Source organism: Saccopteryx bilineata, chromosome 1, assembly GCF_036850765.1.
Source record: "Saccopteryx bilineata isolate mSacBil1 chromosome 1, mSacBil1_pri_phased_curated, whole genome shotgun sequence".
Taxonomy (NCBI): domain Eukaryota; kingdom Metazoa; phylum Chordata; class Mammalia; order Chiroptera; family Emballonuridae; genus Saccopteryx; species Saccopteryx bilineata.
In genome coordinates this window covers 162,182,133-162,243,080 of record NC_089490.1, presented here as the reverse complement: position 1 = coordinate 162,243,080, position 60,948 = coordinate 162,182,133, and the positions used below count along the sequence as shown (strand labels likewise).

The 60,948-nt window shown below is 48.5% G+C and overlaps 1 protein-coding gene across 3 annotated transcripts; it reads left to right on the top strand.

Annotated features, from left to right (window-relative positions):
• Positions 1-16,709: 16,709 nt before the first annotated feature.
• FAM167A (family with sequence similarity 167 member A) lies at positions 16,710-54,608 on the top strand. Of its 3 annotated transcripts, XM_066278904.1 has the most exons (4): positions 16,710-16,887; positions 23,026-23,114; positions 36,591-37,364; positions 52,557-54,608. In XM_066278904.1, exons 3-4 carry the CDS (start codon positions 36,999-37,001, stop codon positions 52,818-52,820), a joined length of 630 nt encoding a protein of 209 aa, XP_066135001.1. In that variant the 5' UTR covers positions 16,710-16,887; positions 23,026-23,114; positions 36,591-36,998; the 3' UTR covers positions 52,821-54,608. The 3 variants fall into 3 exon arrangements, with proteins under 3 accessions (XP_066135001.1, XP_066135021.1, XP_066135011.1); XM_066278924.1 differs by lacking the exons at positions 16,710-16,887; positions 23,026-23,114 and adding an exon at positions 36,002-36,107; XM_066278914.1 differs by lacking the exons at positions 16,710-16,887; positions 23,026-23,114 and adding an exon at positions 36,122-36,266.
• Positions 54,609-60,948: the final 6,340 nt, after the last annotated feature.

The window sequence follows — 60,948 nt, the reverse complement described above, 5'->3', positions numbered from 1 at the left end:
AGTAACAGAAAGAAACAGATGAAAATAGCTCTGGGAGAGCTCAGGAATGCAAGGAAGAACTTGCAGCAGCCCCGTGGAGAGCACAGACCTGGGATGGCTGTGCAGAAAAGCCGAGGCAGTGTCTTACCTACACCACTCCACCCCCCAGACCCCACGGCTCAGTGCCAAGAGGGACACCTTCATATGACCGTCCGCGTGAGGGAAAGGAGATCAGAAGGACCTCAGCAGCTTGCATCTCGGTTGGACATCCAAAAGTTATCACCACTGAACACTCCCACAGTGTTCGTGGATACTGAGCCCAACTGACTGCACTGCCTGGAGCTCGTGCTGCTGTGCCCTGCCTCCCCTTCGACTGCCCACCACCAGAGAAGAAGCCACTGCTAAGCCTTCCCCACACCCTAGGGAAGGCTTACATTGTGCTCCCTACATTGACAAGGAGCCACCACTGCATCCTCAGGGCCAGAGCTTCTGTGGCCTACCCCTTTCCCCACCTCCATGATTGCTGTTGGGTGGAAAGTTCTGTATATACTGAGCCAATCAGATAGATACCTAGAGTCTGGCTCTAGCATCCCCACACTCTGCTGAGACACTAGGCTGGAGCCGCTGGCGGGTGCTCTCCCCACCACCCAGAGGAGGCCTGTCTGTAGTCAGAGACAAAGGGGCGGGGTCATTCATGGAGAACAAGGCAGCAGAGGCACCGGATTTGAAAGCACCCCAACATGGGACAACACCGGCATCCTCTGCTCCCCAGAGGCCTACTTTAGTAGCACTGAGATGAGGCTGGCCTTGGGGTTCCATCTAAGTCCCTGAGCATGAGCTTAAATGTCCCTTGCAAAGATCCCATGCCCTGTAAAGATCCCAATGTGGTCGATAGATCCAGGTGCCCCCTAACAGGCTATCCTGCCCCTCAATTTCAGATAGAGATAGTGCTGTCTACTGGACAGAGTGACTGGTGTTTAACGGTGAACTGATGTGGAAATGGGTCTCTATCAGGAAAGGAGCAGGCGCTCCTTAGGGGACCCAGTCACTTTACAACCGGGAGACAGTGGAGCTGAGATGTTTCTGTATCCCGGAGTTCACTGTCCCTGGCTGTATCACCAGAACAAACCCATAATTTCCACACCTGATGCGAGGGTGAAAAGGACCAAAGGGGGGTTTCTGGGGCAGTCCCTTCCCAGAAGCCAGCATCCTCTTTGTCTTTGAAAGCTCCCCGAGGAAGAGGGTCTGCCCTGCTCCAGACTGCTCGGGGTCTCCACACTGAGCTCCAGGCCTCAGAAGGTTCTGAGCTGCTCAAAGCCAGACTCCAATCTAAAAAGTCCCAACATCTCCATCAATAACGCTTTGGATTAGGGCACTGCTCCCCCCCAGAAAGGGGAAACACTTCCCCAGGAAATAAAACGCACAGCGCCACTGGTACCTCAGTGAGAGGTGGTCTGCGGCTGCTTTCCGAACCGGGGGCCAGGCTCACAGGCCCAGGCGTCATGGGTGTCGACGTTGTGCTGAGAAGTGGGAACAGCCCCAGAGCCACCTGCAGAGGATGTTTGAGGCCAGCCTGAAGTTCTCAAGTCACTGGGGGTGGGGGTAGTTTGAGGGCATTTGAAAGTGGGTGGGGTGGGTGGGAGATGTGTGAAGAGACCTGGGAACCTGCGCCCGCACCCCTGGTAGCACTTGACCACGGGGAGCCCTTTGCATCCGCTCAGCAGCACTGCACCCCACTCCGCAACAGGCTGCCCAGCTGCCTTCATCTCACCCCCACTTGCTTGTCTCCTGGGGTCTCAGATTTAACATGTCCAAGGCCAGTCTCTTGATTTTCCCTTCCAGACCTACTTCCTCCCTGATTCAATGAATCAACACCATCACTGACTATAGTGTTGAAGCCAAAAGGCCCCGTAACCATCCTCTCAACCCCTTTTCCCCATCAGCAAGTCCTATGGGCTCCACCTCCAATGTGATCTAGAACCTTCCGACTTACATTCACTCCCAGTGCTATTACCTCAGCACAAGGCAGCATGGGCCCAGACAACAGCTTCTCCCTGGCATCTCCCTCGTGTCAACCAACTTTATTTTCTTGATGGTGCTTATCAGTAACTGAAGTTACCTTGTTGATTGGTTTGATTGTTACTGTCTGTCTTTGCTCACTAGACTGTAGAAGTCCCCCCAAAGAGGTCTCTTTGTTCTTGTCCATCACTGTACCCCCAGCCCTTCAAACAGTTCTTAGCACATAGAAAGTGCCCAGTCATAGTTACTTGAATGATTGAAAATTTTTTCATCTGGATCATATTGTCCCCATTTTACAGGGTTGGGAAAAGGATTTGCTCAAGGCTGAAAGCTGGCCAGCAGTAACACCAAAATTAGCTGCCGGGTCTCCTGACCCACAGTCCAGTCCTCTTTGCCTTCTGTCACTTGGCTTCTTAGAAAACTCTTCCCAGGCTTCCATTCTACAATCCCTGAGAGCAGATGTTCTGGAAGCTTCAAACCTTGAAGCCACAAATCAGACTTTCTCAGTCATTTAAAGACAGGTCATCAACATCTGTAGCCTGGCAACTCTAGGCCTTCCCCAGACCTTTGAGGGGTCCCCCTGGCCTGCTGGGGTCAACTGCTGGTAAGTCGTGGCTGAGTTGGTGGTGGCTCTTTCAAAGCTGAGTGTCCAGGAGGGTGCTGGACTAAAGAAGGGCAGTAGCAGAAACTGAGACCAAACTGGTTCCTCAGTGGAACACAGACCAAGCCCCACGCCCATGAAGAAACAGGCCCGGGCGGGGGCTGGGCTGGGGAACACGGTGGCTACCAGGGCTGGGATCTGAGAATTAGAATTCTCCCCAGGGAAGTAGAGGGAGCCCCAGAAGAACTTGAGGCCTCCTAACTCACTGGAATCAGGCCTGAAATAGCCCCCACCACTACTTGAAATACTTTCATTTACATCTGTAAGTGCCTTGCTACCTTGTTCCAAAAAGGACTGTCATTAAAGTAAAAAAATTCACATCTACCATACAGGCAGTTCTCGGGTTACAAAAGGGATAGGTTATGTAGATTTTTTCTTAAATTGAATTTGTACGTAAGTTGGAACAGGTACATTTACCTATTAAATGCAACTTGTGCCCTGGCCGGTTGGCTCAGCGGTAGAGCGTTGGCCTAGCGTGCGGAGGACCCGGGTTCGATTCCTGGCCAGGGCACACAGGAGAAGCGCCCATTTGCTTCTCCACCCCTCCGCTGCGCCTTCCTCTCTGTCTCTCTCTTCCCCTCCCGCAGCCAAGGCTCCATTGGAGCAAAGATGGCCCGGGCGCTGAGGATGGCTCTGTGGCCTCTGCCTCAGGCGCTAGAGTGGCTCTGGTCGCAACATGGCAATGCCCAAGATGGGCAGAGCATCACCCCCTGGTGGACAGAGCGTCACCCCTGGTGGGCGTGCCGGGTGGATCCCGGTCAGGCGCATGCGGGAGTCTGTCTGACTGTCTCTCCCTGTTTCCAGCTTCAGAAAAATGAAAAAAAAAAATGCAACTTGTGACAGATGTTTATCCTAACATAGTATTTATTTTTACCTTTCTGTGCATATAAATATTTAAACATTTTTAAACCTACAGAATCTATCTTGTTTGTAACCGAGGGACTTGCCTCTTCATTAAAATATAACCTTTTTATGTACGTAGGGAGAAATGAGTCAAAGGGAAGTGTAGAAGAGTAAGACAGAGCCAGGAGTGAGCATAGGAGACCCTAAGCCTGCCTTGGAGTTCTCTCCACTTGGCTTGGTTAGTGGGTCCACAGGTCTGACTGGTTGGAATGTAAATGGCTACATCACTCTAGGAAGGGAAATCTGTCAGTATCTAGCAAAAAAGAAAAGGCCTAGTCACCCACAATGTCACCTCCAGGAAGCCTCACTGGAGAAGCATAGGTAGAAAAGGATGGCTCCATACCACTGTGATTGGAACAAAGAAAATGCCTATCAAGAAAAGAGTGGGTCATGAAGTGGCCCAGATCCATGCGGATCAACATCATGCACCTACTGGGGAGGAAAAGGCAAACTGCAAAGTAATACCTATGGTTTACATCATTAGGGAAAAATACAAGCAAAATAAAGCCATGCGTGCAAGCGCGCACGTGTGTGCTTTATATACTCATGTGTATAAAAAGCAAAACCACGGATAAAGAAAATGTACTCCAAACTCATATAGCAGTGATTATTTCTGGGGAGAGGCAAGTGGCAGGGGCTAGTCTAATCTTTCAAAAGAAGAATCAATTTCCTTACAATTATACTTTTTAAGACAATACACAGTATGGAAAAACCTAGAAGCAAATAAACATAAATAGGAATTATGGGTGATGGGACTATGAATGATTGCTCTTTTCTTTTTGAACATTTTAATTTTTTTAATTTTTCAAATGTACCATATCTGCAAAGAAATGAGACCACTACAAAAACCAAAGGCACCAAAACCTTAGTCCCTGGACAACCCCACGGACTGGGATTTGTATCGAGCAAACAGGCCAGGGCTGGTGGAGCGGGTCCAGGGTCAGCAGTGAGAAGGCTCAGGCTGCCTTGGCCTTACGACTCCAGTTCTGCACTTCTCAGGCCTCCCAAGAGGCAGGGCGATACTGCTTGGCCCTCACAGAAGGCTCCCTCTTAGCCCAGGTATTTCCCCAGACTAGCCTTGCCTCAGCCCTGGCCCCCACACTCTAGCCCAAACAGTTTCCAGCTTATAAGGGGCCTAAATTCTTCCTGCCTTGTTCAGACCATTAGGAGGACCCCACCTGCCACAGAAAGAATTCAGGGCCCAGAAATGCACTGAGACCCACTTCCCCTGCTCTGCCCCCTGCTCACTAGGTACACACACATTCCAGACATCCAGGTGCAAACACCTCATCAGCCTGGGCCTGGGGGGAAGGTGGGGCAAGTCGTGGAATTTCCCCAAGTGGTATCTAATAAATGGAAAACATTTTAATGCTCCTTACTCCCAAACTCAGGGCCTTCAGGGAATAGGAAGTCTCGACTGGCAGCCCGCTATGGAGGCACTTGGGGAAGTGACCTTTCTCTTGCCTCAGCCTCTCCATCTGCAGAAAGGACATTGAAAAGTTTGTCCCTTGCTGAAAAAGAAGATGGAGTAATCTACTACCCTTTTTAATGCCATATAAAAGAAGAATGATCACACAGATCAATTAATAATGGAGAGAGATTCCCTCCTGTCCTTCTGTACGTCAGTGTGGGGGGACCAGTGGGGTCCAGGTAACATCCAAGGTGAGCTAAGGGAGCCCCATCCAGCTCCTTCCTAGGATGGGAGAGAACAAATGACCCAGCCTGCAAATCACCCACCCTATTGCCAGATGCCCATCCAGAGCATTCCTGGGATCCCTGGTTCAGCCTGTGTCCCTCCAATTCATTCTTTTTTCTTTTCTTTTCTTTTTTTTTTTTTTGTATTTTTCTGAAATGAGAAGCAGGGAGGCAGTCAGAGACAGACTCCCACTGCACCCAACTGGGATCCACCTGGCATGCCCATCAGGGGGCGATACTCTGCCCATCTGGGCTGTTGCTCTGTTGCAATGGGAACCATTCTAGAACCTGAGGCGGAGGCCGTAGAGCCATCTTCAACACCTGGGACAACTTTGCTCCAATGGAGCCTTGGCTGCGGGAGGGGAAGAGAGAGATAGAGAGAAAGGTGAGGGGGAAGGGTGGAGAAGCGGATGGGTGCTTCTCTTGTGTGCCTTGGCTGGGAATCGAACCTGGGACTTCCACATGCCTGGTCGACACTCTAGCGTTGAGCCAACCAGCCAGGGCCTCTCCCATTCATTCTTGAGCAGAAGACACTAAGCACAGGGCTTATAAGAGTGTGTGCTCATTCATTTCTTCATTTGTTCACTTGTACACACATAATCGACTTAAGTACCTACCATGTCCCAGCCCTGTGCGGGGTACTGGGAACATTTCCAGTGAGATACCATCTTAACCTTACAGGGCTTGGAATCTATTAGGAGGACAAACATTGACCTCAGAATGGAGCGTTAGAGTAGCGGATTGTCCCTGGTGACAGGGAAGCATAAATGAGGGGCACTGCTTCCGTTAGAGGAGTAGATATTGTAGGGAGGGGAGTAGGAAACAGGATCAGTCCATTTTGGGAATGATAAGACGATCTATGTATTTTAGGACCTGCAAATAAGTATATCTGAAATTAAACATTTTTCTACTTTCTTCTAACACTTATGGCAGATCACACAAGAACAGTTATCTGGCCCAGAACCTAGTATTCTGCAGGTACAGGACGCATTTGTGTGGCCATGTTTGAATGTGAATGGGTTCAAAAATCTAATGGTTCTTCTTATGACAAAAAGTCTTTTGTAAAGACATAGTTCAGAAACAGTATGATGTTTGGATCTTAACATGTTTGGATGTATTTTAAACTTAGCCTCTGCCTGGTTTCTTTTTGCTTTCATCTGATTTCTTTTAGACTCTGAGGTCCCATAGGCCTGAGTGCTTGCACAGCTGGACTTCAGGGTAAGAAGGGTCAACTGGGGATGGGTAGGCATTGAGAAGATTATATACACTCTAAGATGCTGTTATCTTCCAACTGCCAACAGGACATTCTTCCCAACTGGAAAACGTCAAAGATAACCCAACGCCTTCAGCACCATAAGCTCGGACTTGCAAGGATGCAGAAATGCCCATGGCTCAGAGAACTGAGGTCAGGGTCAGGGAGAAGAGAGTGGATCCTATAGAGAGGAGGCATTCTGGGGCTGTCCTGAGGTGGGGCTTTGCACAGATGAGGCTTGGCTGCAGAATTCTTAGCCTCTGGCTGACCTGGCCCTTCCTGCAACTGCTAGACTGCCCAGGCCTGCAGGACCAAGGCCTTTGTGAGGGGCCAGGAGGAAGAGTCGAGCTATTAGTGTATCCTGGTCACTTCACAGACTCTGGGCTGCAGGACAGTAGGCCACTGGAGAAGAATGTCTTAGTCCCACTGTCTTAGTCCACCAGATTTTGTGTCTGATTAGAGCCCACTTCCTGGTTCATAGCTGGTGTCCCCTCCTTTTGTCTTCACATGGTGGAAGGGGAGAGAGAGCTCTCTGGGGTCACTTTATAAGGGCACTAATTCCATTCACAAGGGTTTACCCTCAAGATTTAATCACCTTCCAAAGCCCCCCCCCCAATAGCATCACCTTTGGGGATTAGGATGTCAACATATGAATTTTGAGGGGACACATTCAGAGCATAGCACCCATTCTGACCAGTTTCCTTCCCTTCTCTTTTCTTCCTCTCCTCCTCCTCCTTATTCTCCCCCTCACTTTCTCTCTCTCTCCTCTCTCTTTCCCCCTCACTCTCCCTTTACTTCACATAAGTCTATGGCATATTTCCTAATAACCATTTTTAATGAGTGTTGATGTTGCTCGCTCAACATTGTGACCCAATCAAGAAACTTTAACTTGAAAGCGAATCATTGGAGGTCCTGCAGACGTGATTTTGTTGTGCAGTCATCGGTCTGTTATCCGCACCTTGTTTCTCTCATCCCAGAGTGCATTAAATAAGTCCATTTCTGCGTGCCTGCATTTATTTTTCTCTTCCCGTCCGCTGCCAGTTCTCTCTGGGAAGCAGAAACAGTCATAGTCATAAGCTGTTAGTCAGTGGGATGGCACCGACCACGCAGAGGGGGCTGCAGCACCCCCGCGGGGAGCGCTCTGAGTCTGTGCCTGAATCCCGTGGCCCAACCGCGGGGCATGTTTGTCTGCTCCGTGCTCCGGCCTGTTTTCCTGGTGTCGGATTCCAAACAGAGCTACCTCGTGCTCAAAGAAGATAAATAAGGCAGCTAAGATATTTTGAAATCCTGCTAACTTGATTGTTTAATATTTGCTCACGCTGTGCATTAGACTAGAATGAGGCATAGGCATGCCCTGTTTTGGGCAGTGCACAATTGAAGACTTATTGGCTCCCAAGGCATGATAAGAAACATCATTTATCAGGTGCCAGCTGCACACCAAACATTATGTCAGGCATTGTGTAGGCGTTAATTCTAATCCTCACAGCAACCCACAGTGGTAGGTATTGCTCCACACAACATGTGGGTGAGGAAACTGAGGCTCAAAAGAGTTAGATATTTGCCAGAAAAAGTGACAAGTCTAGGAACAGACCCACACTCCCTGAAGCCTGAACTGTGTGGCATAATAATACAGTTGACCCTTGAACAACATGGTTTTGAACTGCATGGATCCACTTATAGGCAGACTTTTTCAATTAATATTGTAAATGTATTTTATCCTTTTTATGATTTTCTTAATAACGTTTTCTATTCTCTAGCTTACTTTTTTGTAAGAATACAGTGTATAATACATAAACATATAAAACATACATTAATCAACTGTTTGTTATTGGTGAGGCTTCTGGTCAACTGCAGGCTTTTAGTAGTTAAGTTGTGGGGAATAAAAAGTTATACTCGGATATTTGACTGTGCGGGGGCTGACTCTCTTGACCTCCGTGTTGTTCAAGTCAACTGTACTTTCTCCCCACCTCAATCACTGGTCAAGATGGGGAGTGGGGGTGGAGTGTATATCCCGTTTATTTTAACATCTACGGGGGAAGTTGTTTTGAGCTGATTTTAGGAGAATAGCTGAGTATAAGAAAGATCTGTGGCCCTGGCCGGTTGGCTCAGTGGTAGAGCGTCGGCCTGACATGCAGGAGCCAGGGCACACAGGAGAAGCGCCCATCTGCTTCTCCACCCCTCCCTCTCTCCTTCCTCTCTGTCTTTCTCTTCCCCTCCCGCAGCCAAGGCTCCATTGGAGCAAAGTTGGCCTGGGCGCTGAGGATGGCTTCATGGCCTCTGCCTCAGACATTAGAATGGCTCTGGTTGCAACAGAGCATCGCCCCCTGGTGGGCATGCCGGTGGATCCCAGTCTGTCTGACTGCCTCCCCGTTTCTAGCTTCAGAAAAATACAAAAAAAAAAAAAAAAGGAAAGATCTGCTTCCAGTTAGGGAGTTGCATATTTGGGGTAGAGGTGCTAGAAAAGAATTGAGTATGAAGATCGGCAGACCCACCTCCCTAGTATCCCTCCTCAGTGCTCTGTGTGATGGATGACCTGGTCTCCATCCTGCCTCTAAAGCCCATGATTATGGTCTACTCTAGGTTTTCTTTTTGTTTTTTTGTTTTGTTTTGTTTTGTTTTAACAGAGACAAAGAGAGGGACAGATAGGGACATACAGACAGGGAGAGAGATGAGAAGCATTAATTCTTCATTGAGGCACCTTAGTTGTTCATCAATTGCTTTCTCATATGTGCCTTGATGGGGGTTGAGGGGTTATAGAAGAGTGAGTGACCCCTTGCTCAAGCCAGCAACCCCATGCTCAAGCCAGATGAGCCCATGCTCAAGCTGGCAACCTCTGGGTTTCGAACCTGGGTCCTCCACTTCCAGTCCAATGTGCCTGTTTCTGACTATTTCTCCTCCTGACACCCATTCCTAGCCTAAATTATCATCAGAGATTGGCTGGTGGAAATGAAAAGAATAAGCTCATTAGCTTCAGCTGTTGGCTCAACCATTCGGAGCGTTGTGGAGTTCATGAAGCAATTGAGCATCTCTGTGTTTGCTTCCTTAAGGGGCGGAGTTCTGCTGGAGGCCCTAGACTTCCTCATCCTACTTTCAGGTCTAGGACCACCTCCCCTTCCCACCCTCACCCTATCTACCAAATTTAAAGCAGTGCATAGAACAAGCAGTCTTTCCCCTCTGATATGGGAGTGCAGCCTTGTTCATGAGTGTCTCATCTGTAAACTCTCACCCCAGCCTCGGGACAAGCCAACCAGACTCATTCTGTCCAGCTGGCCTTGACTTTTGGTATCTTCCAGACCCAACTACTTTGCAGTTTCTGATCCTGTCTCCTGCCACTGCCCAGCATGACAGATTCTAATTATTTGGGGAGAGTATCATGGAATCATAGGTCAGAAGATGCCAGAGCTTGACTTTCTTGTGCCAGTGATGAGGAAACAGTCCAACAGGGAAAATGATTTGACAAAGGTCTAATTAGTAACAGAGCCTTGTCTGGAACCTGGATCTCCTGTTTCTATCTAGAGATCTTTCCGTTGTTCAAAGGGGCCTGGCTCCTGGGTAAAATGATCTTACAATCTAGAAGGTTCTCCCACGCCCTTCGGGGCTGCTTCACTGCAGTCATTAGTGGCATCATTTCTGATTTCCTTCAAATGTTGCCCATGCTTGGGGAGGCCTCCTTCCAGATGTCACCAGGATGTGCTGGGCCCAGGCCTTCCAGTTGTCACCAGGATGTGCCAGGCCTGGGCCTGGAAATGCTCTCTGCAGCCTCTTCTAGATGCTGATTCCTACAAGTGTTCACCAGATAAAAGAGCAAACTCTGCAGGAGATGTCACAATGCCACCATGGAGAGCAGAGTGATTCAAGTGGCAATAGCTCATGTTTGTGTGCAGTGGGTAGTGGGCAGTATCTTCTTAAACAAACCAGGAAGCCAGGCTCATATTCAGGCCCACCCCTAACATTAGAGAGGTCCAAAGTAAATGCATAAACAGAGGCCCACATGGCATGTGTCTAAATATTTGAGAGTTATAAACTAAGCTAACAAACTGTTAGGCAATGTTTGTTCTTTCCTCTTGCCGTGACAAGTATACCTTTATTAGAACCTCAAAAGCAGGTTATAATTCTGCATCCTTGGGCCCTGGAGTGTGTAGGATCAGGGGGAGTGAGGCCTCAGCCCTGTCTGCCCGTGGTCCTCCTTCTCTCATTTTCCACCTGAAGACCCTTGTGCTTAGGCAGGGGCACTGCACACTGAAAGTCCAACCTTTACCCACACTCCACAGAGCAAGAAAGAGGCCTGCCCAAGCCTGAATGTGGGCTATTTGGCCAGATAATTTCTGGGTCCTGATACTTGGAGCATGGAGTAGAAAAAAAAGAATGGACTGTGAGTAGACATGTCCCCTGGCCCCATGGTCACCTTACCTTAAGGAAGCCCAGAGGTGGGCTTTCTAAAGCATAGTATCCAAGGCAGGCCCCCTTACCTATGTATACAAACAGTATTATTGAAATTATTTCCACTGCATAAATAAAGTGGTTGCAGCTCAGAAAACTTGAGTGACTTCTTACAGGCATACACCAGTAACCAGAAGAGTCAGGACTCAAACCTGGGTCTGCCTGCCTCCAGATCTCTTGCTGTTCCTCTTCCCAATGTTACTTCCCCTGTTGTTTCCCATCACCTAGGAAGTGAGCCATGCCTTGCTCATGGTTCTTGACTTCCATCACCTCTCACCACTGGGAAATGGATATATTCTCTTTAATGATCTCTTTGCTTCCTGACTTGTTCCCTTATCCATCCAGCTTCCCTGAAATATGGAAGCTATGACATACTCCCTTTTTAATCACTCACTTTCAGGGTCACGTCCACATACCTAACCTTGATCCATCACACCCTCTTGTACTCTTCTCAGCCACACTGAATCCCTTTTGTCTTCAACATGCGCTTGCAAATGCCGTGTCCTCTCCTGCTTCGCTCTCCTTCAGGCCTCCCCATCGCCAGCTCCCACTCAGCCCCATCATCTGGGCTCAGAGGGCAGTTGTCACCTCCCCAACTGCAGCTCTAAGGTGCTTGCTTTTTAAAGTATCTTCCTACACTAAGCTGCAAGCATCATCTCCCCATGCCTGGCACCAGGGAGCACAGAGTGAGCCGCCCATACTCCTTGTTGAACTAAAAGTTCCCTGCAAGATGAGAACCTTCTGTGATTACGCCTGATTCAACCCCTCCTGAGAGATAAGGGCAGAGAAAAGCCATTCCTGATGCCAGCATCATTGCCAAATGACAAACGTTTCCTGGATCCTCTTGAAACGCTGGGCCCCTGAATGGAAAAGTCCCTCTCAAAAGCAGATGGTAGAAGCTAGAAGACTCTGGCCCAAGACTGTGAGTTCTAATTGCTCCCTGGAGCAGAGGAGGATGTTACATCCTCCATGTCCTCCATACAGCAGAGCCAAACAGAAATTTATTGCTTCCTTCTCTCATTCAGTCAATAGGAAATGTATTTTAATACCATGAAGAATATACAAGAGCCTTAGACAGTGGAATGTGCCCTTAAGTAGCTTAAAACTCCAGTGGAAACAGGTAAGACGAACTCAGAGAGTGCTTTGTGCTATAGGAGTGCCAAAAAGGCAGAGACCCAACCCAGCCATTCATTCTCTGTATGCCTTGGAGGGAAAGACAAGTCTTTACCATCATCTACTAAGTCCATGGGATCTGCCCCAGCATGCCTGCCCTGTCACCTCCTTGGCATCATCTCCCAAGCTTTTATCATTCCCTTGCTCACTGCACTTCGGCGTGAGGCCCCCTTCCTCTTTCTTGATTGCAGCAGGCATGCTTTGCACTGGCTGTTTTCTCTGCCTGGAACACCTTTGCTCCAGATACCTCATGACCAACTCCCACAGTATCTTCAAATCTTTGCTCAAACTTCACCTTATTAAGCAGGTCAGCCCTGCCCGCTGTGCATGGATCAAGCAAACCTGTGGTCATTGAAGCTGCTCTGCCCACTGCTTGGAGGAACTGCAGGGGGTGCACTATCACATGGCCTAGACTCAGTCAGTCCAGGGAGCCTTGCCACCACCAGCCATGTGACTTTGCATAAGCCCCCGAACCTGTCCCAGCTGGATATCCTTGTAGGTGAGATAAGGAAAATAGTTCTTGACTCCCTTATTTCACAGGATTTTTGAAGGCTCAAAAGAGACCATCTCTCACTCGTCTTGGGACCGCTGGAAAGGAAACCTATTAAGTGCTGTGCTAATATCAGTGAGGCTGTCGGCCAATATATCCACTCACTAAGGTGGCCCAGACACCTGGGCTGGCCATTTCACGCAACATTATATCTTACATCCTGAAAGTCAAATTAGATCAATAAGGCTGATCCAAACAGCAGCTCTAGAATCAGTGTGTTGTCACCAAGTCCAGACTCACGGGCTTGGCTCTGTGTTCCCAGGATTAAGGGTCAACTAGAGGAGAAGAACCCCCAAGTAGCCCTGCTGATCTGGGCCCCAGAGAGCCCTCCACCCATCACTGAGCTCCTGCCCAACCTCACATATAAAAGGCAGCTCCATACAGAGCAGGAGGCATCAGGCACCCAAACATAGGGCCATATTTTCTTTGTAGAAATATTCCTTGAAGTTGTTAATTACATAAACCATTCATTGTAGAGAACATAGAAAATTAATGCAAATCTATAAAAGAAATTTCAAATCCTCTGTTATCCCGCCACCCAAAGATAACCACAGTTAATATTTACATATACCATCCTAATTCTTTTTCTACTTGTTTAAAGGAATTAGATATTAAAATGAAAGTTTCCATAATGCCTTGTTTATTTGACATTTGGTTTTCCAGTCTTATTTACTTAGCATGAAATCATTAGCATTTTCCTATGTCATCAAGTATTTTTTTGAAAACATTATTTGTCATGGAAACAACCAAACGGTCCCTCGATAGAGAAATGGATAAAGAATATGTGGTACATATATACAATGGAATACTACTCAGCCATAAGAAATGATGACATTGGATCATTTACAACAACATGGATGGACCTTGAGAGCCTTATACTAAGTGAAATAAATAAATCAGAAAAAGCTAAGAACCACTGGTATCTGATTTTACACATAGGTGAGATAAAAAACTGAGACTCATGGACATAGATAGAAGTGAAGTAGTTGCCTGGGAGAGGGGGTAGAAGGAGGAAAGTAAAGAGGGACAAATATATGGAGATGGAAAATGATTTGACTTTGGGTGATAGGCACACAACACAATCAACAGTTCAAATATTATGGAAATGTTTACCTGAAACCTATGTACTCTTATTGATCAATGTACCCCCATTAAATTTAATTTCTCAATGAAGCCTGACCAGGCGGTGCTGCGGTGGATAGAGCGTCAAACTAGGATGCAGAGGACTCAGGTTCAAACCTCCGAAGTCACCAGCTTGAACATGGGCTCATCTGGCTTGAGCGTGGGCTCACCAGCTTGAGCGCGGGGTCACTGGCTTGAGCGTGGGATCATAGACATGACTCCAGGGTCTCTGGCTTGAGGCCAAAGATTGCTGGCTTGGAGCCCAAGATTGCTGGCTTGAGCAAGGGGTCTCTCACTCTGCCATAGCCCCCCCCCCTCAAGGCACATATGAGAAAGCAATCAATGAACAACTAAGGTGCTGCAACAAAGAATTGATGCTTCTCATTTCTCTTCCTTTCTGCCTGTCTGTCTCTGTCCCTCTTTCTGTTTCTCTCTCTGTTTTTGTCTCTCTTGCTAAATATATATATATATTTATTTATAAATATATATATATAATTTCTAGGGCTACATAGTATCTTATGCTAGAGCTCTACCAAGAACTCATTCAACCACTGCATCTGGTTAGGTGTTAGAATTGAGACTACTATATTCCAACAGAGATCTGGCTCTTGCTCCTCTTCCTCTTCCCTTCCTCACTGATTCTCCTGATCCTCATCACTGACCACTCCCCTGTCTAGGCATATGCCAGGCAGAATGACCCATCCCTGCCCTGGACAGTTATTTGTCTATGTGAAGAAGGAAGACAATACATCCATGAGAAAGCATCACCAAGAACCTCATGCCAAATGAGGGGCAAGGAGGTTAAAGATGGGAGAATGCATTTCCAGATGGAGAAGAATGGCTCCACCAAGACGACACTGGAGCACTGCTGGGACCAGAACACACTGGCAAGCAGTATGCAGCGCAGGGCAGTGTGGCAAGGGACAGCCAGCCCAGGAGGATGCCAAGTCCCCAAGTGTGGGCCCAGCCTTCAACCTGCAACATGGATCTTGCCACCCAGAGCCTACATCCTTGGAAGGAGACAGGTATTAATCTAATAACATCACAAATAGAGATAAAATGACAGTTTGTCTATGAAGGAGAGGTAGGGAGGTAGGTGAGGCTATAATGGCATGTAACCTGGGGTTCACAGGAGGCAGAAGTTCAGCCAGCCCTGTGTGGGAGGGGCAGGTGTGGAAAAGGACCTGTTGAGCAGAGTGTCAACACAAGGCAAGGCCCATGAGGTGGGCAGAGCTGGACAGCACAGGCCCAGTTGGCCATGCTGGGTTTTAAACCTGGAGGGAATGGAAACTGTGGGAGGGCTTTAGGCAGGGAAAAGCCAAGATCAGATTTCCATTTTGAAGAGGTTGCTCTGGCTGTGGAGGAATAATTGGCTCTGGGGGAGGCGGTTGGGGAGTCAAGACTGGATGTAGGGCCTCAATAAGAAGCTGTTGCTGAAGATGGGCAAGCTGACAGTGACTTGGGCTGGGGCCCAGGTAGACGGGATGGAAGTGAAGGATTGGATCAATATTTAGGAGCTAGAATGAAGAGGTTGGGTAGATGCTGTGCCTTTCCAAAAGACCCCTGTGCAAGTACACTTGCTAGCTTAAAAGCACTAATCTACTAGCATGAAGATGTGCTCACATTAGCAGGATGTCTCCTTAGACAAAGTCCATTAGTGGATGTGCTAGTGAACTGGGAAAGGAGGAAGTGGGTCGAGGACCCAGATGAGGAGAGGCAGTGAAGAACATAGGCACCAGGGGGCAGTACAAGGGCCTTGGGCATCTGGGGGTCCCTATAGAAAACAAGTAACTTTGTAGCTCCATGCCCCGGTGTGTACATCTATCCATGGAGAGAAGGGCACCTGTCCTGCACCCCCAGTGCTACTGTGAGCATGGAAGATCAGATAACTTTGAAGGGCCTGCCAACCCCAAGCATGTACATGTAGAAAAGGAACTTGGCTGTGTCTCAAGCTGCCCTGAAAATGAGGCCAACTTCCAGTAATTTACCCTGGGGCCTGGGGGTGGGGGGGGGGTGACCCAGGAGGAGGTGGAGCCCAGGGATCTGGACTGGAACCCTCTGTCTGCCCTCAGGATTGGTCCCAAAGGCCAGGGTGGGGCAGTCCTGGCTGCTGTCCTGTATGGGTCTTAGGTGCCTGGAGCTCCAGGCTCTGGTGGAGGAGCAGCTAGATTTAGAATATAACCATCTTTAGTGGTTGACAGCACATAGTATTATACGCCATGAGGCACTCTGTGGTTAGTGGGGGAAACACAGGCTTTGGGACAGGTCTCTGGTACTACTTACTACTCCTGGCTGGTCTGGGAGACAGATCTGAATGACTTTCCTGCTTCACTTCTGGTTTCTACTTAGCCTCTCTGAGCTTCGGTTTCCTCATCTGCAAGCTGGAGATGCCCACCTCTGCCCACCGAGTCGCTCTGACAGTGTGGCACATGTTAGTCACTGAGTAATGGGGGTTGCTGCTGATAGTTTGAACTCAAGCCGCTTGTGGTTGGAATGTAAGCTCTGGGCTTGGCGACTCCAGGAGAGGGTTCTCCTGCCCCCTCCACCCAGGCAAATTGCTGACAGTGGCAAAGCCACGTTGTCATGCGTATGGGAAAACGGTTTGGTTTCGAGTTTTTTTAAAAAATGATGTTTGGGCTTGGGTATGGTTTCGTCTAGGCTTAGGGTTTGGCAAATGTGTATCTCTGGGCAGCCGCTCTGGTCCCGGTCTGGGCCGGGAACGCGCAACTAGTCGGGCGTTAGGACCCGGTGCGCATCTCCAGGGCCCTGCGCGTTCCGGTCCCGGAGCCGCGGGTGGAGAGGCATGAATGAGAAGCTGGAGGGGATCGCGGCTGAAAGGACTGGCGGCAGAATAGCTCCGCCGTCGCCAGGCAACCGTCCTGACGCAACGCAAAAAAAAAAAAAAAAAAAAAAAAAAATCCCTTAAAAAAAGAATAGTGCTGAGAATTCACAGGAGCACGAGAGAAAGGGAGGCAAGAGCCGGCTTAGCCCCCAGCGCCGGGGCCAGAGGCGGCGGAGCCGGGAACCCGCGTCGGGAGGAGGAGGCGGGGACCTCGGTGACACCCCTAGAAGGGGTCTGTGAGCGCCCCGAAGGTGGGTTTGCGGCAGGGGCGGGGATGTTCCCTGGGCTGGGAATCGAGCTGGGGGATGTGGCTGTGGCGGGAGGTGCTGCCAGGGGAGGGGACTAGGGGCGCCGCAGGTCGCCAGCGCAGGCAGGCAGTGGCGGGGAGCAGGCTGCCTGGGTCTGCGGGACCACCGGATCCTAGAGCACTCTGGTGTGGACACCCCGCTTCACTGGCTGTTGGGACTCTTCCCTCAGGGGGCGTGGGACACCGTGGCTGGACTCCCTCTCTCATCTTCCAGCTGGCCTCTTCCAGGGTTAAGATCTGGGTGGAGATTTAGGGTGCCAGGTCTGAGACAGAGGAGGCCCACTCAGTCTCTCCAGGTCTACTCCCAGCCTGCTGGTCATCTCCAAGCTCAACCTGGCCCTTCTGTCCACTTTAGACTCAGTGATATGGAAGTTCGTGCCCTAAGGCACTTGCAACTCAGAAGTGACTGAGGGCACTTGGGCCTAAGTGCTCTGTAGGGCTGAGGCCAGCATGAGGGGGAAATGCACAGCCCAGAGGGCCCTCAGGAATGAGCGGGTCAGCCCTGGGGTTGGGTCATGTCACTAGGAGATGGCAAGATCTGTGGTCCCCAGCAAGTGGGCAGGTGTCTCCTTCCACCAAGACAGGTTGGATGTTCTGCTTTAAAAACAAACAAAAAACAAACAAACAAAAAAACAAGTGCCTGTATCTGGTTTTCATTCCCCTTAGTATGTGGCTCTTCCTGAGAAGGTCCAGAAGACAGGTTGGTTTCCACCAACTCCCAGTCATCCCTGGTGAGTCCCAGGTGGGATGAGCCAGGTCCCTATCAACAGGGCCATCCCTGACGTGCCCAAGGGAGACAAGGCTCTAAAGCAGCTTCCCCTCCGAGAGAGACAGTCCTGCTGCTGGCCAGGCACAGCTGGAGAGGAGAGAGTGCTCGTCCTGGGGGAGCAGAGATGGCCGTGGCACCTCTAGCTTGACCACATCCACAGGGTGGGAGCTGCTGCCAGAATGTTTTTAAGGAGCTTGGCAAAGCAGCCACGAGCTGTATTTAGAGTGAATAAAGATGACAGTTTCTTTCTCTAGAGTGCATTTACCAGTCAGGCAATGCGAGAGAAGCCTGCGCACTTGTTGGTCATTTTGTCCCCCCAATTGCCCTTCCAGGGGCCATAATATCCCCATTTTTCCAACTGGGCTGCAAGAGATTTTAGAATTTGGTGTAACTCACGTGGCTGGTGAAAGAGCAGAGAGATTCAGTCTCATGTACCTGATTCCTAAGACAGTCTCTCAAAGGATGGCTGCTTTAGAAGATCCAAGGAGAGAGACCCAGAGATGGGGAAGTCACCCAGAGCTGTGTGACAGCTCACTCTGTGACCTGGGAATCGCCCTTGCCATCTCAAGAGACCCTGTGGAGCCAGGAAAGCTATTTCTTGTATCAGGAGTCTGAATGGCTCCATAATCAGGCCTGGCTCACTTCAACTCTGCTGGCCTGAAGCAGCAAGAAGGGTCCTTTTTCCTCCCCTTTTCCCCTTTCCCACTTGAAGACCCCCCCAACTTCTCAGGTACTAGTTCTATCTCCTCTTGCTCTCCCAATTACATGCATGGATTCCCACTAAATTATCAATCCCAATTCCATATTCACCAGCTTGGTCTCCCTCCAAGAAGAACTCTGGCTGGGAAGTAAATTAAGGCAGTGCTTAAGTATTACCTCACATAGAGTCCCAGGCCAATGAGGACAAAACTGCTTGTTAGGTTGCTCACGCACTGGGTAGTTTTTTCTAGGTAAATTTTGCTAGCAGAAAACTCCTTTGGCCCTACAACAGCATCTGGAACCCCCTGGGGCTGTGCTTTCCCAGCAATGGCTCTTTGCTTGACTGGGGTGTTGAGCTACTTGCAAAGGTGGAAGATGAATGACAATCTGAGTAGCCTACTTCCTGGTTTGCAGACTAGGGGTGGTGGAGAGTTCTCGCTCAAGAATTGGAAATCTGCCTGACCGGGCAGTGGCGCAGTGGATAGAGCATTGCACTGGGATGCGGAAGACCCAGGCTCGAGACCTCGACGTCGCCAGCTTGAGCAAGAGCTCATCTGGTTTGAGCAAAAGCTCACCAGCTTAAGCCCAAGGTTGCTGGCTCGAGCAAGGGGTTACTCGGTCTGCTGAAGGCCCGTGGTCAAGGCATGTATGAGAAGGCAATCAATGAACAATTAAGGTGTTGCAATGCGCAACAAAAAACTAATGATTAATGCTTTTTATCTCTCCATTCCTGTCTGTCTATCCCTCTCTCTGACTCTCTCTCTGTCTCCATTAAAAAAAAAAAAAGAATTAGAAATTCTTTAGGACTAACCAGGATGGCTCTTAAAATGCAAATGCTGAAGCAAACCTTGAAGGGGTGAGGATGCTCTGAATGAGGGCATGGGTACATGGGAGCAAGGGGAGACTGGAGGTGGGAGAGGGGTTTAGAAGGGGGTGACATGTGGGCCTGGCTAACTTTTCAATCATCCTGCAGAATTGGAGCTGCTACAGAAGGTCAGGCTGCCAACATGAGTTGGGAAGGCTACAAATATCAGCTTCTCTATGGTTAGGACAGTTGCCCTGGTTAATAAAAGCCCAGCTCTTTCCACACCCTCTGTAATGCCCCCCCTACTTCTCTCTGGAGAGGAAAGGGAAAAAGGGAGGAAAAAGGTGGACAAGAGGAGAACTTAGAGGCTTGCACGGGCCTATGCCCACCTTCTTTCCTCCTGAATGGTACTTGACCTACCCTTCCCCACCCTGCAATAATGCTCGCCCATGAAAAGCTCCTCGGAGAAGGAAGCACAGAGAGCAGCAACCCATCCCCCAGTGGGCACTGCCCATCACAGAAGGGCTCTCTCTCATCTCCAGAGGTAGAGGGGTATTGGGCTCTCCAGCATCAAGGGGCCTCTTCACATCTGAATCCTTGCCCAGCAGCCTTTGTAGAGCCCCGAGGAGCCATGGAAGTTCACCTTCTCCCAGGGTGCAGACTGAGCCCCCATTTCTTCAAGGCAATTTCTCTAGTATGGACTGAAATTCTCCTTGGAAATTCTGATCCAAATGTGAAGCTGGTAACGAGTCCCCAAAGACTTCATCATAGGGTTTGTCCTGTGGGACCTCAAAGGGCAGAGCTGATTTTTCAGGTATGTCCTGGGCCCAGAGAGTGACCTCTGCCGTGGCCACAGTTTCATGGTTTCTTGAAGACTGAGCAGCATTTCCTCATTCCAAAAAATCAACAGAGCCTGTGGGTGTGACCTGGGCACTTCAGCCCCTGAAGGCTAGCTGGGGAACTCTCGCGAGGATGAGTACCCGGGAAGGTTCTGGATCAGTATCCTAGCCTGGCAACCACTGAGGGCCCTGGTGCTCCTGACCAGCATCAAGTTAAAAGTGACACTGGCTCCCTCTTCTGTGAGCATTTACATGTGCTTTGCCCCAAATACATCACCAGACTGAACTGACTGTGTCCATTTGGTCATAACTCTCAGGTTTTGTTGTGTTTGATTTATTTGTTTAACAACAACCACTGAAAACTTTGAGGCAGACCTCATTATCAGGTCAAATAAAAGCAAGCCTCCAACCCAATCCTGCCACACATGTAGATACTTTTTTAAGCAACTATTTATTTGCAAGTGGGTCCAGCAACATTCACATCGCTTGTTCTGTGGGCTGGTCGCAGCCATCTGTGTCTGTAGATGCCCTGACCGCACCTGCCTTGAGGTCTCACTGCATTCTTTAACCTGCTCTTACCAGAGTCAAGTGTGTCTCAGAATTCATTTGACCAACCCACATATCTTGAATACCTCTCCTTTCGCCAAGGAGAATGCATTTCTAATGTTTACTCTGCTAATTATCAAATGCCTGACATGGAGAAAACAGAAAGATAGCCAAAGCGCTTGCCACAGCCCCCTCTGGAGTGGGGGCCCTGCCTGGGACTGCCAACCAGGCGCTGAGTCCCAATGTGAATGCATCCTTCGGGAATGCAGTTGGTAAACTAGCCAAACGATACCACAGAGAATGTCTCACCATGGCTGTGAAGGTTTGAAGATCAATAATAGACACTCTACCAAGGAAAAGTAAGACAACAGCCCTGCCCTCCAGCAACGTGGAGTCTGGCAGGGTGGTCGATGAGGAAAGACAGTTTCTCAGAGTGCAGCCCAGAGTACCAGGCTGAGAGTAAGTTGATGTCCCGCACTTCCTGAGCACACAGACACACTTGAGCTCATTTTAATGGATCAGTAGTCATTCCTTCTCCTGATAGGCCCAGGAGAGGTCCAGCCATGTGCTGCCATGGTGAGAGGTGACAGTTTTATTAGAGGCCAAACTAAAAATTTTCATACACTATTCACTGGATCCTTCCGAGGCTTTGAGGTAGGTTCCTTTGTGATCCTATTTCATGGATGAGGAACCTGAGGACTATGGGGTTAAATCTATGACCCAAGGTCATAGAATTAATAAGCATCAGAGCTGGGCTGTCACCGCAGCCAGCCCTGCCCCATCCCTAACTTGCTCCGTTTCTTTTTCCACCTCCTGATTCTTCTTTTCCTCTGCTAAGTGTGAACTCAGGTAGCTCAGAAGCCCAGTAGTTCTGCTCAAGTTGACACAATCGTGGAACAAGGTCACATGTCCTGTTTTCTGTTCTGCCTGTTCAGTGCCTGAGCCAAATGTCCCCTCCAAGTTCCAGGGTGGGGGCAGTACTACACCCTGGGTTAGTTCCAGGCAGCACTGAACGTTGCTTGCCAGGCTGAGACCCTACTGGAACCGTCCTCAACTCCCCATCCCGGAGCCATTAGGACGGGGCTCCGCCTTTACACAAGGAAACGCTAAGGGCCCTTGAGCTGCCGGGGAGGTCAGCACGTCCAGACAAAGTATGAAAGCGAAGAGACTTGCATCAGCATGGAGCACACCACGAAACTTCTTAGGAAATCCTTGCGAAACCATTGTGTTTTGGAACTTGCAGGGCAGAGTAAGCTAGAAAGCCAGTCATCAGAACAAATCCCACTTGTGCTGGCATTTGTTGATTCTTCTCATTTGAAGTTGGAGCCAGATATCCCGTGGATTTGGATAGCACTATAGCTGCCCTGCGTGGGGGGTTGAGACAAATGCCAGGAGATACTTCAGTGGGCCGCACCCCACGGGGGAGGGGATACACATCCTCAGTGTCCTTAGCTGTGTATTGCCACCCTTTCAGCCAGCTGGGACATGTCCCCTGTTCTTATAGCCAGAACACCGGCTCAAACTGCATTCTACTTTGATCTCTGCAAATTGCTTTAAAGGCCATTCTGTGTCTACTTTCTGCCCCCTTAATCCCTGCCGCCATGGCCTTTGGCCAGACTTCTGTGGTCACATGCAGCAGTTGGCTGGGTGGCCACAGGCTGCCACAGCCCTTCCTGGGCATCTCTGCCTCATCAGGCGTGTTCGTGGGGGAAACCTCTGCTTCAGACTCTGCCCTTTCCATGGCTGATGCCACTCCTCCCTGCTGGACTCTCACATTCCCAGGCACCTTCTCCCTGCCTGTCAGAGCAAAGCAGCCCTTTCCCAGGGCCTCGCAGCCTTGCAAGGGACACGGTGGCAGCTGCTCCGGGTGGCCCAGCACCCCTCTCCCTGCAGCAGCCCTGCACTGTCGCCTTGCCTTTCAGTGAGGCAATAAATTAGATCTATGGCTCCCAGAAGCCAGGGTCTCCCCCCCAAAAAGGGAAGCACAACTCTTTCCTGGTGATTTTCTTGGTAAATTCTTTCACTGGGCAGAATGATAGGAAAGGTCTCCACATTCCCAGCCTACGGCCTGTGAGTCTGCCCTAAGCAGCCAGAGCAGAGCCCATCAATTATTCAGCAGACTCACTCTGAATGTGTAAAGGTCTTAACAAGTGTTTTTATAGATTCCTGCCTCACAATGTCTCAGTGAGGCAAAGCAAGGTTTCCCTGTATTCTAGACAACAGAAACTCAACCTGGAATCAAGATCAATCCAAGCCAATGGCGCTCTGTGACCCGGGCAAGCCTGGCGATGTATCTGGTTTGCAGTTATTCTGTGGTGTAATTCTCAGGAAGGTCTCTCCAGCCCAGGACATTGTGTGTGGGTGAAAAAAATTGTAAACTGCAGTGTGATTTCAAAATGTTTGTGATTGTTCTTGTTATTCCAGATGTGGACACAGAAACTTTGAACAAGGGGCCATTAGCACAGGACATTGTAAACCTACCAGCACTGAGAGACACACCCAGGAGTTCACAGGTAAGTCAATTCCTTTGCATCTGCTCTCCGAGGGTGTGGCTCTGTGACATGGTGACAGCCCACCCGGTGCTGTGGTTTAGACTCCGAACGCATTGGGGTACAAGGAAGCATAAAGGCTATTTCTCCAAAATGTGTTTCCAAGAGCCTGAGAGGGATAGTGCGCTGCTGTAGTCGCTCAGAGTGGGACGGGCCCTGGGGCTGACTCCCAGGCCAGGGGCTCTTTTCTCTTCTGCCCCAGTCTGGGTGTCCAAAATGGTTGTCTCGTTCCCATCTCCCAGCAGCAGCTGGAAGGGAGGTGGCCCAGGGCTGCCTGGAGCAGAAGAGTCCAGGGGAGAGAGGTGTGTGGGTCTCCGGGGCTCCCTGCCCCCTTCTGGGCCTTGGCCGGGCCTCGCAGCCATCTGCTCATCCTCCCACACTGGCAGCCTCAGATCCAGGCGTCACCACTGTCCCCAGGACTGACTGGCCCAGGAGCCCCGTGCTTCCCAACAGAAACACAACGGACGAAAAAAATGAGTTCTGACCCATGCGGGTCAGAATGAGTTCTGAATCTGCTAGAGTCCTAAGAAGTCACATAACTTGTCCAGAAGGGTTTCACACTCAAGAATGGCAGAGCTTTCCTTAGGCTCAGGTCTCCTCGCTGCCTTCGCAGGAGGGCTCTAGCCCAGGAGACAGACACTCAGGATCCAGCAGTTCCGCTCACCGTATCAGCAGAGAGGGAGTCGGTCTAGGTGCTTGAATCTTATCTGCCTTGCCTGCCCAGATCAAGCTCACAGGAAAAAAAAAACAGTGCCATCAGAATAATTAACAGTTTTTATTTGCTCCCAGGATTCCTATAGACACTGGGCCTTAAAACATTGAAACCCTATGAAGCACGTGTCCTGTTACTTTATTATATATGAAGCCATTTGGGGACATGGTCACAATGATAGAGGTGGGCTGAAGTGGTGGTTCCTTCACTTACCTGTGCATGACCTGTAAAGTAGGGATAATACTGGTCTTATCTAGCATAGGGTTCAATTAGACATTTGCACAGAGCCTCAGTAATGATTTTCTCCCGCTCTGCCCTTTGATTCTAAGAATCTTCTAAGATACAATGACCATGTATGTATTTATTGATTTTCTTTATGTAGAAAATATACATTAAAGTTGAACTGGTTAGATCAAGCCAGTAGCTATGAGTAGTATGGGAAAGAATTGGAGACAGACTGTGCCCCCTTAAGATCTCACAGTCTAGCACAGTTGGGTTATTTAGGTCACTTATGATGGCAAGGGACAGGAGTCCAGCCTAAATTAGCTCAAGCAAAGGAAAGAATGTTTTAGTGCATAGAATTCAAAACTTAGGTCTTCTGGCATTGCTGTGTCTGATGAATTGAAATATGTCAGCGCCCCCCCCCTCTCTCTCGCTTTTTCTCTCTCCCCCCTCTTTTCTTCCCAAAGGGTTATTCCTTCTTACTGCACATGGGCTTTCTCCATGAGGGTGAGAAAGATGGACCTTGGAAACTTGAGGTTTATACCCTCCCAGCCGAGCTATCCCAGCTAAAAATACACCCTGTTTCTTTAAGTATCTGTATTTAAATCCCATGAAAATATTCATATTGGCCTTGCTTGGCCAAGTGCAATTCCAATGGACCACTCTTATCAGAGTAGGACCTAGAAGAAGTGTCTAAATCTGGGTCACATGAGTGTTCCTAGGGGTTGGGGTGATGAGCAGAAAGCTGTAATTCACAGTCTCTTCAGACCACCTGAAATGATACAGGAGTTGTGCCCACAGAAGGGATACTACACAAAGGTATATCTGACCACATAACAGGTACATCAGAAATGTAGCTAAGTCATACAGTTCAAGAAGACGCTTGTTTAGTACCTAAGACTGGTATAGAAAAGTGCTAAATACTTTTGTTAGAGGAGGAAGTAATCAGTTCCATTCAGAAAGAGCAAAGGATATAGAATGAGGTAGTGAACTAGGTTCAAAGACTTAGTCGAATTTAAACATGAGATTATAGAGAAAGGATAAAACATCGAGTTGAGAATAGCCTGTCAAACAACCCTCATCCTAAGTCAGACTCACTACAAATATCTTAACCTTGAAAATCTTACCCATGAACTTGCAGGAGGTCTACTGGGCAGGAAACCATCTGGAAATGTGAACTAGTTGGGCTAGAATTTGTTCACTGATTCACAGCATTGCCATCTTCAGCATCTATTGAACATATGCTGCTTGTAGAGCTCTGTGTTCAGGACACAAAAGAGAAAGTAATATTCTTCCCAATGAGGAATGAGATATCTGATCAAGAAGACAGGACACTCTCATAGGTCAAGGTTATACAGGCCAGGGTGCCATGAGCATGGCCGAAGACAGTGCCAGAATTCAAAGAATGGCCTGGAAGGTGGGGTGTTCTTGAAGGCTTAGGAGAGGAGACAAGCCCTCAGCTGAGCCCTAAAGCAGAACTTTAGAATCAGTGAAAAGCAGGGAGTTTCCAGATGGGCCAACAACAAACAAAGGAATGAAAGATTCTGCCCAGAAAGTTCTCGTTCATTCAGTCAGTCACTCACTCATTCAACTAGTTGACTGAGCACCCCCTATGTGTCAGGCACTGTTCTGAGTGCTAGGGTCACAGCAGAAAAGAAGAGAAAGTCACTGTTCTCAAGGATCTTTCAAGAAAAATGAAGCAGGGGCATCTGAATAGGATGGTCAGAGCTGGCCTCTCTGTGGTCAGAGGTGACATCTGAGCAGCCCTGAGTGCAGTGGGCATGTGAAATCAGGGAGAAGTCAGGTGATAGAACCAAGGCTTGAGGGCAGGGAACATAGCCTCAGGCTTTTAGAAGCAGTGGCTGGATTCTCACAATGGTCTGCTGCCAGGAGCACAGGAGGAATAATCCAGGCAGCAGACGGATGGCTTCCAGGAAGTGGAAAGTGGAGGGTCCCCCTGTGTGGGCAGCATGCAGGCATGCTCTCCCCTGAGGTGTAGACAAGGGCTCATTTGAGAAGGACCCTACTGTCACAAAGAGCCTTGATACCACCCCATTTCCCTTACTAGCATCCTTACCACATATCAGAACACACACTCAACAATGTAACCCACCCCTCCCCCCACCTATGCACATGCTCACACAATTTCCCAACACAGTGCTCTTCCACCATGAGCACGTTATTAGTGCCGAGGGTCTGGCCTCTGCATGGTGTCCTTCCCCATCTCAGGCGCTCCCAATTTCAGCTCTGACCAAGACCTGGAATAAAGATGAGCTGGGATAGATGATCTGTGTAGAGCCAGACCACCCAGGTGTCCCTTCCTGCCTCGGTCACCATGGCAACCTCTGACGAGGAGAGAAAACACAATTTCTGGCGGCTCCCTGGCTCCTGTGGGCAGCTCTGTGGGGCACAGGCCTGTGACCCCAGCCTTAGCCCCAATCATTAGCACTCCTGAAGTCCACAGAACACAGACGGGGACTTCACAGCCTCCATCATTCGCCGCCGGAGGTCAGTCCTGAGTCCGGGCCCTGAGCTCCCTCTTTTAAATGAACATCAGGCTTTGTGAGTAAACCCAGGCCTTGTCGCCGCTCTGTGTTCGAGTCCCAGACCTATTGACCTCACACCCACCTGGCAAGAAAGAGATTATCTGCTTTAGAAAAGGAAAGAAAAAGATTCAGGTGTGCATGTGGCCTGAGCCACCTGAATTTCTTTCCGTTTATACAATAGAATGCCTTATCGCGACCAAGGCCTTCCCCTCAGCCTCACGTTCTCTCCTCACTGGCTGTGCAGGGTGACAGCTGCATTAGCTTCATTTTCAAAAGAGGAGCAGGGAGCCAGGCAGGTGAAGCTAGGTGACTCCCCAGCTCTCACAGCTCCCACTGGAGGTGCTGGGAAGCTGGGGTCCCCCTTTGATCATCAGCCTCTGATCTGCCCTCAGGCACAGCCATGGGCTCTGCTGTGGCCTCAGATAGGAGCTGGGAACAGGCAGTTCTGCTGAGAGGTGGGAGGAGGGCCTGGCCTGGCTAAGACCAGAAGTCAGAGTGGCTGCAGCCCTCTGACCCCACTATGGCCCACCAGGTGTTGGCTAAGGATGGGGAAGATGCTACCTGTCCTTAGGCCGCTCCTGAGCTCAGGGAATGACTCTCTAATGAGAGTTTTAGGCCGCATGACACATCCTACACGCTCAGCAGAGGTGCTGGTTTTCTGGAGTGACCCCTCTGACCTGTTTCAGGAGCACGACGGCCCACAGAGGGAGCAGGTGAATGAGCAGAGGCAGGAGATGGCTCAGCAGTAGATACAGAGCCAGAGACACTGTCCCCCAGGAGCGGGCTCCACTGCTGTGGTCTGTCTCCTGCGGGAACATTTCTGCAATGAAAAATTGGCTATATTGTGGTTAAGGATCCGGCAGGATCTAAATTTCCTCAGCAAGGCAGGTCTGAGGTTGGGATGTCTCAAGGGCCCCTTCCTGACTTCATGCCCCCAGCACTGCCGGTTACCCACTGCTCCGGTGCTGGCGCCAGGGCCGGCCTGGACTGCAGGCAGGGCCTCACACACGTGTGCAAAGCAGTCTGTGGCTCCTCTGGTGAGCACGCTGAGTGTGTCTCCGAGCCTAAAATCAGACTGTCAGCTATGCTCAAGGACCCATGGGTGGCACTTCCGCTAGAAGAAAGCGTGCAAGTGTACATTTACACATGTGGAAACTGTTATTACATCCTCCTCAAGAGCTGCCTGTAGTAAATTACAAATTAGGAGACATAGCTATGAATGCAGATGGACTCTTGCTATAACATTCCTCAGGAGGACAATGGTCATCCAGCCTGTGGTTCTCACTGGCACCAGCGCCTCTAAGGGACACACGGAAATGTGAGGAGGGGAGGCACACTGTTTTATGCCCTCAGTTATACATTTTGCCTCCCCAAATGAATTGTATGCTGCCTCTCATTTCAGCCAGGGCTCTGGGTTGTAAGCAGTAAAAAGCGTTAACATAAGTCCTTCACAGAATGGACGGAAGGGAGAAAACAGGCAGAACCAGGGCAGCTTGGAAAACAGAGGCGAGAGGCCCAGTAAATTAGATGATCTGTCTGACACCAACTCGGAGGGGTGCTAGGTTTTTACCCACACAACACCCCAGAACACTTCTGACACCAGACGTGTGAGTTTTCCACACCAAACAATTCTCTAATTCTCTGCAGCCACCAACTGGGTGTCCTACAAGTTAACTCAATTTGACACTGTCTACCTAAAGCTAGCATCAGATTCCACCAGTTGAGAGTTTAGTCCCATAAAACTGTCACCCAATTCACATGCCAAGTGCAAGTCCCAGGTTGTCACCTGTATTTCTAAATGACTGGCTGTAAGTCAGGAATTGCCCATAACCCCTTCCTCAGATTCTTTAGTTTGTGAGAATGGCTCATAAAACTCAGGGAAACGTTTACTTGTATTCACTTGCCCGATGAACAGGCGCGCAGGATAAGGTGCCGGGGAGGGTGCGGAGCCCCGGGCCTCCTCCAGGCATGCTGCCCTCCAGCACTCCCACATTTTCAACAACCTGGACTTTCTGAACCTCTTCAGTTAGGGTTTTTTTTGAGGCCTCATAACCATAATTCCTCATGTATAAGAAGCACCTTTTTCTGAAAAATTTGGGGTCTAAAAACTGGGTTCATCTTATATAATGGTTGTGGCGTTTCAAATGCCATAGATGGAACTGAGGACCAGGCAAGATATGAAGACAGTGATTCGTCATCAGACACAGATGAGGACAAGCTAATGGATGGGAGTTTTAACAGTGAGGAGTTGTATGAATTTTATGTTGAATAAAACTTGAGTTCAATAACTTTATGTAATACTTTTTTTTTTTCAAATTTTGGGTCCCAAAATTAAGCTGTGCCTTATACATGGGAGTGTTTTATACATGAGGAAATTCGGTCTATAGGCATGATTGATTAAATCACTGGTCATTGGTGGTTAACTCAATTAACCCCTTCCCAGATGTGAAGAATGGGTTTGAAAGTTCCAACTCTCTCATCACAAGGTTATTTCCCCTGGTTATTGTCCCCGGTCCTGAGGGGCTTTTGTAAAGTCAGCTCATTAACATAAACCCCAGGGGATTAAAAGGGCCTTGCTAGAGTAACAAAGGATAGCCCTTTCATTTTTTCCAGTGTAGAGCTGTCGTCTCAGGAGTGGGGGACAAAAAGCAGATGTTATAACAAGAAGTATTCCTGCCTGACCAGGCGGTAGGGCAGTGGACAGAGCGTAGGACTGGGATGCGGAGGACCCAGGTTCGAGACCCCCAGGTCACCAGCTTGAGCGCGGGCTCATCTGGTTTGAGCAAAGCTCACCAGCTTAGACCCAAGATCACTGGCTTGAGCAAGAGGTTACTCAGTCTGCTGTAGCCCCACGGTCAAGGCACATAAAAGAAAGCAATCAATGAACAACTAAGGTGTCACAACGAAAAACTGATGATTGATGCTTCTCATCTCTCTCTGTTCCTGTCTGTCTGTCCCTGTCTATTCCTCTCTCTGACTCTTTCTCTGTCTCTGTAAAAAATAAAAATAAAAAATAAAAAAAAAAAAAAAAAAGAAATATTCCTATTGCTTTCATTTCAAGATTAAAAGGGTTTTAGGAACTCTGTTGCAGGAACCAGGGATAGAGACCAAATATATATTTCTTATTCTATCATAATATCAGACCCTTCAACAGCCCTTACCAGAGACAGCTTAGCTAACTCCACCTCCCCTCCTGCAGGTCACATCTGCCTTCAAGGCTGGACATGGCCACAAATGGACCCTACCTGCCCTTCCATTCTGGCCTCACACACCAGACTCAGAGTCCTGGGCTGGCAGGACAAGCTCAAGTCACATGTTTGTACCTGGTTGCCAGGACACCTGGTGGCAGGGAAGGAGAGAGGATATGATCCTCTGGTTTCAGAGGAGAGGTGCCCAGCCTGTCTGCTGTCCCACACAAAATGAGGAACTGCCTGAACACAAAAAATGGCAAACAAACAAAAACAGTGTCCCTGGGACACTGTTAAGAAAACAAATAACAAATACCCACTGCGTTATTCTATAGTCTTTGTCCTACACATGCTTATGTTGGTTGCAAATGTCAGAAACCCATTTCAAAGAAGTATAAGCAACAGAGAATATGTAAGCTACAAAATCAAGGTCAGGAGGGACGGCTTCCAGCAGGGCCCACCTGACGGTCTCTAACTATCTCATCTGCTTGGCTTTGTTCATCAGGTAGATCCTCTGCCTGTGGTGAGCAAGATAGTCAGTCAGCCAGCCACCCCAGGCCAGCATGGAACTGCAGGCTTCTATAAGGTCTGGCACAGAAACCCAGGGGAGCTCTGATTGGCTCAGCTTGAGTCATGTGACCACCCTGAGGCAAGAGAGGGACCATCAGTGCTCTGGAAGCACACAGAGGGACTCTCCACAGGGAAAAAAAAAGCTCTTTCTAGAAGGAGGGAAGGGCTGCTAAGTGGAAATTACCTTGCAGTGCTGGACAGGGAGCCGGTCCTCGAGCTGTACCTGTGACACTGAACTGCCCTCTCTGTGTGCCAACCCCCTGTGACGGCCTGTGGTGCAGGGTGAGGCTGTTCCTGTCCTCCTAGGGCCTGACAGCCTGTGTCCAGGACTCTGAGGTCAAGGGAGGTCTTAAGAGGACACGTGGTTAGGTGCCATCACAGGAAGTCCACACTCCACTTTGAGCCTGTCCAGACTGGCTCAGACTTGAGCAAGGACAGGCCACAGTGGGTGAGTGTGTGTGGGGGAGGGGGGGAGGGGACTGTTCTATTCACTCATTTAGCCCATGAACATTTGAGGAGAGTAGCATGGTGCTAAGTGCTGGATACAAAGCCTAGTTCTCACCCTCATGAAGCTCAGTCTGGGTAGAGGACACCATCAAGAAGGTCCCTGGTGCCCTGGCCAGGTAGCTCAGTCGGTTAGAGCATCCTCCTGATACGCCAAGGTTGTGGATTTGATTCCTGGTCAGGGCATACAAGAATCAACCAAGAAATAACATAAGAAAGTAGAACAACAAATCAATGTTGCTCTTTCTCTCCTCTCTGTCTCTCAAAATCAATCAATAAACAATTTAAATAATAATAAAAAATCCCTGGTAGAAGTGCTATGGCTTGAAAGGGCCAATAAGCCTAGTGGTTACAAACCAGACTGCAGGGATTCAAATCCAAGCTTCACCACTTGGTTCTGTGACTTTGGGCAAACTACCCAGTCGCTCTGTGCCTCAGTCCCCTCATCGGTGCAGTGGAGATGATGATAATCCTTGCTTCGATCCTTAGGGTTGTTGTAGGGATTAAATGTAAAGCTTAGAACAATGCCTGGCGCGGTAAGCTCTGAGTAAGCATTAGCTAATACTGCTGTGATGACATAATTGTTTCTCCGATGTGCTTCTGTTGGTTGCATCCCAGGCACACACAGCTAGGACAAGTTCAAGGAAACTTCCTAAAGGAGAAAATTTCCAAGAGCTGAGGAGTAGAAGGGAGGGAAGGGCGCTGCAGGCTGAGGGAACAGCTTGTGCGAAGTCACAGGTCATGAGAAAGCATGGAATTCAATGGGACAGGAGTGTTGGGAAGATTGTGTATTATGGAGAAAAAATGAAATGGTTCCAGAGACAGGGTGGCTTTTGAGTTTCTCAGGAGGATATAGGGCAGTGGGGTCTGAGTGAGTGCTGCCAGGGAACAGGCTCACATCACCTTTACCAGAGAGACAGGCAGAGACAGAGACAGAAAATGTGTCAGCAGCCCCTTCCCTGCCCTCGGAGCCCATCTAGGAAGTGGTTTGAGAGTTGTCCAAGTGAGCAGATTAGGTCATCATGAGGCGAGGTGTTGGCTAAATGACTAGCTGCACCCACATGGCTCCTCCAGCAGCCAGAGGCATTACCTCACGGCTGGCACAGCCTCCTTCCCTCCCAGCAGCCGCCAAGGTCCACAGCGAGCCAGGCGGTGTGCTTGAACAGCAGTCCCTGTGTGCAGAGTAGGCCCCAGCACTGGCACGCCCCTGCTGCAGAAAGGCTGACATGTCCCGGGCTGATCCCTTGCAGGGGATGGGTGGAGAGCTATCTGGCGGGGCTCACCTGGGCCTGGTGGGATTGTGGTCTGACCTTGGTTTTCCGGATGCCCCAGGTCCCAGGTCCGCCTTTGCGAAGCACGGAGTGTGAGAAAATGTGCTCCCTGGAGTAGGAAGGGCTTGGTTTAGACGTGAAGAAAGCTGTCTGCCCAGGATTCAGGGGGCTCCCCCTCACAGAGCCTGCACCCTGGAAGTTCCTGGTGTGTCCAGACGGAGGGAAAGCCCCACTGGGCTTCAGGCCCAGGAAGGAAGCTAGCTGTCCAGGGCCGGCCTCTACCCCCTGCACCTGGCTGGCACCTCTCCACCAGCTCAGACTGGGTCCAACGCAGTCCTCCCCGGACTGGCCTGCATGGGTGGCGTTCTAGCTGGAGGGGAGGGAAGAAACCCCACTGGGCTCATTGGCACTGAGACGTCCGAAGAGGCATTGTTCCCTGGGACACTGTCCAATGACCAGGAGAAAAGATCCTGTGTCAGCAAATCCTGGTCACCTGGGAGAGCTGGGGGCAATAGAAGGCAGTCTAGGACTCGGTCCCTACCTGCTACACGTGACCATACCTCCCCAAGTGGTGACTCCCTGACTCCATCACACCTGCCTTGATGATGATAATAATCCTCAGATGGGTACTTCTCCTTATAGTTTACGGAGAGCTTCCACATGTAAGAGTCCAGCTGATGCTCACAGCATCCTTATGGGGCAGATGGGGTAGGGGGTGGGGGCACCAGTGCACAAATTAAGAAACTGAGGCCAAGAGGAGAGGGCTGATTTCAGGTACTCGACTTATTGGTAGCAGATCTGGAGCCAGAACTGAAGCTCCAGCCCTTGCTCTGGCCGCGGGGACAACACAGTCAAACCTGGGTCACCTGGGGCCCAAGCCATGGGCAGTGGGGTTTCAGATGTGAGCAGGAAGGAAGGGATTGGGGTATTTTTGGTGTTTTGTAAGCTGGGTTTTTTTCTCCTTCCTATGGCAGACCTTCTAGGCTGGCATGATGAAAAATGCAACTGAGACCTAAAAATCTGGGGGGAGTTGGGGTCACCACTTCATCCCAGTTGGCTTTTATTTCTGCACACCTGGAAGGGTGCAGAGATGGTTCAGGCCACCCAGCAGGTCAGGGACCAACAGCATGGAAGTTCAGGCCATCTGGTGATATGACTGATGTGGTGCTGATACATCTTACTATCTTAAGAATAATATTTTTTAAATGAAATTTATTGGGGTGGCATTGATCAATAAAATTATATGTTAAGAATAATATGGCTTAAAGTGTGACTTTAAAGAAGTTTAAAGGTATATGTTCTAAAAGTGTACCAAGTACCACATTAAAGGCTCACTACTTGTTACTGTAATCCTCACAATGACCTATGGAAGTTCATAGTATTACTCCCATGGTCAGCTTCATGAGCAAGGGACCCAGGCTGCCCCACAGAGCCCTGCACTTGGGATAACGCTCTGCTGTTTCCATTGTAAAATTCTTAGTTCTTTTAAACAAGGAGCCCTGTGTTCTCATTTTACATCGAGCCTGGCAAATGACATAACCAGTCCTGGTGACCCCCACTTCTCAGAAGAAGATGCAGAAGCAGATTGGCCATAATGTGACATGCCCACGATCAGAGAATTGGGTACCTCGGGGGTCTGCAAAAGCTTGCACCCATTGGAGTAGAAAGAGATTGACCAGAGGCTGAAGACTCTATGCCTAAGTCCTGCTCCTGGCACCTGCTTGTGGCCATGGACAAGTCCCTTCACACCTCCAAGCCTTGATTTTCTCATCTGTGGAATGGGTTGATCCCTCCTGCTGCTCAGAGCTCCTGGGCTGAGCAGTAATGTGCATCGGGGCCCTTTTACACATTGAAAGCCCAGCGCATGAAAGGACATCATTAGCTGACTCACACGGCACTGGTGTTCCTGTTAATGCCTCCAGGTCCCCCTGACACTGTCTTCTCAGGCCTTCTCCCAGTTGACTTAGAAACCACTAATTAAAATAACCTTCCCCTTCCCAAGGAGGCAGCCATATAAAGTCATGCAGCCATAACTGTCTCCCACCCCAAAGGGAAGACCCTTCCCTCACAGGTTCTCCCTCCAGCTGTAGATGGCCCTGCCCTCTTTGGTGGGTGTGTCGCTGAGGGAGGCGGAAGGGACATGAGACTGCCCAGCAGTTTCATATGCTCCTGGTTGTCTGCAGTTAGATCCTCTTCAGAAAGCTCCCCTGGAAATAATCAGAGCTCTCACTTCGATGAGAAGCAGCCCTAAAGGGGTAAAGCTGCCCTGAGGCACACTCAAAACAAACTGGTACCGCAGCAAAGAGGTAGAGGAGCCTGGGAGGGGCCCCAAAAGCCGCTAATAGGTCTGTGGATTAGGAGAGATCCTGAAGATGCCAGTGGGGCTACACAGAAGGACACACTGAGAACACCCACCTTTGTGGAGCATGCTCAGCCCGCAGAGTGCATGGCCCAACCTGAGCTCTGCAATTGCCCCAGACCGAGGAGGTTGGTATTATGACCCCACTTTACAGGCAGGGACACTGAGGCTCAGCTTGCCTGACAACACCTATAGCTAAGGCGGTCTGATTCCACATCTACTGTTTCTGTCTCCAGACCAGTGGTTCTCAACCCTGGCTGCTCACTCAGACCTCGGGAAAGCTTAAAAAATATGTTCCACCCCAGATTAACTGAATTACAGCTCCAGGGTGCGGCCTGGCAATCCGTGTTTGTGGCAGTTCCTCAGGGGATCCTCACTTGCGTGGCTGGAGGTGAGATGGAGGTTCTGTGCCATTGGTTGGGGTGGACTATTCCTCCTCATTCCTCAGGGCTGCCCTGAAGCAGGGGCGGCAGAGCAGGGGACGGGCAGCCAGTCTTCCTCTGGTCAGGTTGCTCGGCAGGCAGGAGGCATAGAAACATCTGGAACAGAGAGCAAACACTGCTCTTCTTGAGCATCTCCACCTCGGAGTTGGAGAGAACCACAGAGCCTCCCTGGGTGGCCCAGCCTGGGGCTGGTTATGCCCCCCCTGCTGCTCCAGATTCTGCCTCCTCCCGTGCCCACCCACCATCACCCAACGCCCAGTCCCCGTCACCCCAGACAAGCTTAGTTGCAGTTTTCTCTCCTGGCAGAGATCTTCTTAGGCACACACAAGGCAATAAAAATCTCTCTTCATTCCCCTCCTTTTCCACACCAAGGGTGGTATCCTCTCCAGGCTGTGAATGTCTCATTTTTTTGTGTGTATCCTTTAATCCTGGACATTGTTCCATATCACTTCATTCTTTCCATAGCTGGCCCACAACACAGAGTTGTTGTTTTTTAGATTTTACTTGTTGATTTTATAGAGAGAGGAGGAGGAGGGAAGCAAGAAGCATCAACTCATAGTTGCTTTACTTTTGTTGTTCATTGGTTGCTTGTCATACGTGCCTTGACCAGGCAAGCCTAGGGTTTCGAACCAGCAACCTCAGCATTCCAGGTCAACCCCTTATCCACTGTGCCACCACAGGTCAGGCAACACAGATTTTTTTTAAATACCCTGAAATCCAGGGACTTCTCTGCATAATCCAAGTCAAATGTTCCTACTCTGATGTAACCTTGATGCAGGAACATGGAGGCTGGGGGCCCAGGGCCAAATTCTAACTTTAAGTTACTTCTCTACCTGTTCCCTACCATGGGGCAAGCACCCTGGCTCCACTTGCTCCCTAGAGGTGGGGAGGCCAAATCAGATGAGAGAGCTGCAGCCCTTGCCCAGGCAGCACTGCTGCTGTGGGCATGAATGTGATAACCATCTTTCCAGAATGGTGAGTCACTTGGTTTAACAATCAACTTTGAGTGCAGTCAGCTCTTCCTTGAATGGCTGCAGGTTTATTTGCTTCCTCCTCTGAAGAGGTGAGGTGAGGTGTTGTTCTTAGAGGAAGAAGCCCAGAGTTCACTGTAAGACTGGCCTTGAAGAGCTGGTCCCTGCCAGGTACCGCGGTGGGCAGCGTGGGGGTGGGATCAGTGGTGACTGGGCCCAGCCACACACCTGCATTTGCATGGGGACCTGCAGACAGCTGGTGCTCAGAGAGACCTGGCCTCAGAATCAAGCGACCTGGCCTTGTCCCTGCTAATTGCTGGGAGCTCTCGGGTGAGTCATTTAACCTCACAGAGACTCATGTGTCTCACTTGTAAAATGGAAACAAAATCAAGTTGTTATATACTCGTAGTGAGGGGTATGAGATGATGGAGGTGGAATCCTTTCCTAAATCGTGAAACACTGTACGAAGTGCTGATTTATTGTTAACTTTTCTGCATCAAGTGAAGGCATTAAAATCGCCTCACTTCTAGTCCTGAATTGGCAAGGACAGCCTGTCACTGAACCTCTGAGCTTCAGTGTCCCCTCCTGGGAAGCTCAGGAGCACGCAGGCCTTGTTCTTGCCCTTTACTGACATTGTTCGAATCCTTCCTGCAGGGCCTGTTCTGGACAGCAGCTTCTAGTCGCCTGCCCTTCCCCACGAGGAGCTTCCCCGCCCATCTCTGATCTGCCTGCATCTCCAAGACGGATATATCTTCTTGGCAAAGCTGCCCCCAAAGATTCCTGCTAACGCTTGTCTGTTCCTGCCTGTTGTGAAGCATGGCGCCCACAGGACTCGGCAAAGGATCTTAAACCCGAAGCTCAGCAGCTGCTCCGGAGGGCTCTCTGTGCGGCTCGCCCGTGGTCCCTCTCGGCTCCAGGAGCTGCTCACATCCCAGCGATGCCCTCGGGAGCCTTGGCCCCAGCTGGGTGAGGCCACCCAGAGCAGGCCCCACTTACCACCCGCCAGAACTCCCTCATCACCTCCACCACCCCCCATGTTCGACCGCCCCAGCAGACTCTAGGATGTCTGTGCCCCAGATCCAAGTAGAAGAAGTAGAGGTGGGGGAAGAAGGGCAGGCAGGAGCAGCCCCGCGGCCTGACGACCACCTCCGGAGCCTGAAGGCCCTCACTGAGAAACTGAGGCTGGAGACCCGCAGGCCCTCCTACCTGGAATGGCAGGCTAGGCTGGAGGAACAGGCATGGCCCTTCTCGAGGCCGGCCGCTGTGCAGGGGGAGTGTGGGCAGGAGGAGCCCTCCCCTCCTAGAGAGCCCACGCAGCATCCCCCACCTGATGAAAGTGCCAGCCAGGATGATGGGACCCGGGCCTCTGGCAAGCTGGAAGGCTTTGAGAATATCGATGAAGCTATAGCCTGGCTCAGGAAGGAACTGGTAAGTGGTTGCCCCTCTGCGGACCCCCAGAAAAGATGACACTCTGTGTGCGTGTATCTCTGTGTCTGTCTCTCTCTATCTCTGTCTCTCTCTCTCTCTGTTTCTGCCCCCATCTCTACCTTTCTCAATTGTACACTTGTCATCTTCCTATTAAATCAAGGGTAGACTCCATTGCTGTGTGTTTATATGACATGCACATGACAGTAAGCCCCTAATTGCAGGTACTTAGGAAGCAAGGCTCGCCCATGAGAACCTGAGCCCATGAAGGTGGGTCCCAGCCTTCCCCAGTGCCACTTCCGACATCAGACTCTGATACTCTCGTCCCTGGCCTGCGCAGGGGGCTCCCGGACTATGATGCCACTCCTGCTGTCTGAGCCCGCTCCCCTCGCCACCCACGCAAGCTTCCTCCCGGCTTCCTGTGACTGTTCAGCAAGCCGAGTGGTCCCTCTCCCACGGCGCTTTGCTGGGCAGCGGGGTGAGCTCGGGGCAGAGCTGTCGGGGCACAGAGCAGTGGCGGGACTGTTGTCAGCAGTTCAGGCCCAGCCCAGCATACTCTGCTGTCACTGAGCTGTGTGCAAGGAGCTGCCCAGAGAGCAGCGAAGGCTTTGCTGAGCCTCAGAGGCCGGGTAGGAATCTGCCCAGACATCAGAGCTGGGAGCGCATCCAGGTGGAATGAGTGTGAGCAACAGGTATGAGGTATGGGTTATGGGTTTGGGAGCTGGGGCCAGCAGCTCAATCTTTCTGCTGCCCGTCCCATCAGTGAGACCTGCCAACGTGAGAGAAAGGGGATGGGCATGCAGAGTTACGTGCCCTTCGCCCAGGGGAGAATCTCTGATCCCAGGTCTGATGGCCTCTCAAAAACAGACATGATGCTCCCTGTGCTCTCAACTCCTGCCCACCACCCCATCACGTGTGGCCCAGGACGTCCTGCCCAGTCAGGCCACTCTAGTCACAGGTGAGCCAGTAATCAAGGGCCAACTTCCTTCGAGAGCCACTAGTAACTTCTGAGTCACCCAGGTAGGCGGAGGCCTGTTTGGCTTGTTTTGCACAATCCTAAAAAACACATCCCGTTGGGGTCTGGAATTTCCCGTGGGTTACTGCTCACACAAATTAGGAGATATTTCAAAATGAATATGGAGCAATAAAATATCCCCTAATTTTTGTGAGCAGTATAAATAATTGGGGCTAGAGCCAGGAATGTACAGGGACTCTGATTCATTGGAAATCTTTTTTTTTTTGGTTTTAATCTTTGATGTTAAGACTATGTCTTCAAATGTGCCATTCCACTAAGTCTGTCTTTAGTAACTGGGCTGTAAGTTGGTTTGCACAGAAGACAGGGCACCTGTGGATGTTCACTTTGTCACTGGATGCTCCGTCACCACCGGATGCTCATGACGGTGTAAGAGGGGAGAAGAGATAGACTTGTAGGGGCCAGGACAGACTCTGGAAGGTGCCCTTTAAATTCCTGACACTGGACTGCTTTCTTTTTTTTTTTTTTAATAATTTTATTTTTTTAATGGGGCGACATCAATAAATCAGGATACATATATTCAAAGATAACATGTCCAGGTTATCTTGTCGTTTAATTATGTTGCATACCCATCACCCAAAGTCAGATTGTCCTGTCACCTTCTATCTAGTTTTCTTTGTGCCCCTCCCCTCCCCCTTTTCCTCTCCCTATCCCCCCTCCCCCCATAACCACCACACTCTTATCAATGTCTCTTAGTCTCACTTTTATGGCTGGACTTCTTTCATTTGTTTTCATAAAGAGGAACAAAAAATGTTGCCATGAATCAAGGATTCAGTTTGTTGGTTTAGGGCTCATTTGAGGTTGTATTGCTTTTGGGAGCGGAGGCTTTTACTTTCTAAGTGAGCATTCCTTATAGACCTCCCTTTAGGGTAGAGATCAGAGTAGGAATTCCCTGTGTGTGAACCAGTAGGGAGTTCTCTAGATCTTGTCCTCCTCATCCTGTAGATGTGAGAGGTGCCTCTCAACCCAAGCTGCCTATTAGAATCACCACAGAAACCCTGGTACCTCCCAAATCCTAGACCAATCTGATAACAATCTGGGGGGGTTGAGTACCCAGGTATCAGTAGTTGTTAAAGCTCCCCAATGCTACAAAAGTACAACCTAGGTGGTGAACCACTGCCACAGACCTACAGGCTATGCTCATTGCTTTTTTGCCAAGCAGAACAAGGTGCCTTGAGGAGGAAGGTGAGCCAGGTCAAGGACATCCGTGGGTAATAGACAGAGTAATTCCCCATAAGTAGAGAGAGGAGCGATAATTGTCAGGACTAATTGGCTGCCAAAGGCTGTCTTAAACAAGTACAGGGAATATCAGAATTATTGCTAATATACTATATTTTGCATGATATTTTCCACCCTCCCTCTATTCTCTGGGATACCAGGGGTGGGTAAGAATAGTAAGATTAAGATTTGTCACAAATTGAGTGTTCACTATGTGCTAGGTACATCACAAGCATTACTTAACCTCTTCTGACTTGTCACATCACCTCCCAGTTACCCCCATATTATTGAAGAGGAAACAGGCTCATTTGAATAATAAACTCATTCTTCTGTTTTTAAGATTTAGTCAAAACATTAAACTTTGTGTCATTGTTTTTCTAATTTATCATGTTAACTCATTCAAGGTATTTAAAATGAACCAATTTTTTAAACCCAGTCAAAGTGATTTTATATAACTTTTGTTTATTTTTTTTTCTTTTTATTCATTGGTTGACTCTTGTATGTGCCCTGACCAGGGATCAAACCCGCAACCTTGGCATATCAGGATGACATTCTAACCAACTGAGCTACCCAGCTAGGGCACTTTTATTTTATTATAAGCCCAAAATAACATTTTCTCTCCACCCGGGAAGGCTCTCTTGCCGATTTCTTAGGTTCAGGTGCAAAGTTGTCTTTTCTCATGAAATAGCTGAGAAAACAGATTAGAAATCAGTAATTCAGTCATTTATATGGCTGTTTTCTCTACACAAAGCCAAATACTCAATATGACTGAAGTTTTGGCTCAGCAGTGGGTTTGTATCCAGTGATCCTCTGACCATAGTAAGCTGCTCCCAGGAGTAGTTACTGTAACCAGCAAGGCTTGTTGTTAATGTTGACCTTTTTAAATTGTATGTATGTATGTATGTATGTATGTATGTATGTATCTATTTATTTTAGAGAGAGAGGAAGAAAGAAACATTGATTTGTTGTTCCACTATTTATGCATACAGTGGTTGATTTTTATATGTGCCCTGACCAGGAATTGAACCCACAACCTTGGCTTATTGGGATGATGCTCTAACCAACTGAGCCACCCAGCCAGGGCCTCAATGTTGACCCTTTTAGAGGCAGGCAGTGTTGGATCTGGAAAGATCAGCTTGTCCACCCATGCCTCCTACAAGTCCAGCTCAAACACACACAATCACTGCCAGAATCTGGACTTATTTCCAAGATATTAAAGGATCTCAATTGCCCTGGCTGGGTAGTCAGTTGGTTGGAACATTGTCCAATATGGCCAGGTTATGGGTTCAATCCCCTGTGAGGGCACATACCGGAACAGACCAATGTTTCTGTCTCGCTCCCTCCCTCTCTTTCTAAAATCAATGAATAAATTTAGAAAAAGAAAAAGGATCCCAACAGCTCCCATCCATTCTCCCTCTTACCTTCCACTGCAGAAAATGCCGTTACTCTTGACTGCCCCCAGTAACTTGCAAGTAGAGTGAGCTTTTTTCAGGCTCATGTGTTGGGAGAAACCAGAAAGGTGTTGCCCCTTCAGCTAAGATGGCCTGATTTTAGCTCTCAGAGTATTCATTCAGGGCTGCCGCCTTGCCCTGAGGTGGCTTTGGGGCCCCTGGCTCTTGCAGGCTGACATCCGGCTTCCTGTTAGAGGGAGAAAGACTCAGCACCCAGGTGAGGGGCCACTGTGCACTCTGATATTTCCAGACTGCTCACCTTGCCACAAGGTCGCAGCCTCCAGCTTCCCAGCTTTGAGGCAGCCTGGCTGGGTGGTCAGGTGGCCTGGGCTGGGCTGGGGGCAGTGTTTCAGGCAAGGGTGAGCCAGCGAGGCCTTGACCCTGAAGCTGTGGGACTCGGCCCTCAGGCTGAGTCTGGAATTCAGAACAGGTCATAAACACCTCTGCCTGCACTGGGTCCCAGAGCCCAAGGGGAAAAGGAATGCTCCATTTGTCTTCTCTTGTAATCCTGCTACACGTTCCCCTTGCAACTTGAAAGGCAAAGAAAAGGGAGAAATCTTCTGCTTGGCCCACGTGATGCCAAAACTAAAAACAAAACATTCCCGCTTCCTAAGGGGTTGTCTTTGTAGTGAGTAACCCTGGGCATGGGAAGATATTTTTCTTTTAGCTTCACGTCAGTGTTGGATCCCTGCAGACAGAGCCCCCGCAACAGCCTCCCCCCCCCCCCCCCCAGTGTTTATGGCTATGAGAGAAAGAGAGAAGAAACCTGACAAATGTCAATGTGCCGGGGCCTGCTGTGGCAGGAAGCTGTAGATCTGGGCTCAACTGGCCCCTCTGTGGCAGCAGCTTGAGTTCATTCTCTCCCTGTTAACCCTCTCCTGCCTGTGCTTGGTTAGCAGGTGACCAGGGTGTCCAAGCCCGGCCCTCTGAGGCCAGTCTTATCCATTTCAGTTGACAATATGGTTGAATCAAACTCACTGAGCATCTTTTGATGAGGATAGAGGTGAGAGTTGTGAAGGTGGTGATCACATTCCTATCTTCTATCTAGGGAGCATTATATGGTTCCAGAGGCACATCCATTTTCCTGTGAGTGGCTTGGAGGTGTTTGTTATTCCCATTTTATGGATAAGAAGGCTGAGGTTCAGAAAGAATGAACCAGGTTGACTTGCCCAAGGTCATATGCAAGGATATGGCTAAACCACGATGTTGACCTGCCGGTCTCGGCTCTGGATCTAGACATTTTTCTTTCCTACGAGGTGTAGGTACCCACAGCAAATGTTCGAGTCAGCGGGACCATGATTGGTAAAAAAACAAACCCTGCAGTTTCAGAATGGGACACGTGTAAAGGCTTGCCAAAGGTTATTAGCAATATCTCATAACAGCCTTTGAGCAGGGATAGGACACCCGTGCCCATTCCATGATGAGAATAATAACTTGGTCTGAGCCGCCCAGGAAGGTGCTGGCTGAGCTGGGTTTGATCCACAAGAAAGTGTCTCGTCCAGGCGTCCCTTTGCTCCAGACCAAGCCTTCTCAGTCCGGGCTGGGGCCTCCAGCCTGTCCACACCAGCAAGCTGCAGGAGGAAAACTCTGTTCTATCAGTCTGGCCCAAGACTGGCCCTTTAGTGGTTACTGAAGAACATTCTTACAAGGTGCCCGCAGAGGAAATAGGCCACAACAGCAGTGATCTTTAATTTCCAGGTGCTCACATCATTCTTCGGTCTTTCCTGTAGTTTATGAAATTTCTCATATGGACATATATTATACATAATTAGGGAGGGAAAAAAGATAAAAAGAAAGACAAAAGAAAGGTAAGAACCAAACTTCTCTGTCTTGACAATGTTGTTGGTACACGCTCCTCACCGTGTAGTCTGCAGATTAAAAAAAAAAAAAAAAAAAAGACATCATACCTGGGTAGCTCAGTTGGTTAGAGAGCATCGTCCTGATATGCCAAGATTGCAAGTTTGATCCCCGGTCAGGGCATATACAGGAACAGATCAATGTTTCTATCTCTTTCTCTCTTTCTCAAATTAATAATTTTTTTAAAGGCATAGAATCTCCTAGAATAAGATAATAAAAAATGAGCCCTCCATTTCCAGAAACTTCCTCCTGAGTGTGAGAGCTGATGCAGTGAGGACTGTGGACCAGTGAGGGGAAGCGGACTGGGCCTCAGGAGGCCTGGCCCTTTCACATCTCCTGCTGTCTGGCAGAGTGAAGGAGAGGGGAGAGGGAAGAAGAGGCCTGATGGTTGTGTCCAGCCAGAAAAACAGCATGAAGCAGTTATACATGTTATACGTGCCACCTCGTGAAGGGTCTATTCAATACTACCCTTGTTCACGGGCTTAGGCGCTGGTGCGGGTGGAGGCCCAGGAGAATGAGACGGGGTTCCTGTCTTTAAAGGGTTTTCCCCTTTGTGGAAGAGATGGACAGGTAAACACAATGACACAGTGTGACAAGAGCTATATGAGAGGTACAATAAATATAGTTCCAAAATGCCTGGGGGAGCTAAGGTCCACGCTGAGCAGCGGCAGTGTGCCAGCCACAGTGGACCATGAAATTAACCCAAGGGAGATGCACAAACCCCCAACCTCTCCAGCAACCAGAACACACCTTTAAGCATAATTGACATTCAGCTTCTCCTTATTTCTCCTATAATGACTAAACCCCTAATTCCTCTGATGGCCACCCTCCCGGTTTAATAACTCTACAACATGCTAGTGTCTAGTACCTGACATGGATGAGGCACTGGGACTTTTGCTAGAAACATAGCTCTTTCCCTGACTTTTCATGGAAATTCAAATTCTGTACCTCTGCAGTGGCGTCTGGAGCTTAACAAGTGCCTGAGGGTGATTCTCCGGCCATTGGTTCATTAACTGGTCACAGGCAGAGTAGGAAAAGCATAACATTTCTAACTAGGTTAGACTTCCAATCAATCAGGTTCTACCACATCCTAGTGGTGTAACTTTAGGAAAACCATGAGCCTAGCCCTGGGTTTTGCCATTGCAAAATGGGGATAACAAACACCCACCTGGCTGGTTGTAATTTAGGGACAACGAGGAGGGCAGGAGCAGGTCACTGAGCGCCTGCTGAGTTCCTGGAACTCTCAGGCACTAGGTTCTCTTCATTTATACACATCACATCATTTAATAGGCACTATCATTGTCCCCATTGTACAGAAGAGAAAACTGAGGTAGAGTAACTTGCCAAGATCAACCAGCAGAACAGGGATTGGAACCCAAGTCTGCCTGACCTCAGAACCCCTGCTTTGAACGGCTGCTACACAGCCCATTGCTCCTGAGATCAAATGAGTGGGAATGCACTTGGTATTTCACGGTGTTTTATGTTCATTGAACACATTCTTTCAATTCCTTGAAATTTGGGCTGTTAATGTGCAAAGTTGACTCTATTTTTCCCTCTTTCTAAGAACTCCCCTCTCTCTCTGAGAAGGGTGCTCATTGTTATAACACAAAGGCTAGGTTTGGCAGCCGGTTCAAAAAGAACTGTCCAAGCCTGAGGCGTGCCCCTTGGCTGGACAGTTCCTTTCTGGGGGATGTATTATTTTATAAGCTTCTGGACCCATGTCCTCCCCCCCCCCCAGGCTGCTGCTGGAAAACCGCACCCTGCCCAGTGGCTGTTGGTTGTGTCCCCTGAGTGCAGGCCTAAACCAGACGCAGCCAGTGAGCAGACAAAAGCCAGGCAAGGGTCGCAGAGAGGCTCACTCAAGGTGGCTAAGCCCTCCGCAGCATAGAGATGGTTTCCGATCTATGCCAAGGGCCCGGCGCTCGGGGCCTGAGCTCTCACCCACAGACCCGGTGGCTTTTGAACAACAGACACATTCTCACAGTAGTCTGGACCAGGGTACCAGCATGGGCAAGAGAGGGTCCTTGAGCAGGTCACAGACTTCTCACCATGTCCTCATGTGGTGGAAGGAGCAAGAGAACTTTCTGGGATCTCTTTCCAAGAACCCAGAGCCAACCTGGCGTCTGCCTGAGCCCCAAGGCCAGCAGCTGCAGAGCGTGTGGCCACCCAGAGCATGACCTCTGCTTGCTGGGAGCAGTGATCTGCTCCCTCCAGAGTGGAGACCTTTGGGAATAGGTTCCAGCCTTCCCCCAAGCTGACAGCTTTCCCTGGAAATAAATTCACAAACTCTGTCTGGTTTCTAGTGATGCGGGGGGGGGGGGGATGTGTTAAATTTTCCCCAGAATCTAAAGTTGTCACCTAGCAGCACCCTTCATTGACTCCACTTGCCTTCGCTCTTAATAGCGTTTTTCTGCCTCCTTCTCAGAAGCCAAACCCAAGATCAAATAATGAATGATATTGTATCCAGGCTTCTAAATGTATTCCACACCACACTGCTTAAAACAATAAACTAGAAGTTTCTGTACAGGTTACACAAAAAATGTTCAAAGTTCAAGAGTTAAATGTCATAAGAGCACAGAGCATGTTCTGTCCCTTTATGTGTGGCTGAGAAAATAGCCTGGTTTTTACTCCCAGTCTCTCCTCAACATCCATCAGGGATTCATTGCAGCTCGTGGGCTGAGACAGCTTAGATCTGAGCCTCAGAAATAGGGATTAAACAAAATGCCCTTGATCACCTAGGGATTTTTTTTTCTGTCTGCCCAGATCTGGGCTAATTACGATGCTTTTGAACCCAGCTCACTCGTTCACTTCTGGTTGGTCCCCGGGTTCTGGGCCTTCTCCGGAACAAGCATTCAAGATGCATTTGGAAATCTCTGCCCCAAATGTGCTTTCACATTTGCACAGGGCCATGTATCAAGCCACTGTCACTGTCTTTTTATTTCTCCAAACTAAGAGAATGGAAGCTTTCATGGGATTCTCCAGAAAACAACGGACCAGAGAACAAAGCAGATCGTGGATAGAGCCTACCTGGTAATCCACACACTGCCCCCGGCTTAGGAAGCAGAAGCCACAGAGGGCTGAAGGTGGCACTTTCAGAAAGAACTACTTCTGCTCCTGACAGCCTGATATTCATATGTCCTTTGTTTTTTGTTTGTGTTTTTTGTTGTTGTTTTTCACTGCTAAAATCTTCAGGACACTTTAGACCTGTAGCTATCAGCCCCAAGAAAGCATTCGAGCAGACCCCATTGGCAACTAGAAACAAAGGCATTTGCCTCCCTGGGACACCAAGAGATGAGCTAGTGTTTTAGACAGAGCGAGTAAACACAAATTCTCCAGATTTCCACGGAAGTGCTGGTTCTCCCACATGCTGCCGGGGACATTGGCAAAGCGTGAAATACTCTCTCCCTCCTGCTGGGGCCACCGCTCCTCTAACCCACCTGTCAACCCCTTGACCTCAGTCAGGATCTGATCAGTTCCCATTGCTGCTCAAGGTAAAGACTGCCCCGCACAGATGGTGTCTCTGACTTGTCAGGGTGGGTCCTTAGTTGCCGTCGCCTGCAGCCATACTTGCTGCAGGTAGGGTGACCAGCCATTCCTGTTTGTTGGGGTCAGGATGTGGGACTAAAATCGGGAAGGTCCTGGGCAAACCAGGTTGAGTGGTCACCCCAAATTTTCAGTTTTTGCTGTTGTTTCTTCAGTTGTGGTAAATATATACAACACACAGTTTATCATGTTAACCATTTTTCAGTGTACAGTTCATTAAGTACATTCGCAATGTTGTGCAAGAACGCTACCATCCATCTCCAGAACTTTTTCATCTTTCCAAACTGAAACTCTGTATCAATTCCCCCTCTCCCCAGCTCCTCGCAACCACCCTCCTCTTCTTCTCTGTCTCTATGAATTTGAGCTGTGGGTACTCCGTATAAGTGCAATTGTATAGTATTTGTACCTTGGTGTCTGAGTTTTTTCACTTATGTAGTGTTCATCCATGTTGGAGCATGGGTCAGAATTTCCTTTCTTTTTCGGGCTAAATTATATTTATTTGTATGGAGACGCCACACTTTCCATTCAGCCATCAGTGGACTCCTGGGTTGCTTCCACCTGTAGGCTGTTGTGAGTGGTGCTGCTGTGAACATGGGTGTGCGGGTATCTGTTCGAGATCCTGCCTCCAGTTCTTTTGGGTGCACACCTGGAAGTGGAATTGCTGGACCGTCCAGTAATACCATGTTTCATTTATTGATATGTTATCCACCTCATTGGACTGCAGGCTTTTCTTTATTTCACCAGTCCAGAGGCAGGAGTCAACTCCTTTTCTAACTCCCCAGGAAATCACTAGTGACCCATGAGACCTGAGTAAAAAGACATCACAACAAACCCTTGCGCGCTCATATTAGATCTCTGACCTCTGAATTTCCTCGCCGGCCCTCGTCCTGGCCTCCCACCGCCCTCTCACCTCCCCAGGCCAGGCTAAGGACATCTCTTGCAGAGCAGTTTAATGACTGCCTTTAGTTACCTAATCCTGCCTTTGGGGATTCAGCTTCTACCATAAGAAACCACCTACAGAGCACTCTTGTCTGACTCGAGGAAACAAACCTGTGTTGGCCACAGCCCATCACAGACCACAAACAGTTATTGCAAGAGGCCACTGGTCCTCCACCACCCCTTCACATGCTTTCTCCCCTGCCCCCACTCCCGTGGGAACATGCCCTGACACCACAAGGCGCTGTCAGAGATGTAGTGACATTTTCCCCCCTTTCACCATATACAATACCCTAATTATAGGATTACTGGGATTATAAACCTCACCTCTGAGGATCCAACAAGCACCTTTATCCCTGAGATGGAGAATTAGAATTCATCAACTCCTGCAGTTGAGCCTTTGCCAGGAATGCATTAAATCCACATTGATAGTTGAGTTGAGTCACTGGGGCCAGCATCTCAGTTTCTTTAATAAAGTCTTAAAACTGGAAAGCCCTGTCTGGTTTCTATATGTTGCATCTTGGTCTGGAGAGAAAAGACGTAAGCTGTAAACCACTTACCTTGATGTGACTGGCATTGTTCAGCTTACTTGGCATATTACTTACCATCTAATTTGCTTCTCACAGGCCTTGGAATAAGCATTATGCCTTTTCTGTAAATGAAGAGACAGAAATTCAAGAAGCATCAGTGACTAGCCCAAAGTCACACAGCTGATGAGCAGTAAGGTTCAGGACGAACCCAGATTCTAACCCCAGAGCAATGGGTTTCCCATTTCTGCTGCCCCTGAACCCCAGCTCCACTCTATGCAGACAGCAGTCATAGAGAGGCCACCAGCTCTGGGCTCTGACGATCCCCAATGTGATCCAAGTGCCACCATGCACAATTCCTTAACGTCTCTGAGTTGGTTTTATTCTGCCATAAAACAAGTAAATATACCTACCATCTAGAGTTGCGGGGATATGCAGTAAAATAATACATGGAAACTGTATCCAGCATTGTGTGGCCAAAGACAAGGCTATGCCCCAAATATCTCCTTGGCAGAAAAGAGAAAGGAAGGAATTGCTCCATCCCCAGTCCTGCTCTCTGTAACATCCTCAGGAACTGCCATTCTCTGATTTATGCTGCACAGGATCAGCAAAGACATATGCTTATTGAAATTTTCTGAAAATATTTAATTTATAAAAAGTCTCTTAGCTGTGGTCCTGGCCAGGTAGCTCAGTTGGTTAGGGTGGTGTTCCGATACACAAGGCTGCATGTTTGATCCCCAGTCAGGGCACATGCAAGAGTCAGCGAATGAATGCACAAATAAGTGCAACAATAGATCACTGTTTTTCTCTCCCTTTCTCTCTCCCCTCCCTCCCCCTGCCCTAAAAGTCAATAACTTTTTTAAAAAGCCTCTTTGCTATATGAACCTTGAGGACATTGTGCTAAGTGAAATAAACTAATCACAGAAAAGACAAATACTGTAGATTTGACTCATATGAGGTTCCTAAAGTAGTCAAATTCACGGAGACAGAGAGTAGAGTGGTGGTTGCCAGGGGCTGGGCGGAGGTGGAACAGGAAGTTGTTGTTTAATGGGGACAGAGTTCGTTTCACAAGGTGAAAAGAGTTCTGGAAATGAATGATAGTGACAGCTGCACAATATAAATGTACTTAATGTCACTGAACTGTACACTTTAAAACGGTTACGATAATAAGTTATATGTTATGTGTATTTAACCACAATTGGAAAAACAAATTCTGGGCAGGAAAAGCCTCTTAGCCTTGCACACTTTGCTTAGGTTTCTTCAGAGGCTGTGGGAACTTTTTTCTATATGGTTACAGTTGGGTTATCTCTGAAGCAGGAACTCAAGTTAAGGCATAATGTCACCACTGGAAAGCCCCTGTGGGGCTCACAGAGTAGATGAGACTAGGGCTAACACTGATGGTTGTGTTTTTTTATAATGTTGAAACAGTTTCTTGGAGCCTCAGTTGAAATAGTTGACTTATATTCAGGGGTTGAAATAGTATATAGATTCCGAGAGACTCCTTGGGTGGGTCGCTCACACTACCAGGAGCCCTAGAACCAAGGCCTGCAGATTCCCTGCCCCGCCTCGTGTTGGGGCACAAGCAAGCAGTACGGCCGGAGTGGCCAGCCCTCTCAGAAGTGTGGTTTTGTTTCTCACCCTTCTCTCATGCAGAGTTGAGTGCATCCAAGCTGAATGGAAACATGAGGTAGCTCCACCAAAGTGGCCTTTGTCTAATCAAAGGAGACTGTCACCCCTCTGTCCAGCTGATTCTGATGGGCTTTAAAACCTAAATTGTTCCTCTGACCTTTGACCAGATCTATCAGCCATAGAAAACAGCCCCTTCCCCCTACCAGGGACACAAAGGCAGGCCACAGCTCACAGATACTCCCAGACATCTGCTCAACCTAAAAGTCTCCAACTTTAAAGGATCTTTTTAGACCAAAGATCCAGTTCCTGAGGCCCAAGTTCAAGTCTAAATTACAGGATTCCTAGCTTGTCAAACATCTATCTTCGAATTATAAAATACTTTACCCAAAAAGAGTAGTAGTTTGAGTAAAACTCCCAGAAGACCTTATCAAATAGAACAATGGGTGTGAGCCAGCTCTGTCTTTAAGACCAATTTGACGAGTCTCCTTCAGAGGGTTTAGGCAGCACCTCGCCCAGTTCCAGGCATGGCTAGGGCCTCCAAATAAATGAATAAATGGCCAACTGCCTTGTGGCAAGCCTGTCATCATTAGTTTGGCACTTGTCTGGAGCAATAGATTCTGACTGGTAATAAATTTAGGTTGTTATGCTTAAGGATTGAGAAGTAAGCTACTGAAGTGGAGGCTATAAACTTTGATCCTGATTTTGCCATGACATACTTTGCTATCTCCAAGCTAGATTTTCTGTCTTGATTTTTCTCAATAAAATTAGAAGAGGTCTAGGCCCTGGCTGGTTGGCTCAGCGGTAGAGTGTTGGCCCAGTGTGTGGAAGTCCCAGGTTCAATTCCCAGTCAGGGCACATAGGAGAAATGACCATCTGCTTTTCCACAACTCCTTACTTCCTCTCCCACAGTCATAGCTTGAATGGTTCTAACAATTTGGCCCCAGGGACTGAGGATGGCTCCATGGCCTCACCTCAGGAGCTTAAAAAGCTCAGTTGCCAAGCAAAAGAGCAGCAGCCCCAGGTGGGCGGAGCATCGCCAAGTGGATCCCGGTCAGGGTGCATGTTGGGAGTCTGTCTCTGCCTCCCTGCCTTTCACTTAATAATAAAAAAAATTGGAAGAGATCTGTAAAAGTGCATAAAAATGAAAAGGGAGGGAGTTGAAATGTTTACTGGTAAAGTTACTTATTTTTCTACCCTGCAATGTGCTTGATTCCAAATCTGGAAAGGGGAAAAGTGAGAACATTTGGATTTAGTTTTATAACTATCAGGAGGGTCCCTTTGGGATCTTATGGCTGATTTTTCTAAATCAGTGTAGCTCCAAGCACCAGGTGAACAACATAGCTGAGCAGAAAGAAAACCAAACACTAAAACAATAGCGACTTGCTAGCATAGGCAGACTAGGAGTAAAGAGTGAGAAAGAACCAGATCTTGTGTCAAGCAGGAGCAGCTGGTGACCCTAGTGACAGAGTGTCACTAATGGAAAACACTCTGCACTAGGAGCCTGAGGAGATCCTGTGAGCTCTAACCCCATCTCTGCCACCACACAGCTGTGAAACTGAGCGACTCATTGACTCTCCCCGCACTTGTGAAATGCTCACTGTCCTGCTGGTGCCTCGGGACTTGTTGTGTGGTTCTAATATGTTTAACTCGTAGGTGAGTGTTAGAAAATGCATGTGTCAGACCAGGTGAGGAGTTATTATCATAACCCTTCCTAATATAAAACACTGAGGCACTAGAAATATTATAAACCTCCTGCTAGGTCCCTGAACACAGTGCTCACTTCATACCCCCCCACTCCAGCTCTACCCACAGAGACAGAAGAACTTAGTTGCCAGTAGTTCGGGTTCCTCAGTGAGACTGCCTAATTTCCTGATCCCAACTCAGTCACTGAGTTTTGTGACTTGACACAGTGACTTACTTTACTGAGCCTCTGGCTCTTGTATATATAAACCGCAGAGGTTATTGTAAAATTACTTGACAGAATTGTAGAAGATTGATTCTTCCATATTAATAAACCCTATAAAGGACTGAATGTCTGTGTCACCACTAAAACTTACATGTTGACACCCTCACCCCCGATGTGATGTTATTTTGGAGATGGGGCCTTTGGAAGGTGATTAGATTTCAAGGTCATCCAGGTAGGCACCATGATAGGATTAGTGGCCTTACAGAAAGAGAAAGAGAGATCTCTCTCCCTCCATCATGTGAGGACATGATAAGAAAGTGGCCATTGACAAGCCACTTTCAAGAGGGTTCTCACTAGGACCTAAATCAGCCCTCAATTTGATCTTCAACTTTCTCACCTCTGGAACTGCGGGAAATAAATGTCTGTTGTGTGAGCCTCCCAGTCTATAGTATTTTGTATAGCAACTTGAACTGACTAATACATACCCAAAGAGTTTAGAACAGTGTCTGGTGTACAGTAAAACATTCAGTAAATATTAACATATATTTATGTGTGGCTCTTTTGAAACTTTATTAAGAAATATTGCAGGCATTCCAAAATGTTTCAAGAATAATATAACAGCATACCCACCACCCAACATAACATATGAGACATTACCAATACAAATTGAAGCCCCTGGATACCTTCTCCAATCACATCCCCTCCTTCTTGACCAGAAGTAGCCATACTCCTGAATTTGGTATTTGTCATTCCCATGCATTTCTTTATAATCTTACTCCATCTGTACTATCTGTAAGCAATGAGACTGGGCTGGAAACACCCTTAAGCCAGGACTACTTGAGCTTCTTTCAGAAGGGCTTAGACATAGGATCTAGCTTAGCATAAAATAGTGTTTGGCAAGCACAACCTCATTGGTCACCTCGCTATCTGTGCCTTTTCACTTCCCTGCGCTGGGAAAGCGCTAATATCTCCAAATGGACCAATTGATGATGCAAGGCATTAGTTAGGTCTGTGCCTTTCAGGGACTGTAGAACTGCAGCCCTCGCCTCTGCCTCCACCCTCAATTCAACGCTAATGTCCCCTCCTCCCTTCCAGACAGAGATGCGGCTGCAGGACCAGCAGCTGGCCAGACAGCTTATGCGCCTGCGCAGTGACATCAACAAGCTGAAAATAGAGCAGACCTGCGACCTCCACAGGCGGATGCTCAACGACGCCACCTATGAGCTGGAGGAGCGGGATGAGCTGTCAGACCTCTTCTGTGACTCCCCACTGGCCTCCTCCTTCAGTCTCTCCACACCACTTAAGCTCATCGGCGTCACCAAGATGAACATCAACTCCCGGAGGTTCTCCCTCTGCTGAAATGCCCTGGAACGGAGCCAGAGCCGAGGAGCCAGAGGAGGGTTTGGGAGGCGGGGAGCCAGTATAAGAAGAAGTTGAAGCCAAATCACCCAAGTGGGTCTCCCCAGAGGCAAGGCTTTCCTGAAACTGGTGAACTGTGGACCCCCAGGACCTGTCGGCAGGTGATCTGCCCGGGGTTCCAGATTTGGAGCCCAACATCCCTGTGACTGGCTCTCACTAAATACCCAAAGAGTCCTGCAGAAGTGCCACTCATTCAGATGTTCAATAAGACCTGGGTTCCCAGCATGACACATCTCAGTACTTCCCATATTCCTGCTTTCTAAAATCTGGTGCTATGAGAACTGGGATCCCAAAGGGGGGAGGGCAAAAGCTGGGATTCTTGCAGAAGGCTTCTCCATGGGCACTGAGCTCCCAGGGAGGGCAATTAGATTTATCAGATGTGCCCATGTCACTGTGGCTGCCCTCAAAGTACTAGTTCAAATTCACCCTAAATAGGTGACCCAACAGCCTTGACAGGGACCCACCAGAAAAGGAAACCAAAAGGATACAATGTAAATTGTATCAAGTTTGCGCTGGGACACAGCAGTGTAGCCTGGGTGGAGCAAACATAGACACCCTCTGTCACCTGCCCAGTCACACGTACCAGTCCCAATTTCCAAAGAGTCCCTTTGCCATCACCCCACCACCCTGGGGAAGTGCCTAGGAGAACACTGGTGACTGAACAGGCAGGTCAGTCAGTGGATTTCTCGTAACCGAATTCTCCCCAGGGCCAGCAAAGCCTCCTGGTGGATTCTCACAGTGTTACTTACGTCACCTACTTGCCCTCCCCAGAAAAACTTAACTGAGCCCAGACACTTGCCCTGAGCTCCTCTGAGATTCTGTGCCTGACTTAAATGACTGATTTTCATTGAATCAGACTGTTACTCATCTGTCTCTAACCTGTTAATAACTGATTTTTGTCCAAATGGTGAAGCCAGTTGGGTGGGTCAAGTACAGAGGTTCAGGATTTTATTTTAAAAGGTTCTTCCTAAAAAAAAAAAAAAAAGCATGAGGATCAAGAAGGTGAGAACTGAAACCTGAACAGGTTAGGAAAGTTAACCTGGTAAAGTGCCACAGGCCAGGTGTTCCCGCCAGCTGGGAATTTTTGACCTTTGATGTCATCTAGTCAAGGCTGCTAATTCACAAAGGAGTGAAGGGAAGCCAGAGAAGGACAGAATGACTTCCTTCAGGTTTCACAGCTCACTAGTGGCCATAGATATTGATATGTTAAATCATTATTGATAATGCCTAAACAGATCATATATCAATGAATGTGAACTCCAAAGATGGTCCTTAATGCTTTGCCAAACCTACAAACTGTCAACCTCTCTACTCCATCTCATCCAGTCCCCACGTGCACCTCCCACTTTGCAAGTCAGACAGAATATTTGGGTCAAACTCACAGCAATGTCTAGACAGCAGATGCACAGACACATATCACCAATCATGAATCCATAGAGTAAGGTGTCCTACTGCTCTGCCTTTCATGTTTTGTCTTCCTGTAAATCTCATTCAAACGCGCGTGCGCGCGCGTGCACACACACACACGCACACACACACACACCCCAGGACCCATATTGGGAAAAGGTTGCTTTTTCTTTTACAGACATGAAGATGAAAATGACTAGTTCCTAGTCAGACAGAAAAGAAGTTAGTCCCTTCCTTGTGATTTCCAAGAGCTGTAAGGTTTCTGCTTCCTTCAAAGGAGTTTTAACCATGTCGCCAAATTTGTTCTGGCCCAACTGTGAGTGGCGACAAAAATCTGAGGCCCAGAGGACTCATCTACAGAGACATTGGAGGAAGACCAGCCCGCCTCAGGCAGGGAAAGAGGGAGATTTTCTCTATTCAGTGATCTCTTGCCTCAAGGATACGTGCAAGCACTGCCAAGTTCAAGAATCCTTTCTGCCAGGCTCCTTCCGATGAGTCCTGAAGCCACTCCATTGGGGGTGCCCACACACACGCACCACGCATGTGCACATACACGGGAAGGCTCATCCCATATTCTGAAAATAAAACCAAACTGATTCTTTTTTCTTTCTAGAAAGTAATTGTCCCAGTAATTGGAATCAACTAAAGTTGAGTGATGTAGTTGAATTTTGTTAATCCAGTTGAATTGGAGTGAACTAGACCATTCAGTTGCTCAGTTAGCCTAATCCTTTCTTTTTTTTTTTTTTTCTGTTTTGTGAGAGAAAACTGAATTCAAGGCACAGTTTTTTGGGTAGGTTAGATATCTCAGCTATTTTGCTTAGTTCATCTTAAGAGAACTTTATTTTGGGGTGAGGGAGGAGGTGGATGAGGAGGGGGTCAGAGAGAGAGGGAAAGACAGGTGTGTTTGCTGACTTCCGTCCAGTGTCATTTCTGCAGTGAACACAAATAACTAAGCAGTCAATTCAGCTTTGTAAAGTCCCTGCCTTGTGTGAGTCGAGGGATGCCAGCTCCCCAGAGCAGCCTTCTGGCGTGCAACGTGTATACAGTACAGTTGGCAGTTTTTCTCATTATCTAACCCACCTCCCTGCCACCACCAAGGAGCCCTGGGTATGAGACTCGAAGTCTCCAAGGACACTTCCATGTGCGTTAATACCTGTTGCCTTCACAGGCTCAGCAGTGGTCACAGAGGCCAGGAGAGCTTGGGCAGGCCTGAGATGGCCTGACTCAGCCCCGGGTCTCCTCCTTGTAGCAATACCAAGTGCTATTACATAACTGATGGACAATTTATAATTTTTATTTTTTACAATTATTTGTTTCTATATTGTTGTTAGAAAAAGTGAAATAAAGATATTTCAAAAGACGATATCTATATAAAGAGGATAAATTTACTTCCTTTTATATTGTTCCTGTTACAGCACAAGGCCACACACTTAACTGGAAGAAAGAGAGCGAGAAAGAGAGAGTGAGAGAAAGAAAGTGAGAAAAAGAAAGGAAAGAAAGATTCAAGCAATCCACCACTGAATGGAGAAGAAGATTCTCCTGTATCTGTTTTCGCGGTATGGTGCCTTCCCCCAGGGGCCACTTGGTGGCTGTCCCCATCAGGGGCTTCCCAGTGTGGGCTAAGGGAGCTCAAGGTGTGGAATGAAGAATGTGGTCATCATCTCGAACTTCACCAAGGCCAGCACCGTTCTCTCCTGCAGAGGTCCCTTCCAAAGGTGACGCTGATGGAATTCAGAGTGTTTGAGTCAAACTCATAGCAATGCCTAGACAGTGGCACCACAAGACATACATTTAAAATCACAATTCCATCACTGAAATATAGTGCTTAGCATTACCATGCTCTGAGAACATGTGCCTTAATCCTTTTCAACCTCTTAAAGTAGCAGTCCTCAAAATTAAACATGCATGAGGATCACCTGGGCTGCCTGTTGCAATGCCTGTTCCCAGGAAAACCCCTGGGCTCTACCCCAGGGGTGCAGCTGCACAGCTTGGGCATGGGGCCTAGGAACCTGTTTTTAACTAACACCCCGGGAGACTGACACAAGTGGTCCACAAACCTTTAAGAAACCTTCAAATGGACAGAATGGGCCAAAGAAGGTGTTGTTTGAATCGCTACTGTCTCAGTGGTCTCGTGGGAGGCCCACATCAGAGGATTCAAACAGGTGCTAGTAATACCATTGTGTGGAAAGAACAGCCAAAAAGAAGTTTTCTGTGGCACCCTGAGATTATCACACACCTGCCTTCAAGGTCATGAGTGACTAGATCTATTTCCCACAAAAAACACACAGTATGGGTTATGAAGTGAGGGGCACATTGGGCACTTGGAAACCCACCATCACCATTAGCCGTATGGTGCAAAGGGCACTCAAGAAGCCATTGGGCCTTTCCACCCTCTACCCCAAAGGGAAATTTCTCTAAGTTGGCCTCCAAATAAATTAAGTAATTTTTAAATGCCACAGAGAAGATGAAATGTGATGACAGTGTCATTGTGGGGGAGGAAGCTGCTTGTTCCACATAGTCAGGGAAGGCTTCTCTGAGGAGGCGTTACTTCAGCTTGCAAAGACCACCATGCAAAGATGAGGAAAGACAGGGTTCTGGATAGAAAAACAGGAAGCCAGATTCCGAGGCCGGAGGGCGAGGTCTACGGTGTGACTGGCGTGGGGAGCTGTGGTGGGCAGTGAGCTGTGAAGACAGGCAGGCCCATCAGGTCAGCCTTGTGTTCTGAGTGAGGAGTGTGGGTTTATTTGGGTTGTACGAGAAGTGTTTTTGAGGTTTTTTGAGCAGGGAAGCGCTATTATGGTCTGATTTAAATGTTAGCAAGATCTACATAGAAAGTAAGGGGGAGCAGGTCAGAAGTGGAATCTAGAAGAGTGAGGAGGCGATACAGTGGACGTGACAGCAATGAGGAGCCAGACAGCAGCTGTGGAGGGGGAGTGGCAAATGGTCTCATCTGAGATATACTTTGGGACATACTTTGGGAGGGGAAGCCAACAGAACACCCTGACAGCTGGATGTGGAATGTAAAGGAAACAGGGGAATTAAGGGTATCCCTCTGGCCAGCAGCTGGATGGAGAGAGGACTGCATTTAGTGAGATGGGGGAAATTTGAGGGAACCGCGACTCAGGGTAGATGGGTGGCGTCCATACTTCTGTTTCAGCCACGTTATATTGAAATGTCGATTCGACATCCAAGTGGGACGTGAGCAGGTGATTGGATATATAAGGATGTCAGAGAAAAGCCAACATTAGAGACAAATTTGGACATCTGTATTTGGCTGTTTGGATATTATTAAAAATACCGTACCTGGATAAACTCTAAAAAAAGAATGTAGACTGAGGAAAGCGGGCTGAGAACAGCATCCTGGGGCCTTTCTAGAGACCTGATTGAGGAGGAGGAGGAGCAGTCAGGAGACTTAGAAAGAACAGCTAGCCAGGTAGACGGAAACTCACAGGAGGGGGGCATCTTGTAGCCCTAAGGAAGACTACATTTCAAGAAGGAGAGTCATCCATATCATACGCAGCTGAGAAATCGAGGAAGAAGTGGACAGAGGTAAACCGTGGTTACTGGAAGGTGGAGCTATTTGGTCTCTTATTACAGTAGCAGTAGCCATTTTTGTTCAAGGGCAAGCGCTGAAGTCCAGTTGGGTGGGTTGAGGGGGAAATGGGAGGGCAGGACATGGCGGTGCAACCAGAGTCCAGTCTTTCAAGTCAGTTTGCTACGAAAGAAGCAGAGAGAGTTGCAGCTGGACAAAGACGTAAGCCCAAGGAAACGATGTCTGGTTTTCCTGCAGCCTTCGATAATAGAATAAATGTACTGGAACAGTGACATTGTTTATTAACAATATGTAAAAATAAAAGTATGATAAAAGGGTTGGCATCTGAGGTCCGTCAATGGGAACAATTCGTTGGTGAGGGAGAAATTGATGATGCACAAGAGAGAAGGTAATTAAAGCAGTGAAGTTCTTTTTAAATTTTATTTTTCAATTACAGTTGACCTTCAATATTATTTTGTATTAGTTTCTGGTGTACAGCATAGTGGTTAGACAACCATATACTTACAAAGTGTTCTCTCGCCCCGATATTTCCAGCATCCTCCTGGCACCATACATAGTTACTGCAATATCATTGACTATATTCCTTATAGTCACATCTCCATGACTATTTTGTAACTGCCAATTTGTACTTCTTTTTCAAAATATTTTTATTAAATTTATTGGGGTGACCTTGGTTTCAGGTGCACATTTCTACGATACATCATCTGTGTGTTGCATTGTGTGTTTACGACCCCAAGGCCAGTCTCCCACCATCACCATCTGTCCCCCCTCTGCCTTCTTCTACCTCCTCCAACCACCTTTCCCTCCTACAGTCCCCACTCTGTTGTCTGTGTCTGTATTTACTCATCCCCCAACCCCTTCCCCTCTGGCAGCCAGCGCTGAAGTTCTTGAGGAGGAGAGAAGGCTCCGGAGATGGAGGATGAGTGGGGAGGTTGAGCCGGGAGAGGAGCAGGGACACTCCTTCCACCGCGGCACCAGGGGAGGCAGTGCCGTGGGGGAAGATGCCTGGGTTAGGGAAATCTCCGGTGGGAAGAGGAGGAGAGTCCCGCTGGATCCTTCTCATTTTCCCCATGAAATAGGAGAGTGACTTGAAGCAGGTGGAATGTCAGGTTTGAGGAGAAGGAAATTTGAAATAACTACACCATATCTCAGAAATGAATATGTTAACACATTGTTGACCGGCAATTTTACGCAGAAGTTATCTCATGTCACCGGCTATTTTTTCCATAATCGAGTACGAAAGAGAAACAATCTAAATGAACTTCAGTATACTTTATCTATACATAATGAATTTAAATGAAACTTTGTACGTACCTGCTACATATTATATTTTATACATATTATATATTTTAGTAATTTTTTTGGTGTGGTATACTATATAGCAATCACCTATGTGTAATGGTATGCAACATGTTTTGCAAATATATCTGGTTTCCCTGCGCTTTCCTTTTGAAACATACACTTTACACATTCTAGCTGGATTGAACTTGACAAACAAAGATTTTACAATATCCTTGATATGTATGTTCAAACTGCGAGCAGTTAGATGATAGGCCAAGTTTAGACAGCTGCACACCGTGATTGTTTTTGCTTACCATACCTTCGATTTTGCGGTCTCATGCCTGAAGGAGTGGGAAGAAAAGGAGTCCGCATGGGAATATAGAACGGTGAGTTGTTTTTTTTTTTAAATGTTTTATCTTTTTTTTTTTTTTTTTTTTTACAGAGGCAGAGATAGACAGGGACAGACAGACAGGAACGGAGAGAGATGAGAAGCATCAATCATCAGTTTCTCGTTGTGCGCGTTGCAACTTCTTAGTTGTTCATTGATTGCTTTCTCACATGTGCCTTGACCGTGGGCCTTCAGCAGACCGAGTAACCCCCTGCTGGAGCCAGCGACCTTGGGTCCAAGCTGGTGAGCTCTTTGCTCAAGCCAGATGAGCCCGCGCTCAAGCTGGCGACCTCGGGGTCTCGAACCTGGGTCCTTCCGCATCCCAGTCCGACGCTCTATCCACTGCGCCACCACCTGGTCAGGCGGTGAGTTGTTTTTTGAACAACTCTTAGGGCAAAGAGTCACAAATATAATAATCCTATATTACCCTGAGTTTCAAAAATTGAAATAGCTAATGCAAGTGCAAACACAAGTTAACTCGTGAGTGGTCAACAATGTGTTACTTTCTTAGGAAGGAGTCGTTGAACCACCCTCCTCCAGTGTTGGCTGCCCCACTAAGGCTTGTAGCCCTATGTGTGAAGCCCACCCAGGGAGTGCAGTTGAGTGAAGTTTCTCTCCAGCCGAGGTTAGCTGGCCCAGTGCAGACACAGACCAGGCAGGTAGCAGAGAAGAGATGTGTCAGGCAGGTATGCTGAAGGACGTGGAGGGCAAACGTTGAAGTGTTTTGCAAAGGGGCAATCATAGTGCTGGACCAAGGAATCCAAATCAAGTAAGGAAGGAGGAGGGGACAGGGGGATGGGGGTGACAGCAGGGATACAGTGGTGGGGTACCTGGTTGAAGGTCACAGGGCCATATGGGAATTGCTAGGGAGAACATACTGGTGGAGAAAAAGCCACTGGCTAGAAGGTGATGATCAGAGCGTGAGGGGAATGGAGGGTACATATCCGGAAGGAGGCAGCTTCTTATTTCAGAAACACAGCCTAGTGCTGTGATGGCGAACCTTTTTTAAAAAACCGGCCACTTTTGCAGTGCTTGTCAACCTGGTCCCTCCCGCCCACTAGTGGGCGTTCCAGCTTTCATGGTGGGCCAATCCGGCACCTTTTGGTTGCTCCACTACCACCCACCATGAAAGCTGAAATGCCAACTATTAGGCGGGAGGGACCAGGTTGACCAGCACTGCAAAAGTGGGCGGTTTTTATAAAAAGGTTCGCCATCACGGATCTAGTGTTACATTAGCTGCCCCATGGCCCCAGCAAAGTGTGTGCCTCACAGACTGGTGACATCAGTCAGAAGAGTGGCTCCCAGAGCCTCCTATAGATATTACCTATCTTATTTAAAAAGGGGATATAAGGCCAGCGGCTGCGGCCATCACAGCGCCATCGCTGCCAGGCAGGTGCAGGTTCCCATTAGATTCGGATAGACGGTAGAGAAACAGCGGA

Coding starts and splice junctions, on each gene's coding strand:
- FAM167A (XM_066278904.1), top strand. CDS start 36,999: ATGTCTGTGCCCCAGATCCAAGTAGAAGAAGTAGAGGTGGGGGAAGAA. Junction 37,365..52,556: donor CCTGGCTCAGGAAGGAACTG/GTAAGTGGTTGC, acceptor CCTCCCTTCCAG/ACAGAGATGCGGCTGCAGGA.